Source organism: Bactrocera oleae, chromosome 2 (genome assembly GCF_042242935.1).
Source record: "Bactrocera oleae isolate idBacOlea1 chromosome 2, idBacOlea1, whole genome shotgun sequence".
Taxonomy (NCBI): domain Eukaryota; kingdom Metazoa; phylum Arthropoda; class Insecta; order Diptera; family Tephritidae; genus Bactrocera; species Bactrocera oleae.
The window spans coordinates 14,423,194-14,494,447 of record NC_091536.1 but is presented as its reverse complement, the minus strand read 5'-3'; the positions used below and the strand labels follow the sequence as shown (position 1 = coordinate 14,494,447).

Genomic DNA, 71,254 nt, shown 5'->3' with positions numbered 1-71,254 from the left:
AGGTTCGATTATTCCACAAACAATATATTTTTAACCAAGCGTAGTTTATGTAATACGATGCAAATGGGCAATATATCATTGAGACTTTGAGAGAGCACGGGAGCGCCATACATCATTTAGACTTTTCGTGGCAATAAAACTAGATACTCTGCCAATTTTCATATTTATTATATATTTTTTACAATTGTCTTCAGATACAATTTAGTTTTCACTTTGTTACCTTCAAGAACCGCTTTTATTTGATTTCTCAAGTTCAAGCTTAGTCCAGCATTGCGCAAATCCAAATGCTGTAGCACCTTATTGAAACCAATGATTTTGTAGAGCTGCTTGCCGAATTCCTGGGAGCACATAAAACATATTATAATACTTTTGTCATTCTGTTGTTTGTTATGCATATATACCTCGCCCAGATCGTTATTTGATATATCAATGCTGACTAAAGACTTATTTTTTATGATTAACTGCATAAATAGCTTTATGATGGACTGACACATTGAACAACCACTGATGTCTAGTGTCTCCACGGATAAATCACGCAAAAGGGAAAATATTGCAGCGACGCCGTCACTTTCTATGGGATTCATGCGTAAAATTAGTTTGCGTAGAGAGAGTCCTTTCATGGTGCGACTGAGTACGTAGGCGCCTTCGGAGGCTGTTAGGGAAAAAACGATTTTTGTGTTGATTAAAAAAGAAGAAAGTTAGATTTAAATTTATGGAGACACCCACTTATTCGATTGTCCGTTAAATCAAGCACTTCCAAGGTGTTAAATGATTCCTTATTGCATACGCTGACGAATTCTTTAATCCCTGTATCGCGTATCGCGCAATGTATTATGGATAAGGAGGTAAGCTTGTGACAACCCTTGTCCAAAGCACGCGCCAGAAATGGTAGTTGATAAGATTCAAGCTTAGTGCTGTGAAGGCTGACACGAGGAAAAACACATAACATAAGGAAAGTGATTTAAAATCCTTTAATAAACTAACGTATAATATATGCATAATCGGAATGTACAGGGTGCATCAATATTATTGTTGTCGCATACATTTTCAGTTGGTGATTTAATACTCAAAATATTTAAGAATACAAAAACAAGACAAAGTTACTCTGAAAATTCGGCTAAAAATCTCATTTCGGTCCACGGTGACCGCAACAGAGACAAAATAATCTTTTTTGAAGTCTCATATCTAAAATCTACACTAGTATGATCGGTTTTTATGTTCTTTAGTGTCCATCTTATCACAGAGCTGCAATTTAAGTTCCGTAGAATATTTTCAGGTGTCACTTTGGACCGATCCTTAAGGCGAATATCAAGCAATCGCAAGACGGAGTCAAGAAGAGATGAAGTATTTAACGTTTCCGTAATATTGAGCGTCCCCTTACCTATAAAATAATATTACTAACAGATTGCTGAGGTGACTGTTAATGAAATAGTGTATTAAACACATGTCTTAGTTTTTTGGAAAATATTTTGATTTAAAGAATATTATAGAAAAAAATTATCCGTGAATCTTAAAACGCTTATATTTGGTCGTTATATGATAATTTATGGATATGCTTCATGAATCATAATTATTATGACCAAAATGTAACGATATGGATATCTTTATGTACATTAGACTGCTTTTTTTTTGAACTATTTTTTTTTTCGATCCCATGGTGAAATTTTTTTGGAAATACAACACTAGATACAGAAAAATTGTTAATAACAAAATTCCTACAAAAAAGTCTTTGGCACCAAATCGATAATATTAATACTCTTTGAGATACAGAGATTTTAAGTTGAAGTGGTATGACCTCACCTAAGTTTCAGAAATCCATAAAAATTCCATACGATTGGATATTAACTGTATAATCTGTATCTAGTGTTGTTTACGAGATAATTCCAAAAAAACGCGAATTTCATGGAAAAATTAGGCCCGTACTACCCCCCAGGTGCAAGTTATAACTTTACCGCAATGGAGACTTTTATAGAGCGTTCAATTCTGAGGAATACCTAATGACCGGTGAGATAATCCTATCAACTGCCGCTGAGTTATAAAATTAAAAAGAAAAAAAATCAAGTTTTACATGTATTTTATATGGAAAATATTTACAGGCCTAGGTCTAATACTTAATATTAAAATTAAAGTCCCAAATTTTTGGGGAATTTTTTTTTTGGTATTTCCAACAAAATTTCACCATGGGATCGAAAAAAAAATAGTTCAAAAAAAAAAAAAGCAGTCTAATGTACATAGTACCCGATATATAATAATTATACAAAGTTCGCATTCCACACTAAGAGTTGGCACACCCTTTATGATGTCAAACCTTAGTCTCCAAAACTAAAGTAATACTTACCAGAATTCCACTAGCTCATGACACTGACTCAAACCATGTGACAGCGTTATTATGTCTTTCTGTGAAAACGTATTGCTGCCCAAACAAAAGTGACTGCCCACCGTCTTGGTGGCGTAAGTCAAGCGTAGCGTTTGCAATTCGGGCAAGTTGCTCAATATGAAATCGAGTGGAATGTGATCTGTGTTCTTAAGACAAAAGCAAGACATTGCACAATAAATAGTATTAATATACTTGCCATTTGTTGGCTTTCAGCAGCGACAACCTTACCCGACCCGGCCTGACGCTTGCCTACCGCTCCACTCACCATTACGTCCATCTGCGGCCGGTTTCAAATATTTTATCTCCAGTTGATTTACATATGGTGCACAAATGTTCAATAGCGCCTGCACTTGCTCCCGTTCGTAATCGCACGTCTCCACATCCTCGATGAACTCCTGCAGATGTCGCTGCATGTAGATGCTAATCCAGGGCTGCGCCTGTGACAGGCTATTCGAGTGGTGGTGTGGCTTCCAGCGTTGCTGACAACAACGGCGCCAAAAGAAATCGTCACGTATACGTGCGCTGAGCAACTTAAGCGGCAACTGTGTATCCAGGTGGGCAAGTATGTAGTTGCGATCCTCTTGTCGCGTCAACGCCTCAAAGATGGGATTGTCTGGCAGGAAGTGTAGTTATGCATGTATGCACGCATATAAACGATATATTATTTGAATTTAAATATGCTACTTGTATTCATAATGAAATTATTACCATTCCAATTGGCAATGATGGCATCAAGCGCCAAATGACGTAGTGATTCCGGTTGATTTGGTCGCTGCTGTTGCCTGCCACCGTCGTTATCTCTTGTATGCTGGCTATTGCTGATATCCAGGGATTTGTCATGCAGTCGCGGTAGTATCACGTCGTTCGCACTAAAGTTAGCTTTAAAGGTGTTCAAAGAGAGTGTGCAGGGAAATTCGACGTATGAAAAATTCATTATTCGGTTTAATGTTAATTGAAGAATTGTTTTTACTCAACGTGTCGGATTAAAATAGCTTGAAAGTATTTGTTTATGCGTGGCAAATAAACAATTCGAATTGGCGACTGAAAGCGAGTGTATTACTAAGGCAACACAAAGACCATTGGGGTTGCTCGACGAATGTGAGAACAGAGTTGAAAAACAAAAAAAAAACGTTAACTTCGGTTGCACCGAAACTACACAAATACAAAAGATTCTTTACAAGAACTTGATTTCGATCTTTTCGTTTGTATGACAGCTATATGCTACAGTGACTTGATCTGAACAATTTCATCGAAGATTGCACCATTGTCTTGTGCAATAATCTATACCAAACGTCTTGAAGATATCTCGTCAAAGGAAAAAGTTTTTCATACAAGCACTTGATTACGATCGTTCAGCGTGTATGGCAGCTATATGATATAGTCTTCCGGTATCGGCGGTTCCGACAAATGAGCAACTTCTTAGTGAGGAAAGAAGAGGTGCAAAATTTCAGATCGATATTTAAAAACTTGAGCGACTAGTTCGCGTATATACAAACAGGCAGACGGACAAATATGGCTCGATATGCTGATCATTTATATATTTTTCATACGTTTTTCTCTGACGTTTCCTCCTGGGTGTTACAATCTTCGTCGCAAACTTAAAATACCCTGTTGAGGGAATTTCAGTTGAAAATTGAAGGATTTCATAAATTTAAGATCAAGTAAAAAGCAATACCGGTTAATCGATTTCACCTATGTATCTTAACTGTTTAGAAAACGCCTTAATTTTTGAGTAGCTTCAGTTTTCGTTTTATTATTACGATTATTATCGGTAGATAAATCGAGAATCTTTCCCAAGGATGCATATCATGCAGCTTTGATTCGAAGATTAATCGTTCTTTTGTAGTGAATGGTTGCATCCGATTTGACAAGCCTTAACAGAATATCGCATCGAACATACAATCAATCACATAGGCTAGTATAATCAATTTGAGAGGATTGGAAAGTGGTGACACCACTCCTATGAGGCTATGGTGAATCGAAAACGGCAAGTGTAGATAGGTTACTATATGTTATCATGTAGCTTATTTCTACATATATATATATATTTATATACTAGTATTAATTTTTTAAACTGATATTATTTTATTTAAAATGTTTATAAATTTTAAAATAAATTCTACGAATAGTAGCTTTCTACTTACTCTGCGAAAATAACTTTCACCAATGCAACAATTGTTTAAATTTATTTCTTGGTAAGCGTTTTGGAATTCTTACTCTTTTTTATGTCAATGCTGCTATGCGGTGAGTGCGAATTCTTTACATTCAAATATACAATAGGGTGGGCAAAAAAAACGATTTGTACTATGAAAAATAGATTCATAGACACCTCTATGAAAATCGCTCCAAGTTTAAGCTCGTAATTGTAACGGGAACTTCCTCTACAGTTTTCTATTTTTTATTATCAGATAGAATTATATCTCGCTTCCAACTACTTCAAAAATTATTTCATTGATTTTGTAGTGATTTTAATGCTCTACAAAATGTTCTCTTACAATTTTTCCGTAAACTTAACATTAAAGTTTGGTTATTTTAAGTCAAATTTTTTTATAAATTTTATAACTCAATGACAAAAAAATCATTTTAAATTGGAAAACTCACAGTGTTATAGAAGTTTAACTGTTCTGAGCAGAATTTTTAAATTTCTCTGTCTGATAGTAATAAAAAAATATAAAGAAAGGCGGAGGACATTCCCGTTACAATTAAGAGTTCATACTTCGAGAGATTTTCGTAGAAGTGTCTTGGAACCTATTTTTTAGAGCACCAAGTGAAAAAAAATATTGTTTTTTTTTTGTTTTACCTACCACCCTAATACACATACATATGTACCTATATTTTACAAGTAGTTAGAAAAATTTATGCGTATAGGTTTTTTCTTAGCAGAGCAGCGTGCTCAAATTGGCCTCTGTATCATAATATGCTTACGCATCGGATACGTTAAGTGCCATAAAAATAATTCAAAATAAATTGCTTTGCATAAAAATTGTAAGCACATGCAAAAAAAGACAAAAACAACAACTACAAAAACATTGAAAATGTAAGTTATAATAAAAAGTCATAGGCAAAAAACTGGAATTCACTGTGGTCCCTGCAGCAAGCTAAAGCAAGTTAGTTGTGCACTGGTATATACCGTTATGAAATATGGGTCTTACAGAGCACCTCAGCTATTTTTGGTTATGTTTTTTCCGAGTACTATGTGCCACGTAAGGTGTATAATTTGGCAATAATAATGCACATCATGAAAATTCATCGGCGTTATTAATTTTATACGCAACATTTCAACGCCAATGCTGCTGCTTGACTTGGCTGCCCGACATAACGACGTTATAATACAATAATATTATTCTGCTGCTGAATATAACAAAAATAGCACATAATTTATTACTCGGCGGTTGGCAGATGAGTTTGATTATATTGTCGCTGTCAAGTCATGAAAAATTGCTCATCACTTTAAGGTGTGCAAAATAAACACACTAAGCCATAAAAGTAGTGGTTGCTATTGACTTTTATGCTCATTGAATGGCTTGTACAATAGCAACTTAATCGCAACACATTTCGTGTTTGTCATGTCAGTTGGCGTAATCTCAGAATAAGCCAATACACCTTTTCGGATTTCGCTGTGCTTTCATTTTTGCAATTTCACTCGCAATATCGATTAAAGCCACCGGTGGTATTTAAAGGTATTCAAAAGCTCTATATACTCGTCTTTACAGTCTGCAAATCATTTAATCGCTGCGACTCTAAAAAGAAAGTGGTAGACACTCTTAGCTAGTCTACGCACTTAAAGGTAGAATGTGTAGCTTCTGAATACAATCCAAAAGCTATGTAGCTTTTTTTATTGAAATTTAGGCTTAAAAGCGCTGCCACAAAAACGCTTTGTTTGCATGACAAACGTTGCGTAAATTCATTCCTCTCTTGGCGACTTTAAGCATTGCTTTCCTAACTTGTTGTGAACTGCTTATTGTCGCTCGTTGTACTTATGCAAATTTCTTGCCTTTATACTTTTCTTTGGTGGTAGATAATCGCAGCTTTATGTCATGTAATTATGGTCATAATCAACTTGTCGTGTCGGACAATTTTCTTTGACGGTTATCTTTGGCGGAAGCACTGAACTTTAGTCGCTTATTTTTATGCGCTTTGCTCTTTCTTATCCATGACAAGTCTAAACGTTTATTAGTGTGTAAATTGCTTTGCTATGGTAATTTTTTCTCAATTGATAGTTCTCAAGGAGATTTTTGCTTATAGTATAGATAATTTACATACCCAAGCACAGTAGCTTTATGCCGGAAAGTATATTACAAATTATACATTTTCTTTTATATCCCTGGAGAGAACTTAGTCTGCATAGACATTTTATTTAAAGTTTGTTTTTTTATTTTAAGTTCTAGCTAGAATTGTTCATTTCTATATGCCTTACCTAAACTCGCCCTTAGTTTTTTCATCAAATTGCTACTTGTGGCGGGAAATTATCTGTTAGATTAGATTACATTTGAAAATGAGGTAGGCACCGCGACCTAATGTCTAATGTGCCCTCCCCTAAGTCACAACGAATCACTTAGCGCCAGCATATTGATGATATCCAAAATACTGCTAGGTGCTAGTGAGTGGATGTGATTCCTATTTGGAAATATGGATGTAAGGGCCTTAATTCTACGTCTGCAGATTACTGTGCAGTCTATTAGCTGGTTTCTATGGTTTTCGGCTTCATGTCGCAGAACCGGCATACTGTACATGAGGCCAGGCCATGTTATGTTAGTGCTTCTTGAGGTTGCAATGACCGGTGTAGAATGAGACAAGTAGTCGGAACTTATTTCTTGGCAGATTGATTACGATTTTAAACCTGCTGAGATTGTAACCAAGCGTGTAACTAGGTACCCAAATAAAGTGTAATTGGTTACCATCTGATAGACTGTTCAGCCTTACTATACACTCCTGCACCAGTAGCAATTTAACTTCATAAGCAGAGATCGATTTTAGTGCCACTTGACTATCGCTGAGTATAACAATACTTTCATTGCAATAATTTGTTGGAGGTTTATCTCTACACACTGACTTATAGCATAGACATCCGCTTGGAATATGTTTGGAAAACTTCCCGTGGGAATGCAGAGTTTGGTACGTGGTCCTGCAACTTAATTTCACTAGTTTTTTATTAAAAATTTTCTCTATCCCTCTCTTTTTTGAACTGTTTCTATAAAGTACTCTCAACATTCCATGCGTTGGTGATTCACTTTTCTAGTAAATACTTTATAATGGCGCCGTGGCTTAGTTGGTTAAAGCGCCTGTCTAGTAAACAGGAGATCGTGAGTTCGAATCTCGCCGGGGCCTTCCTAGATCTGATAATAATATGGGTGAATTTTTTGTAATTTCACCACCGCAAATTTAAGAGTGTTTTTAGTTGGCATAGAGTTGTATCATTATCGCTGAAACTTATTAAATTATCATGGCACTTATCTTAATTTATTGATAAGGCAGTTTCGTAACAAAATTCATTAAATAATTAATTGTAGTTATTTATTTGTATTTTTCTCAACAGACCTGTGTTATTTATTCTAAGCTTTCATTATTATTCGCAAGAAAATAAATATACTTACAAACAAGAAGTGAAAAACTTGAATCTTCCAGAAAAAAGGAATTATTATTGCAGGTCGGTCTTTAGGTTTTATGTCCGCCTTCGTCTATGAGTGCGTTCGTCAAAACGGATATTTGAGCCTCGGGAATAAAAAAATTCAAGGGAAACCTCGCCTGAAGAAAGAGGTTAGTCCACAATAGAGAACTTGTGATAACTTTCGTCCTTTGGTAATGAGGAGGACGAATAATGATCTTCTTAAACAAAGTTTATAAAAATAATCCATAGCAATTAGAAGATTATTTTTAATTTTTGGGTTAAATCTACTATTTTGAGAATAATGGAATGTTCTCAATGTTTACTTAATATTCCGTATGGATCAATATTGCGTGAGTCACACTTAGTTGCGTCCTAAATATTTTCTTACAAGCCCTCTCAATTTCCATTACTTTCACTTGGAAGATACTTACCCAATGCGTTAGTAGGAGCAGCAGCGAGAGTATTGGAGAATACTACCACTACATCACGGTATAATTTGGATCCAACAGGGAAGCAAAAATGTATCTCTACTCTACCAATTCCCTTGTTTCATTTTACTCGAAACTGATTTCACTACTATATTATTAGAGAAGAAAACATAATTTTGAGAATTGACTTGTGAATCTTCATAAGAAATTTAATCTTATGTATACTACATACCATACATACAAGTAGATATACATATGTATGTATGTAAGAATAAAATGCTATTTCGTTATGTACCCGCAGAACGTCCGAACAGGACGGAAAGTCGTGGAAATTTGCACACTTATTCGTTTATTCCTGCAGAAGGTCCTAATGGAGTCCTTTTTTGCAAAATCACCGTCGATTTGGTTACACTATTTATAACTGAAGAACAGCTGAACCGATTTGGCTCAAAATAGGTGGGGAGGTAGCTTAGAACCAGAGCATGGACATAACATAAATACTTGTTACCTTTTTATGTTAAAAAAAGTATATTTCAAATCATAAGCATGTGTTTAGTAATCATGTAAGAATCATTTGAATATTGTATTACTTAAAAAAAATAAAAGAACAACACATACTCAGCTACGGCACTATTTTTGCAAATTTTTAACCCGATATCTTCAATGTCAACACTGTGGATTGACAGAATCAGAAGTTTAAAACTGTTTTATATGAGAAATAAGCGTGTTTGTAGCGAAATGCGCACACCTTAATATGGAAAAGTCAGAATAATGTTATAAACCTAATTTCGTTGAAATTGGTCAATTGTCATCCTGATCGTTTATATTATATATAGCTATGATATGTGTCGTTTCGGTCATTTTGGATATGTCAAGCCCTGCATAACCTCTTATACTTACTTCTTCACATAGAAAGATTAAGATAGTTTTATACCAGTTGCTCTTCACCATTCTTTCATGTTTCAGCAGATGGGAGGCTTTTATTATAACACTGAATTGGATTTAGTGTCCACAAAACTTTAAAAATCAAAAGAACTTTAAATTCTTCTTGGTTAGTACTAATACCTCTCATAACAATTCCTAACTTCACATAATGAATGGAGAAGGGCTGAGGTTGTCAAATTTATAGCTCTTTAAAATAGGTAGATAAAGTGGGGTAGACTTTTTTATAAAACCATATACCAGATGAAACCACCATATTTATTTGTACCAATACACATTATTTTTTATTCATAATAGATCTTTATTCGATTGCCGTTCGAGCCCCAATCACTGTCGTATCTATCATGACCGCCTGGACAACCGCTTAGATAACCGCCTGGATAACGGCATGGATAACGGCATCGATAACCGCCGTCACATTCGCTGCTTACAGTTGCAAACGGTTTTGGTTCAGGGGCGGCGTGCAAGGCGGCGATAAGTGCGCAGACGATTGCGAGTTTCAGCAGCTGTATATTGGAAAATAAATAGTAAAGTGAAAGAGTGATGGTTTTATAGTTAGATTTCCGATAATCCTTTAGTACAAACACTTTATCACTTACATAACCAGCCATTTTCTATTTGAATTCCTTAATTCTTCCGCAAAGCTCTAGTAATGAATGTCTCAGTACAGTTAGTTGAGTACTAAGTTGTAATTGATGTGGAAACATTGCTTTTTATACCTAGAGAACTTGGATGCGTGCACGTTTTCGACTTTAGATAAGGAATTCGTAGAACCGCTAAACATTTTTATGATGAATAATATAAACATACATACATATACATATGCGCATTTTTTTTGGCTATGTGGCTATATATTTTGTTATGAATGGAAGCGTTCAGCGTCCAGATTAAGATCAGTCGTCATCAAAGCATTAACAAAACTAATACTATTCCGTACTTATCATGGTGATAGTGGTTGAATACCGAAATTTCGGATTCTGGACGCGACTTTGTGAGAATCAGCCGCAGCGCACGCAACGCTTTGCTATGCAGTCAAGGAGCGAAAAAATTTATTTCCTAGAATATCATAAAAATACATTATTTAGCAATAGCATTGCTGCTGTGATCATAATACATCAGCTTCCCTCACCCGCACCACTGCAGTCATATTTACGTTCAATTTCCACGAATTTCTTATTTATTTATCAACATAAAGTTTTTGTTGCCGCAAATTGTATTAATTTATATTGTATTCTATTGGTTTTCACTTTTAGCATTACTCGCCAAGGGGCAAATCGTTAACACATACTTTTTAACCCAAACCCAAAGATTCCATAACTGTCGCACTTCGATAGTACAAGATAACTAGCGGATATGTACAGTTACGTTCAATTACCATAATCACAAATGTCATTTACCAAATTCAATACCAAAAGTCAATTAAACGTGGGAATACTATAGTAACCAACTCTTACATACAACCACATATATTCAGTTCCGCGAAACTCATCCATCCTCAATAGTAACGTAATATTTCCTACCTAAAATACATACACTCATATGCATACATATAGGGAAGCATATAATAAAGTGTTTTCTCATGTGATAATAAATGTTTGACGGATGAAATTAAAAATAAGTTCACTGTCAATATTTACCACAAGGTCGTTATGTATTTAAATTCAGGGAAATTCCAAAAAATGAAAAATTTCGAATAATTCTAAATACCATTTAAAATTTTCGATCATAATTTTTTAAATATTCATATGTTTAGTTAAGAAAAGAGCATAAAGTAGAGTAGATCAATATAGTCACCGAGGATCTAGAGATATCAAAGAATTGGAGTGAACATAAGCTCATGAAAGCTGTGTGCAAATTTTGTGCCTAGCGAGTTCACTATCGACAGATGCACCATGAGATAGATCAAGGACACCAATGACAACCTTTAAAATTAGATTTGAATTGTTTACGCATCCGCCCTATTCACTGAATCCCAGCTACTTTTTGCTGACCTTAAGATCTCAAGGAACACATCAAAAAGAGTATCTAAAAGCTGTAAGATCAACTGTAACTATGTTGAATAATAAAATTGAAATTAGAACTAAAATATGTATAATTTTTCCTTAGAATTACTTAGTTATATAAAATTACGCTTCTCATTTAATTACGTAACAATCAATTCAAATACAAAATGTCTGATTAACTATAAAACCACCACAACGCAGAACAATTGACTATCGATAGTATCGAAAAGGTTTTTTTTTATTTGGTCTCACTATTGATAGTTTATTTTGACTATCAATGGGTTTTATGCGTTAACTGCTTCGGCTGTAATCCTAGTTCCCATTTAAAGAAATTTGCCACAACATCAGAGTTATAACTGACTCAACTCTATTTTATTATGATGCGGTTCATTAACGACCAAATTATTTTTTCCTCAACTTAGATGAGAGCACAGACGGCAGGTTTGTTATAGCCGACGTTTTCGATATTATCAGTCATTTTTACCAGAACAACTATACCAAATGAAATCGAACTGAGAAAAATAGAAAATTTTGGAGTTTTTTGACAGATATACAGTTCTATTGACGTCTACACATGTGTACATCAGATATGAAATCAAGCTTGTGTGGGAATATCAAAATACAATGTCAAAATGGCAACAAACTCGTTGATGAATACACCTGCTGCCATGCACTTAGTTAGTTACAGGTATTATTTCCAAAAAAATTAAATAACAATTTCAAAAAAGTTCACTAGCAACAATAAAAACATTGGCAACAAACAATAAAGCAAATTGTTTTTCTTTTTCATGTTCTTGCCACATTTTTTCAATGCTTTCCCCTGACACTGTAAACGTTATGCATTTCACTTCATTCTGGACATTTTACGGCATTGATAGGCTGTCCACGGAATCGTAACAGTATTGGGTATGAGTACAATTGTTGACAGTAGTCCTGTTGGCCACCTGTTGTCCTAACTGCAATTTGTGTGGCACGTCGGGCGATATGAAATATGGATGAAAGGATTGTATTTTTCGTGATGTCGATGATTCTATGGGCAGATAGCCAAAAAAGAGATTTTTTCTCTTGTGTCAGTGGTATTGTTAGACAATATGTTACATGCATTTTGCATTTACCCCATGCGAGCAGTTGGAGACAATTTAGGGTAAATTAAAAAGATACATATTTGACTAACGGATTTGTGATGCAAATTTACAAGTGAATCGCATGCATTATAATCAATTTTGCGATACTTCAATGTTTGGTTTTTAAATTTTGGAAAAGTTGTCATGGCCATTTGAATTCCATCATTAATGAAGATATTAAGACAAAACTTAAAAATATATTCCATATCTATCGATACTCTGCCTTAACCCCTATATGGTACACCGAATGCGATTCACTTCGTTTTTTTTAACGGTCAATGTAAGAAATTATGCTCGTCCTAAAATTGAGTGTGGATGCTTTATTGGTCATACTGTAGTTTACTGTTAAAAATAGAAGAAATGGGTTCAGATCTTTTTAGCCCCTATATAACCATAACACGGATATTCATTTTGTAACACATATTTTTCTGGTTAATATGGCCCAGCGTACTATCACCGGGTTAACATAACCTCTAAAAATAATAAATATATGCATATATTCCACGAATTTCTTAAGCATCACAATACATAAACAAGAAAAAATTATAACTTCTTGCACCGAAGCTACCCTTTACAAATCCAAAATATTCCTTACAAGAACTTAATTTAGAACTGTCAGTTTGTATAGCAGCTACATATGTGCTATAGTGATCTGATCTGAACGATTTCTTCAGAAATTGCACGACTGCTCTAGACTATAAACCATGTCAAATTTCTTTAAGTTGTCACATCAAATGAACATCTTTTCCATACAAGTACTAGATTGCGACCGGTTAGTTTGTATGGCAGCTATATGCAAGATTAATCCGATCTATATGCTACAGCGGTCTGATATCGGGGTCTTTTGTGATTTGTGGCAACTTAATATACCCTGTTCAGGGTATAACAAACCAAATGTGTAAAAGTTTGTGTTCACATGTGTATCTCTGACAAAAAAAAAAATATCGCAAGGAGTGTTCAACTGTAACAGGATAAGCATAATCAGCACAATAGCTTCATTAAATTATACAACATACAAACAACAACATTACAGATTACTCCAGTAATAATAATAACAACAACAATGGTTGTCAACAGAATGGCAAAACGACATTTGTGTGGACAGACAACAATCAGCCGGACATTAAAAGAGTCGCTGACGACGACAACAGCAGCGTATGCTGACCAATGGACACCCATATAAATAACGGTATATGGCTGTAATGAATCGTTGTCCCCCCAACGCAATATGTAGCCGGCAGTTAACAACTTTATAGGCAAAACAATTTTATGGATTTAATTTCCAATGTCCTGTCGCGTTGTCAGCTCAAAAATATTGCAAGAACAAGCGTAAGTGAGCCTTGCTATTGTGCTTATTCGAAAGCACTATTATGTAATAGTGGCTATAGACGATGATAGTTAGCTTATCTGGAATGGAGTTGGAAATTTGGAGTAATAAGTTTAGTGCAGGCTAGTTGGGTGGCAAGCATGCGGAGTAGGTGAATTGTATTGTGTTTGATATAATAAATTTTACTTCTCATAATCTTGAGCTCCCGCATGCTATTTCATTGTTATTGAAATGGCTTAAAATTAAAAATAATTTATGATATGCGGTTGCCTGCTTTGAATGATGATATGACATAGAACAACTCCTGAGGTTCACATGTTGAGTTTCATCATCACAAAAAAACCTTGAGCATTGCAGTGTCTTTCATACAGAACAGAGACAACTGTTCATATATATGTTAAATATGAATAGGGGTTTGGACTAATCGGCAAATCACTCTTTTACAAATATAATCAAATTTTTTATAGTGATAAAAAATCTCGGATTAAAACCTCATCTATCGTTGAAGCCGAGCTTCTCATTGCCTTCATTCAAGCTAAGTCACTTGGTTGATTGAAGTGTGAGAGCTGACATTTTTAAGCATAGATCTCGTGAAAGCTAGATAAATACAATTCCTGTTCTACGAGGGAAATTAACACTTTTTAAGTGTAATCTACAGTACATTTTGATTAAACCTTAGGAAACCAACCTTACAAAGTTAATATACGCACTTGAACGATTTTGCGAATAGATCAAGACGAGAGATTATTTGAGTCGCGATCTATTTTAATTGTGGTGACCTCGAAAAGAAAAAAGACTTCAGTAGCATGAATTTCAAGTGATCGTCATTTTTATCGAATCACACTATATTCTTTTGGAGCAGGGGTGCATTACAGTGATTCTACAGTTTCTATTTATATAAATGAGCCTGAGAGATTTAAATATGTTTTATTTGTTCAAAATCTTGTGGCTTAATTCTAAAACTACCAAATACATATTTTCCGCTGGATTTCCTCCAAATAATTTTTTGCTTACTATGAATCCCTTTTTCGACTAATAATATGTATGTACGGATACTAAATATTATTATATGAAGTGGGAAGTGCTAGACGCTTGTACACTATCACATATGTCCTTTTGTCCAGTTATCAAATCGCCACTTACAGTTTGTGGGCGTGTTGAATACCAAGAGTATTAATATAATTTATGTGGTTGCAGGACCAAAAACTGGACAAAAACCTAACTACCTGCATATCTTAAGCATCTATCCTAGTAGGAAAATATAATCATGACATGGCTTCTTTGGAACAGAGCAGGCCTAACCAATTACACAATGTCTCTAAAAATTATTATCTGTAATTTCAGGTTGCAGTGTATCATCTTTTATATCTCAGAATCGGGAAACAAAAAATACTATTTATATATTATTATTATATATTATATGGTAGTTTCTTTTGAATATTTTTAAAATAAAGCGAAGAGAACTATTGTCGAAAACTTTGTTAGAATTAAGTCTTCCCTAATTGGACATATTGTATATATGTACGAGTACATATAAAAAAGGCGGCAAATAAGTAGTACCAGAACACCTTTGAGGGGAAAATACTATCACGGCTCTTATGGTTTCCTAAACATAACTAACTAACAATCAGGCATTATTTTCAAAGCAATATTTGTTTTCTTATTTTCTAAAAAATCCACTCTCCAGACACAAAGACTGCACTGCCTTAATTCAATGACAAATTCTACTCCTTAGTTTTCTATACTTACCCTTTGATAGTATTTGAGGTTGTAGAGCTACATAGATAAACTTAATAAATTTACTACTATTGACGTTTAAAACCCAATAATGTGCCCTACAGGGTCACTTGTACAAATAGACAGCATAGCTATCTCACAGGCGACCAATGTAGACCGAGATAGTTGTAAGACCACGACAAAACAACAAACCGTTACCACCCACTTTCTCCATTTATTTCCGCTACATAAATATGCAATTGTGTGTGTGTCCATTTATTGTGCGCGCAGTTTGCCCAATTTTCCAATTGTTTATGTGTTAGTAAATAAGTATATTTGAATTTTTGCTTATTTCGATAAAAGTTTTCGGTCAAGTTGGTGCTTTTTAATGCTTTGTGGTTTTTATTGTTTTTATGGTAACGACGCAGAGGATTAGTAGCGGCGGCTGCCTTTGCTGCAATGCTCAAACTTAGAGCGCTGGCGACTGGTATGGAACTACAGCTTGTGGTAAATGTGTTTTGGCTACGGCTTTTGTTTGATATTTGATTTGATTTCAGTTTTATTTTCTGTTGATTTTGCATATTTTTTTAATTAAGTACGAAAAGTAAACGCGTTGCGGATACAATAAATTAATGCCAGCTTCTGGCAACACCATTTCGCTTTCGATTCGTTTGCTGTGGAAAAAGTTTATTTCAACTGTAACATTTTTGTAACCCAATAAATATATATGCATTCAAATACATGAGAGTTTAGAAATACTTGCAGCCGGCAAATGTATGCAAAACACGTGCACAAAGAAAACAATCTCGAAATTTATGTTGAATATACCTAATCTTGAAACAATTTTTCAAGCTTTCACATTCCTCACCAACCGTTGATTATTGTATTGACTGAGCTGCTTTGCCGAAATCCACAGCTATTGTTGGTGTTTTTGTTGTTGCCAAAAATCCTGATGAAGCATGTGGCCCTACTACAACCTAAGACGCACCTACCTCATTATTATCATCATGACATTTTTCGTACGTTTCTGAAATTACAATATATAAAAACGTGCGAAAATTTATTGGCACGTAGACGTCGGGCCACTTAGCCTCCGCACGCAAGTGAGCATCCCCCACTTATGCCACACAACATGCCACATGGTAAACGAGGGTTTAAAAACGCAACTCCCTCACCCACTTGCCCTTAGTAGTAGTTGTGAGAGTAGTGGTACGCAGCAGACACGTTGTCTTGCTTGTTTTGGTTTTTGTTTTTTATTTTATTTTTTTCACGACGACTCACGTGATTTTTGTCACCTTTGTTTTTGCCATGGCAGGGTACCCATAATTCATGCAAAAAGTGCGCGCTACTAAGAGGTGTGAAAATCCTCACCAATAACATATCCCAAAGTGAAGTTTTCTGGCTACCGCTCGCCGCTGCCAACGTTTGGTTGGCGTAAAATGCTGCTTATTCATTCCCCTTGACTTCTTGACATCACACTCGGGTTTCAAGCGCGATAATTCGTGTCAGTTGCGGAGTGTAATGTGCCAAATAAAATTAAGAGGCTACGCAGGCGGCGAAAAAGTCAACGTGTTCTCGTGTTCAAAGGAAGGAAGAGAGCGGAAGTGGGCGTAAAAAATCGTGTGAAGTTACTAAGTACGCCAGTGTGTGTGTACGGTATGCACTCTGTACATAAATTAACCGAAAATTTTGGTGGAAAAAAGTTGAAAAGCTGGAATTTTAATAATGAAATATTGCCGCTACGTGCGAATTGTTGTTGGTGCTCTAAGTGTTAAGTTTAAATAAATTACAGCCGTTGGAGTGTAAGTAGTGCTCTTAAGTGGTTTAGCTTCAACATTTAAAAAACGGAATATAACAAACTGTACAAATTACTGAGAGATGTTCCTTTCCAACGCATTTCTAACCGTTGACTTGCTCTCTACTTTAAAATTTACACCAATAATTTTTCTCTATAGAGCCAACTATGTAATGACTAATGGAAATGGAAAGTAAAACCAATTTCAGCTCAGCTCTTCCAATTTTCAGCTTAACTACTCTATTGCAGACGCAACCTCTTATTTTTCTCTCCACCTTTTCTCTAATATGATGGTGAGCGCAATGCTGACCTGTAATATATTATATCGTTAGCATGTAAAAATGCCTACTTTTGACCGATTGATATTCCATGATCTATTAGGAAAGCAAATTAAGATGATGACAGAGAGAAGCATTTTGAGTTGCTTGATACTCTCTATAACTATAGTTTAAAGCTTATAAGTCTAATCATGTAAACAAAAAACGCGAATATAATTTTTATTTTATAAATACATTTTATTTTATTTTAAAAATTAACAAAAATATCTGCTTTCACAGAATTTAATGTCCTTCAATGATCGGCGATTAAAGACTTCCGAAAAAAGGTGTCTGGTGGTGAGCAGGATTTTTCTGTTTAATATACTAGTCACATTTTTTTGAGAAACTATGCTCACCAACTCTGAAAAGAACGTTTCAAGAAAAACTCATTTAAAGTTGAAACCGATTACACTAACTAACACTAAACTATTGGTCAGATTAACTTCTAATTCTATAAAGAGAATATTCTCATATGTACATACATATATGCACATTCTATATATGTATGTATGTATGCATAATATATGCAAAAAAAATCGATTGTTTGAAATTTACAAGTGAACTTAACATAAAACATAAATTATATAAATTTTAATTATCTTAATTTCATAATATTAAAAATTCAGGAAACAAAAAATATTATATTTAAAATAAGCAAAAAAAATAAAAAACAAAAATTCAAATTGGAGATGCGGGGCATCGATCCCCGTACCTCTCACATGCTAAGCGAGCGCTCTACCATCTGAGCTACATCCCCATATAACGGTATTGTGTCTTAATGCCTTCTTATTAGTCTTACACTAGTACTGGTGGTGAATACTAATTAAATATTTAAAAGCATGTATTGATGTACACAGGAAAGACCAAAAATAAATAAACTTAATGATATTATAAATAAAATAAAACTAGACACCCTCCTTCTTGCTAAGCAACTTCCACAAATTATACGTATCGCACACAAATCAGCTGCTTGGCAATCCGACAATCATTCACGCATTCAGCACACGTCCACCATCAACAACAACACAATAAATGTTAAATCGACAAAAGCAATCAATAAATGTTGTTGTAAATAAAAAAATTTCAGCGAATAGCGGTAATTTTATTGGAAACAAGGTGTAAGCTTTGATATTTGCAAGATCATCGTTTCGTTATCTTTAACTGCCACTTAAAAATAAATAAAACGATTGAGGTGTGCAAATATATGCGAATAAATACTTACATACATACATATATACTCGTATGTGAAGTATGTATGGTAAATACGTGAATTGGAAATGACGGGGAGTTGTGTCATTTAAGTAGGGTTTGATGATGAATGAAATGTTCAAGGTAGCTATGTACTTGTATGTATATGAAAGAAATCACTTAAAGGTAAAGTACTTGCAATACTACACATATGGACATACATGTATGTATGTACGTCCTCGACTCATAAAGTATTGCAAATTTGTGGTCACGCTTTAAGACATCTATTTTATTGGTACAAATCTATCTTATATTTGCATGTGTGTATGTACATAGGTGTATAAATATACATATGTATTTGTACATTCGTATATATATACATATCAGTATGCATGTACGTATACTCGACGGCTAGAAAAGGTTGCAATTTTTAAATAGGCACTCATTTGGAACCACTTTACGTCCTCGCACGTTAAACATAATATCTAAACCAAAAATATTTATTTTGGATTCATCAGCAAATTTATTCAATAGTTTAAGCTCTCATATTGGGGTATTTTCGTCCGTTACAGCCTTTTCTGACACATTTCAAAGTTCAGAACTTGCCGGTGCACATTAAGTTCAGCATCCTGAAGGCTGCTTTGTACAGACCGAGTGAAAAAAACGTTCATTGCATTCTCTGCAGTTTTCAACCGATTTGAATTGCTTAAATGTTTCAGAACACAATTATCTTTAATCCTTTTCTTGTTCTTAGTTCTGGGATTTCGTTTAAGAGACCCGATTTTTTCGAAATTCTTTTAAAAATTTTCGATAGAGAATTTACTTAGCAATTTTAGCCAAATCGCCTGCCTAAGCTTAATTATTTCACTGTCTACTTTTTGAATGTTCGACGGTTTCTAATCTTGACAGTTTTTGCTTGGCGAAATAGAAAAGTATAAACTTTTGACAACATACCCCACCATTATTGACCATTTTTACCAAGATTGTCAAGAAGTTTGTAACACCCAGAAGGAAACGTCGAAGACACCATAAAATATAAGTATAGCACCTCACTTTTTGAGATATTGATCTGAACTTTTGTACACGTCCTTTTCTCCCCAAGAAGCTGCTTATTTGTCGGAATCGGAGCACTATAGCATATAGCTGCCATACTGAACTTCGGAACGATTGGAATCAAGTGCTTGTCTGGAAAACTTTTTTATTAGACAAGATATCTTCACGAAATTTGGCATGGATTATTGTTGAAGGCAACGAAACAATATCCGAATAAATTGTTTAGATCAAACCACTATATCGAATAGCTGCCATACAAACTGACCAAGATCAAATTATTTTAATACCCTTTTATGCCATAAGAAATGCACCTGTGAAGGGTATTGCAGCTTCGTTGTAGCGAAAAGTTACGTTGTTTGGTTTTTTTTTTGGAAATCCAGCGTAATAGTCGATGAAAGTCGATATCGATTGATGTTGGCTTACTATATCTGCCGCAAATGCTTGCGATTTCCTTGAAACGATGCACCTTGTATGCCAGCTGTTAGGCAGTTCTCTAAATCGGCTTAGTTGTCGATCTAAAATACGAACTCTATGATTGAAAAAAGGCACAAGTTTCATAATTTTTGTAGTCCGTCTATACTTACATTCATATACTTTACATATTGTAAAATTTATTGGACTCTCCACTTTTTCTATTAATCGAAAAATAACCAATTCAATTTTCTATATTTTCATATTGTTTATTTAACTGTCCATACTTATTTATCATATTCCTGCAAACACACAATTTTTCTTGCCAACAGATCTATTATTGTTATCATTATATTTGCAAGAACGCCGAAAAAATTATAGCTCCCTGGGCACAATATTAGTCAATGGACACCACACACACACCCTCAAACGAAGGCTATTATTCAACGCTTATATATACATATATATGGTTGTATGTGTTTGTGTGTGCAGTCATGGTCAGTCATATGTCCTGCCATTATCCTTCGGGGCTTTTTGGTCATCTTTGCTTTATTTGCTAATGTTGCTGTTAGATTTCAAGTATATTTGTTAGTTATATTGCTACAGCTGTTATTTTTGTATATGTTGTTGTTTTTGTTATTTATTGCATGCGTGGTTGTTGTAGTCTTCATCATATATTACATTTTGTGTCTCATTTTGCATCATCCCACTTTGCGAGTTAACACTTATGTACATATGAAGTTCATTTTCGGTTATGATGAAATCAAAACATGCAACCTCATGCAACAAATTTTCCACACTTGCCACATTTCTACATAAATACGTAAGTGTGTTTCAGCACACCCATACATGTTTGCTGTAAGAGTTCTTTATTCCACTTCATGTTGCAAGTTTTCTACTGCAGATTGCAGGCGTAGATAAAGGCGAAGACAAGCCGAGATATGCCATTACCGTTATGATAGTTTAGAGTGATTCGTTAAAAAAAAAAGCTGACCAGATGATTGAGCTATTCATGCAGCAGTGGTTGGATATTGAACACATCCTCTCGCTGATAACGTTGATGTATCATCACTATATGAAAACTCTCCAACTATCCAACCGACCATGTTAGCTGAAAAGTTTTGCACTTTACTGGTGCTTTTTTCCAATTAAAAATGAATTGTTTTCTTACGTCTTGTCTGTTCGGAAATGTTTATTTAGGACTATGCTAGCTGACGCTCTGGGAACTCTCGAAGTGTGAGTTTGGTGGCAGTAAAAGGTTATTTTGGACAGCTGTGAATTTACTCATCTGTAAGTGTGGTCATCCAACTCCTGCTGCTGCTATCAGCCAACATTAGGCTCTGTGCTGACCGTGGTGGAGCGGTGGACGTTCACCAAAGGTGTGTAGCGCTTTGTTTCGATTCGAAATTGAGTGGCAAGTATTTCTACTTTAAGATAAAACTCGTAAAGAAGTTTGAAGTATTCTTACTGCTATTGTTGACAGATGGTAATGGATGATATGTATGATGTATGTATATGTTAAGAAAATATTTGACTTTATGACCAAATTATGTTTACAGGTGTGATATAATCAACAATTAAGAGGTATGTGGAGGAATTGCAAAAATAATTTGGTGTTGGATGCAATAATTTAGAAAAACTATTTTCTGGAAGAACTGAAAAATCAAGGACTGTCATATCAACGGTTCTTTAGTAATATTTTATGCTAAAACGGGAAAAAACGTGAATTTCTGTTGCACCGCAGCTATAATAAGCTTCATAATTCCTTACAAGAACTTCATTCCGATCATCAGTTTGTATGACAGCTATATGCTATAGTAATTCGCGCGGAACAATTTTTCCGGAGATTACACCATTTCCTTAGACAATAACCCATGAAAAATTTGAAGATATCTAGTCAAATGAAAAAGCTTTCCATACAGGCACTTGATTCTGATCGTTCAGTTTGTATGTAAGCTATATTCTTTAGTGGAGATTCTGACAAATGAGTAGCTTCTTAAAACGAGAAAGCCTTGCTCAAAATTTCGCCTATATATAGACGGACGGCCATGGCTAAATCGACTCAGCTCGTCATGCTGCTCATTTATGGTATGTGTATACGTATGCATATATTTTATACGGTCTCCGACGTTTTCTTCTGGTGTTACCAACATTGTAGCAAATTTAATATACCCTGTTTAGGGTATAAAAACCATAGCAGTGACATAATCCATTAATTTAAAAGTATTCTGAATTTCGAAAAAAGTCATTCATCATGCGAATTTTAAAGAATTTTTAAATTTTTTCAACATTTTGATCAACTTTTAACTTCAGGAGATAAGATTTGTGACCCCTCTTAAACACACAATCTACATTATATTTTCAAGTATTGGTCAACGCATGCATAACAACGATTGATCCATAAAAAAAGTCCTGTCCATTGGTAGTAAAAAAGCTGTTTTATTATTTGAGGGTTCAAAAATTGTCCCTTTAGTTCTCTCGTATAAACGTATTTATAAAATCAATACACAAAAATACTCTGACATTTAAGAACAAATCTATTAGATAAAACTTATCAATTAAATCCCTGCTGTTCAACCGACGCGAGAAGCACAATAGTCATACGAGCAGAGTTTCGCGAGACATGAGTTAAGTCGTCACCAACGTTGAAAGATTTTAGCAGAAACCTTTACTCGATAGATTTCTAAACCTACTTTGAGTAGGCAACGGTAACTGTATAAAATAATGCGACACGCAAAAGTATATAGCATTTTCCTCTCTCAGCTTTAGAGCCCTCGGATTCACAAAAATATCAAGGTATTAACACCATAGAAATCCCAAAATTATAGCTTTCAGGTATAAGTAAAGATGATACACTGCTTTAACCTCAAGCTCTTCGCATACTACTTATACTACTATAATTATAAATATATAATTCGATTAATACTGAAATATATAGTTCAAAATGAACACCAGGAATAATTAAACCCCACTAGCCAATATAACAGGCATATAGGCGTGGCTTACATGGCGCCGAACCACTCGAAGTTGCTACAGATATTGCTGTATCAGGTCTCTCATATACAACACCGCCATAAATATTGACATACATAATATCACGATATGCAGGATATGGATTCGGTTGTGGATAGAAGCTAATTTGAGAACCTGCACCAGTATAAAGGATGACTATATAACTTTGCTGGTTTTGTTGCTGTTGCTGCTGCGGTTGAACCGTAGTCGATGGATAAGTTGATACTAATGGTGGAACTGGGGCATTTGTGTATTAGATATTATACACTTCATATGGAACCGGACGATAGCTCCACGCGGTATTGCAGCCACCATAGGCGGGACAGTTTTGATAAGCAATGGATAAACAGGACCTGCATATATCGGCGCACTTGGATCTGGTTGGCTGGTCCAACGCTGTCGGATTTTTTGGAAAAGTCGCCGATTAGAGAAAATGATTTACTCTTAAGTGGCGCCTCAGTTGGCTCGTCAGAACCCCTTGTTGTTTCAGCCGCTGCTTTGATAATAGATGATATCCAAATATATTTATAACAAAATTAACTGTGAAGATGAACATATAAATTCGATTTTATAAAAAATTATGGTTTTTATATTTAACCAGTAATGTTAGGTCCTCATTTTGAATACCTAACATCTTTATGACTATGAATTATTTAATGTCATTTTTAATGCCACACAGCAACCAGTGTATTAACAAGTGGAAAAGCAATAAGCCCAATAATCTTTAAATAGCTTTATTTAACAATTAATTACAAAAATAAATATAATATAATATTTTAAGCAAAAAAACTAAAACGAGATATTAGTTAATAAAACTTAACGACGTTTCAATGCGCCAAACCCTCCGAAACTATGTTTGCCAAAGCCACCAAAACCGTGTCCACCGAAACCACCTAGGCTTCCCAAACCACTGCCATAGCCGCCACCAAAGCTTGAGGCCGATGCAGATGCGCTGGCAAAGCTGCCGCCACCGCCATAACCGCCGTAACTACCTTCCCAACCACCACCGCTGGGCCAGATGGGCTGCGGTACTGGCACTGGTACATGCACTACTTTCGTAATAGGCACAGGAACAGGTTGTGGTATCGAAACTGGCACAGCTACTGGAACGGGTGCCACTTGATAATTATTTACAATGCTACTGGTGGCATAAGCACCACTATAACCACCACCGAAACCGCCGCCAAAGCCACCGAACTTCTTGAAATGTCCCCTTGTGGGTGTAGCAAACAAGCCCAAAAAGAACAATGCGGCAAAACCGGAGATTTTCTGTGGAAGATGAAGAGATTAATCATATCAAAAACATGTAAAAACGTTGCTTTTGATCGGTTGGTTTTTTGGCAGCTATAGGTTATAATCCGTTATAATTCCGTTTTGAACAATTTCTTAAGAGATTGAACCGAATACCCCATGCCAAATTTCTTAAAATATCTCATCAAATGAAAAAATTTCCATACAAGCACCTGAATGCTAACGTTCAGTTTGTATAACAGCTATACACTATAATGGTCCGATCTGAACAACAAACCGACAAATGAGCAGCTTCTTAGGGAGAAAAGGACATGGCGAAATTTCAGATCGATATCTCAAAAACTAAGAGACTAGTTGGCATATATACAGACAGACGGACAAAGCTAAATTAACTCAGCTCATCATGCAGATCACTTACATATACATATATACATAAATATATTTAGTAGAGTATCCGACTTTTCCTTCTGGGTGTTACAAACTTCGTTATAAATGTAATATACCCTTCAGGGTATAATTAGTTTTTCTGCAATTAGGGAGTGGGTCTCGAAGTTTTCGTATGAGTTTTCATTCACTTTTGAAAATAATTGGCAAAACTGAGACGCAAAAACATACTGTTAATCAATGGATATCTGAAGTTTGCCGCTTTGCAAGGAGAAGCCAACTTTCCAATGGTCGAAATCATAAACCAAATCTGATCATATGAAGCTAAACTGAACGGAACATATTAAGCGCATAGACAAAGCTCATTGAAATTTGAAAATCTGTTGAAGTAACTCATCTTAGTTGTGTCACTGATTATATATAAATACTCAATAAAATACTTAGCTCAAAAGTTAAAATGCCATATCGAGACCCAGGAACAGGCTTTGGGTACTCCACGAAATTCGGCAAACTCATAAGACTGCATTAACAGTATGTTTTCTCAGAGTAAAATCTCACTTAATTAAAGAACTGTATGTATGACATATGACCGAGACTTGCAGAAAGGGAAACGTTAAGAAACAATTTTTTTTTGCGAACAGTGAATATTAGTTTAGTGTTCTGTTGGAGGGACTAGAAATCAAAACATTTAGCCTGCGGAGATTTGAGGTTCAGAATGGATGTTCTATGTATTTATGTTATAGTCACTATGTACGGTTTACATTAAGATTTTTTGAGTTTTTTCTACACTAGAACATTTCTTCCGTCATTTCTTTGCCCAACACTAACCGACTGTGCAATTTTTTTATAGAAATTGAATTATGCTTTCAAATCAAAATTCTAGAAACCGAAGAACTTGCACTTTTTATAATGTATAATTATTTTTTCATAGAATAAATATCGCGTATATATAAATTCCTTGAAAATTCTTGTGATAGCACTGCTCGAAGACTTGACAACTAAAATCGAGCTCAATGTTTTCATTGAGATTATCAACCAGTCTTAAAATCGAACAGTTCAATGCACAACAAAGCATATCATTTACCACATTAAAGGTCAACTTACGAAATTGCTCATGATTAATTAAGTAACACACAAAACTACTTCACGATCTACCAAAATGATAACTAAACAGCATACAAAATGCGGAGGGACTTTTATAAGCGTTGAAGCTGATGCTGCTAGCATAAGCGTAGGGAAATTCCAAAATCAGTTAAAGCCAAAAAAAAATTTCTTGTTTTTTTAACCAAAAACCAACCATCATGATGTCTGTAATATTGAACGGAGCTTGTATAGGTCTCGTACAAAAGTGCAGAGCTTCGAGTAAACATTTTCAAGGCATTTACAAGTATTTAATTAAAAAGAAGATCGATAAATGTGCATGAAAAGAAATATGAAAACACATTATACATAACTATTTTATAAATATACTAAATTATGCATGTATGTAAGTGCGCTTATTATACAAAATTTTACAAGCAAAATTCGTTCGCTAGCAGATCACGTGTAGATCAATGAAATATATTGGAAATGATGGGCCCGCTTCGATCTGCGGCAGCAGCGCTCATTTGCATACAATTTCGTATTAATTGATTTGCTTTTCGGCATTGTTTATATTTTTATTTATACTTTAAAGAACGCACAAGTTGATTGCTCTGAGAGTTGACTGGTGGCATTAAATGTTGTACCAAAGCGAAATGCCCGAAAACGTCAAATAAAAAGTTCAAGTCGCGAGTTTAAGGTCAGTATTGCAGTTAGAATTAGAATGCTATATTTATATTTATGCAAATTTAGCGGCTTGCCAAAATTTGCAAAACAAACTACAAATATTAATAACAATTGTACTTCCCGTCTTGTCAAGATTAGTTTGAAGTAGTTTTCTGCGTAGGCGTTACATAATAGTAAAAGCAACTAAGATTTTAGTATATAAACTTAGCTGTTGGCATACGAGATATGCATAAACAGTTATCTAACGGTGAAGTATTCATATAAAGTTTGATTACGGAGCAAAAATTAGTCAAAAGCAAAAACTTACAACGTTAAGATGAGATCCTTTGTAAGTAACTAGGATATTATTCTCATTATTTATATATGTATGTAATTCTGACTTAGCCAGAAGAATTGCACAAAAAAAAACACTATAATGTCAACTTTTTAATTTACCACATTTCAAGACCCTCACAACGCTACTTTTGGCGCTCACCTGCATGTCTACGCGTGCACAATTTAGTTTTCCTGGAACGCAACAGGCGATTGATGGCAGCAGCCGTTACCCCAGAAATCCAGCACAACAATCAGCAAACGGCATATCTAACCCTAATAGTATTGACAACCTTGGCAGCCGTTATCCAACGCAAACTGCACTGGGTAATGCAGGTTTCGGCGCTGGCAGTAGCAGCTTACCTGGGCAATCGGGTATTAGTGCACCGGCACCAAGCGCCGCTAATGGCAACCCTAACAACCGTATATTGGGTCTACTTGGCGGCGGTGGTGGTGGTGGTCTGTTTGGCAATCTTATTGGCGCTTTAACGGGTAGAAATCGTCCAGCTGAAGCTGGTGGTAGTGCTGGTGGTTTTGGCGGTGGCGCTTATCCATATCCAGTACCTGTTTCATATCCCGGATATTCACCTTACGGTCCACCATCGCCTTATGGTGGTGCTTTTGGTTATCCTGGTTTCGGTGGTGGTTATTATGGTTAAATAATAGTCGGAAGCAACAACTTCGTTGTGATTTGTGCATTCGTTATATTAACTAAAAGTATTAATATTTGTTATTTATTACATTTTAATCTTTTATAACTGTTATCTTAAGGAAATAAATTGTTTTTGTAACTTAACTGAATCATTTGCCATTTTACTGTTTTACTCGTTGCTAAAAAGTTGTCTAATTACCCATTAAAGTGGCATAAACGCTTACTATTCCCTCTCTATGCCATTATGCTCCTCTAACTGGTTTATAACCGCTATTTTTTGGTTCAAAGCTTTCTGAAATTTGTCGAATCGAAAAAAGCTTCAAAGCGATTTTTTTCCCAATGATGTAAATGAGTTTGAAATCATTTAAATTATATTTTGTTTACCAAACGAGTCAAAAGATTTAAGTAAATTTCATAATTACTTTAATGTATGGACAACTGCAATTATATTTGAACAATCTGCCTATGTCTAGTACCATGCTGAAATTAAATTTTCGATTCCAATAGTTATTAATAAACAGTTCAAAGCTTAAGGCGTCAACCTGTATCAACCATTTATACGCAAATTATCAACTCTTACTGGTAGTTGATTACCGATTGATTATAAAAAAATGCTTTTATTTATATTGTAAGTGTTTTTATATATACGTGTAGTAATAAATATCGTATTTACATTACAGCAAAGTTTAATATTACCTTTATACCTTAAAATTTTTCTTGCTTCATATATTACTATGCAATGATAAATTTTGATAATTATGGATCTATATATTTCCGGTTTATTTTTTAAATGTTTGACATTACTATCACTACCGCCTTGATATTACTGAAATTTGTAAAAACAACATCAATTAGTTAAAAAAAAACATATGTAACGGGGGGTATTTAAAATTTTACCACTTTTTTCTAAATACTCAGAGCGTTCTGATCCAAAACTGCTTGATTTTCACCATCAAATATATGGATGGTGCTTCAAGTTATCTCTCGAAAATTATTAAAAGTGAATTAGATTGTGATTACTTTGTAAATATTGAAAAATTAAATTCTTAAATAGCATTTATAATTTTTTATTAATCAACAGCTTTAATAAAACGATTACGTTCTTATCTACGTTTAGGATTACTATTTTTTAACATATACTCCACTTTTTACTAACTTTACGATTTTCATTTAATAATACAATTTATTTTTAATTTAAAATTATTATTTTCTCCAAATATAGTGGAAAAAATAAAAAACAATTTATACTGGAGATGCGGGGCATCGATCCCCGTACCTCTCACATGCTAAGCGAGCGCTCTACCATCTGAGCTACATCCCCACATAATATAAATTTGACTAATGTTGTACTTTAATTAAAGCAATATTAAGGCCAAGCAACATGAACAGTTTGAAAACTTAAGTAGCACTGAAATAAAGATCTTGAGTACCTCTGAAATATACAACATGTACTCATTCAATCAACTAAATACCAACTAAATTTAATATGGCTGAAATAGAGGAAATTGAAAAATATTTTGCAAGAAATTAATTGTCTCAATCAGTAATTTTTCATTTATGCTTTTCATAAATTTTGAAACGAGTTTTTCTTAAAACTACATTTTGGCGTCCACGATTTCTGAAAAACCGTTCCATCGATTGCATTAAAAATTTAATGGTAGATTCACCACGCATGTGGCTATCGTCCGAAATAGAATTTTGGGATTGAACTGTTTTTTTTTTCATAAAATTCATGAAATTTTGAATTTTAATGTTTAAAAGCATTTAAATTACAGATTAAAATGCAATTTTTTTTTTTGATTTTAGGTTAGCTAGTCTGTTGAAATCATGGACGCCGTTTGTCTACCTTTTTTCAACATGGGTGCCATTGGACCGATAAATGTCGCAATTAGCAAAATATTTTTAATTAAAAAATGTTTCTTTTAAATTAAAGCTAAAGGCTTTATAAATATATAGTAAACATTTGGAAGCTCTGTGTTTTTTCATTTCCACCGAATGACCCCCTTAAGCAATAAATAATGCATATTTATATAAGTACTGTGTACATAATTAGCTTTGTAAACAGGTTTTTGTACACAAACCACTCGACAGATTTTTGTAACCTGCGACCAATTTTTTCTTGGAGATTATATGAGCTTTCTTTTAAAAAAAATTATATGTAAAACAACAACAAAGTTATCGGGTTGACTTCGCACAAAAGAGTTTGCGGATACCTCAATAAAATGGTATAGCCGTTCAAGTTTTGTTTTGCATATTTTAGATCGGTTTTATTATTGTGAATCGTTCAAATGACAAATGAAAATGTCAATTTAATTTTTTTTTTGTATTTTAAAACTTATAACTTACAATCAATTATAGTTATTTATAGAAAACAAAAACAAAGGGTTTCATCAACGTTTTTTAGCGCGAAAGAAAGAATTTCTTCATCAAGAAAGAATCATAACACTATTGTGGATGCGTCAGAAAACATGTTAGTGCAGGGTTGCAATAATCGAAGATTCCCACACAAAAGGCTTTGGAAAACAAATGTTTTCTAAATTAAATGTAACTATTTTTGTGTCAACTTGTGTACGCCAATGTCGACGAAATTTGAGCAGCTCGTACATTTCGTCATCAACCACTTAAACCAGTTTTTTACACCTTCTTTCACATGATGATTCACACGCAACTCTACAGATTACTGACCTTGCACATGATTTTGTGTTTATTGGATTTTTGTATAAAATTACGTATTTTTATTTTATTTTTTTTCCTCCATGTTATTTACTTCAAAAATTTTCGTGTTATTGCTAAGTATTTAATATAATATTTTATGAATAAATAAATACAGCTTAAAATTCACAAAATGTATATACATATGTTTTTGTATATCATTTATATGGCGGTAAAATACCCAGCGAATTGTACGGATAATAACCGCTGTAGTGACCGTTAGCCAGATAGGCAGGCATGACATTCATGCCGCCACCAAAAGCCGCGCCTATACTTGTATGCAGTGCACCAATGATCGGACGATGAGTGCTGTAAGTAATGGGAGCAAGGTTGGCATTGTTAGACATGCCGCCTCCATATGTTCTTGTCATGCCAAAATTATTGTAACTTTGCAGTGCATTAAAGGGTGAAAAGTTAGCATAACCGGAGTACCCATTATCGCCACCGTATCTACCAAGAGATTGCGTTTGATAGTTGAGCATTGTTGTAGGCGCACTATACTGATTAAATGACTGATAGCCATTGTTGTTGGTGGGCTGAACACTAACATAGTTGTTGTGGTAAGGATATGCGATATTATTGTCGGCGCTGCCCATATTACTATAGGGTGGCTGCGTGAAATCACCTATATAAATACGATTTTCTGCTTCCATGCGTTCTGCATTTTGTCCGTAGATGGAGGCTAGTGTTGTGAACAAAAACTAAGATATTGGATTATTTTTTTATTATTGTATATGTGAATTTTTATTTATTTCGTTTTGAGGAAAACTTACCATAAATATATGTAGCATTTTTGTAGTTAATTTTCAGTTTTTTATCTCGAAATTGTTATTTATATTTATATTTTTATTATTTAAAAAAATATTTGTATTAAAAAGTTATGCCGTTATAGATTTTTGTTTTAAGCTTTTTTATTAAAGTAAAAAAGAAAAATATAATAGTTTTTTTTAGCTTTTATTAATTTTATATGTTAGATAAACTTTATTTTTACTATTTATATACGTACATAATATATTTAATAAATTTCTAGTTATTTTATTTTCAATGTCATATAAATCAAGTACTAAAATTTTTAATTTTTTTTGTGTTAACCCCCAATTTGTTAACTAAAATAATTGGAGACAAACAATACCGATAATTTATGATAATAATATCTTGTATAATACATAATTGCCACATATTTTTTCTGTGAAAGTATAGAATCTAAACACTTTCAGCAATTCTATTAGTCGATATTTATTGACAAAAGCTTTCAATATAATTTAATATTATATATGTATATATTTACTATATAAGCTTTTATTAATTATAATTATTATAATGTTTTTTTGTTTATTATTTGGTTTATAATTTGTTTTATTATTTAATTTATTTTGTCTGCAAACACTTTTTTTTACGGTTGGTTTTATTAAAAACACTTTTGAGACCAATTAATAATTATTAAATCTTCACATGTCGACAGTGAAATGCATATTACTTTTGCTCAAAGACAAATCCTTACTTTTATAGCAATGATTAAAAATTTGTACACCTAATTTCCATTTGAGCGACTTTTGGGCCGTGTTTAGCATAAAACAAAATATTTTCATTTGGCTAAAACCTCCCAGTTAGTAAATTGTCTTAACAACAATAACAGATATATAATATATATGCATATTAATTATGTATAATTACTATTGCTATAATACTATAATCCCCAAAACTATTTGGCATTTTTACATAATTTTTTAATTTCATATAATATTGGAGACATAACCTGTCTTTCTTTCTCATGCAATATTTGCTTTATTATCGTAGCTCAGCTTATTTTGTTACACATCGTTGGTTGTTAATTGAACATACTCAGCCATACAAGTGACTTTTTTGAACTACAAAAACTATTAAATTTAGAAAATATATGAATAAAATGTATATAAATATATACATTTATATTTTTGCATATACTACCTATTACCACAAATAAATCAAAATATATTAATTTGTGTATTTTTATTCTAAATGAATCCATTTATATAAGCGTTTGTTTTCTCATTCTAATATATCCATCATTTTATGTACGTTTATTGTTTTTAATCTCTGCATTCTAATTTGCATGTTCGCCTTTTATTTTGAGTGCTTAGCAAATTTACACTGAAAAGGCCTTGAAAGTTTATTTACCTCTATATAAAATTTTTGTTGTATTTACTGTTATAGTATATACACAAAAATTTACTAAAACTATTTTACATAGTTAAAAGACAGTTTACCTTAAGAGTAAGAGTAATATTATGTATAATTACTATTGCTATAATATCGGGTTTTCCAATAGGGTTGATATGATTCTTAAGTGTCGTTTCGGCCATTTTTAATTTGTTATGATCTGTAATTTTTTCATTGTATTCAGTAATATTTACAATTTAATCATGGCAAGATATACGCAAGAACAACGTTTACAAATTATTCAATTTTATTATCAAAATAATTGTTCTCCAAATGCAACTTTTCGTAAGCTTTTGCCATTTTTTGTATGGCTCACTTTCATCTGAGTGGTGCGGTAAATAAAGAAAACTGTCGATTCTGGTGGAATCATCGGTCCTAACTTCCATTTAATTGCAAGAAGTTGATCTTGACTCCATCTGGTTCCAACAAGAACGGAGTTACATGCTACAGCACGTGCAACAGTCGAATTATTGCGTGAAAAGTTTGGAGATTCGATAATTTCAAGAAATTGTGACATTGAATGGACGCCAAGAAGTTGTGATTTAACACCATTAGACTACTTCTTCTGGGATTTTTTGAATTCATTGGTCTTTAGCAATAAACCAGACTCTCTTCAAGTTGTAGAAGTCAATATTGAACGTGCTTTTTATGACATATGACTTGATAAAGTGGGAAAAGTACTCGAAAATTGGGTTCATCGAATTCGTTCTTGCAAAAGAAGTCGTGGAGGCCATTTGAATGATGGTTATATTCAGAACTTTGTTTGTATTTTATGTATCTGTTGTACTTCACATTAAATAAAAAGCATTTAAATTTCCTTAACAGATAGTGTGTTTTTTATTTTTACAAACAAAAAACGATATCACTCTTATTGCAAAACCCTTTATAACATCTTATACTTACTTCTATTTCTATGTGATTAAGATAGTTTTATACCAGTTGCTCTTCACCATTCTTTCATGTTTCAGCAGATGGGAGGCTTTTATTATAACACTGAATTGGATTTAGTGTCCACAAAACTTTAAAAATCAAAAGAACTTTAAATTCTTCTTGGTTAGTACTAATACCTCTCATAACAATTCCTAACTTCACATAATGAATGGAGAAGGGCTGAGGTTGTCAAATTTATAGCTCTTTAAAATAGGTAGATAAAGTGGAGTAGACTTTTTATAAAACCATATGAAATCACCATATTTATTTGTATTGCATTTGTACCAATACACATTATTTTTTATTCACAATAGAAGACACAGATGGTATGTTTGGTTTATCCTTTGAAAAATCTTTATTCGAGTGACCTTCTGATGTGCCGTTGAAGCGCCAATTCCTGTCGTATCTACCAATGCGTAATGAACAAACGGGGCATATTACATTAATTGAAAACGGTTTTGGTGCAGGTGCGGCGTGCAAGGCGGCGATGAGTGCGCAGACGATTGCGAGTTTCAGCAGCTGTATATTGGAAAATAAATAGTAAAGTGAAAGAGTGATGGTTTTATAGTTAGATTTCAAATAATCCTTTATTTTTTCTAATTTAGATTTCAAATCCACTTTATCACTTACATAACCAGCCATTTTCTATTTGAATTCCTTAATTCTTCTGCTAAGCTCTAGTAATGAATGTCTCAGTACAGTTAGTTGAGTACTAAGTTGTAATTGATGTGGAAACATTGCTTTTTATTTGCATTTAACTTGGATGCGTGCACGTTTTCGACTTTAGATAAGAAATTCGTAGAACCGCTAAACATTTTTATGACGAATAATACAAACATACATACATATACATATGCGCATTTTTTTGGCTATGTAGCTATATATTTTGTTTTGAATGGAAGCGTTCAGCGTCCAGATTAAGATCAGTCGTCATCAAAGCATTAACAAAACTAATACTATTCCGTACTTATCATGGTGATAGTGGTTGAATACCGAAATTTCGGATTCTGGACGCGACTTTGTGAGAATCAGCCGCAGCGCACGCAACGCTTTGCTATGCAGTCAAGGAGCGAAAAAATTTATTTCCTAGAATATCATAAAAATACATTATTTAGCAATAGCATTGTTGCTGTGATCATAATACATCAGCTTCCCTCACCCGCACCACTGCAGTCATATTTACGTTCAATTTCCACGAATTTCTTATTTATTTATCAACATAAAGTTTTTGTTGCCGCAAATTGTATTAATTTATATTGTATTCTATTGGTTTTCACTTTTAGCATTACTCGCCAAGGGGCAAATCGTTAACACATACTTTTTAACCCAAACCCAAAGATTCCATAACTGTCGCACTCCGATAGTACAAGATAACTAGCGGATATGTACAGTTACGTTCAATTACCATAATCACAAATGTCATTTACCAAATTCAATACCAAAAGTCAATTAAACGTGGGAATACTGTAGTAACCAACTCTTACATACAACCACATATATTCAGTTCCGCGAAACTCATCTATCCTCAATAGTAACGTAATATTTCCTACCTAAAATACATGAACACATACATATACATACATATGAGGAAGCATACAGTAAAGTGTTTTCTCATGTGATAATAAATGTTTGACGGATGAAATTAAAAATAAGTTCACTGTCAATATTTACCACAAGGTCGTTATGTATTTAAATTCAGGGAAATTCCAAAAAATGAAAAATTTCGAATAATTCTAAATACCATTTAAAATTTTCGATCATAATTTTTTAAATATTCATATGTTTAGTTAAGAAAAGTAATGTTTGGGTTTTCCCAAAATTCAAATTCAAATGCCTGTATGCATACGTTGTGTGACTTAAAAATAGCGTGCGTAGCTCTAAAATTGGTGCGAATTTTCTAATGCCAATTTTATACACAATTCGACGAGTTCTGAGTTTGATGAGTGTTACCTGGCGTTAGTCAGGTAAAAGTCATAAGACCTCCCCAATGCGCAAAAGAATTTTGAATGATCGTAAAATAGAGTTGATCGATATAGTCACCGAGGATTTAAAGATATCAAAGGATTGGAGTGAATATAAGCTCATGTGCAAATTTTATGCCTAGCGAGTTTCTAACGACAGATGCACCATAAGACAGGTCAAGGACACCAATGACAATCTTAAAAATTGGGCTTCGAATTCACCGAATCACAGCGACTTTTTGCTGACCTTAAGATTTCAAGAGAACGCTCACAGAAAAGCGACAATGAATGATACTCGCTAAAGCTGAGGCCTGTTTTTAAGCAAAAGCCAAATCGCACACCAAGAAGAGTATCTAAAAGCTTTTAAGATCAACTGTAACTATGTTGAATAACAAAATTTAAATTAGTAAAAAACAAGAAAAAACGTTAACTTCGGTTGCGCCGAAGCTATAATACCCTTCACAAATACAAAGGCCCCTTACAAGAACTTAATTCCGAACGTTCAATTTGTATGGCAGCTATATGATATAGTGATCTGATCTGACCAATTTCTGTGGAGAATAATTTGTTGCCTTAAGCAATAACTCGTGCCTAATTTCGTGAAGATACCAAATAAAAAAAATTTCCATGCAAGCACTTTACTCCGATCGTTCAGTTAATATGGCAGCTATATACTATAGTCGTCCGATCTATACAATTTCTTCGGAGATTAGATTAATGCCTCAAATAATAATACATGCCAAATTTCATGAAGATACCTCGTCAAATGAAAGAGTTTTCCATAGAAAAACTTGATTCCGATTGTTCAGTTTGTATGGCAGCTATATGCTATAGTCATCCGATCTGAATAATTTCTTCGGAGATTAGATTAATGCCTCAAATAATAATACACGCCAAATTTCAAAAAGATATCTCGTCAAATGAAAGAGTTTTACATACAAACACTTGATTCCGATTGTTCAGTTTGTATGGCAGCTATATGCTATAGTGGTCCGATATCGGCCGTTCCGACAAATGAGCAGCTTCTTTGTTAGAAAAGGACATGTGCAAAATTTCAGATCGATATCTCAAAAACTGAGAGACTAGTTCGCGTATATACAGACGGACAGACGGACGGACAGACAGACGGACATGACTAAATCAACTCAGCTCGTCACGGTGATCATTTATATATATACTTTATATGGTCTCCGACGTTTCCTTCTGGGTGTTACAAACTTCGTGGCAAAATTAATATACCCTGTTCAGGGTATAAAAATGTATATTTTTTCATTAGAATTACTTAGTTATATAAAATGACGCTTCTTATTTAATTACGAAACAATCAATTCAAATACAAAATGTCTGATAATGTAAGTTATAAAGTGTTTGTGCTAAAAGATTCTTTGAAATCTAACTATAAAACCACCACAACGCAAAACAATCGACACCTTTCAGTAGGTAACCTTAGTTGCGCGCACGTGGCTTCCAATTATATTGTACACATTAATTAGGTGTAAAATCATCCTTTCATCCTTGCTAACTTCATCTAACAGCACTGCCACTATTTCTTTAATAAGTTTACTACTTTTGATGAAAACATATGACGGGTTCGGATTGTCAAATTTTTGCTAGAGCGCCGAAAAATGCGTCAGTGTACAGTACAGCCTTCAACGTCGTCCAACATGCAAACGCAACCACTCATTCACCCTGTTTTAAGTTTCCTCAATGAAAAAATTGAAGTGAAGATTAATTCAAACAGAGTGGATGCAATAATTTCAGTTCGCCACTATCTCAAGCAGCCAAATGCTTTTAAAAACGAAGACATCTTTAGATATAGAAACATATGTTTATGTAACGTATAGTTTTAGAACCGAATGTATCTTATACATTTATTTTTATCTCCATTACAGAGGAACGAAAATGATTCGATGTCTCTCTGCATCTGTTCCAACCGATACTATTGTGTACCAGTTACTTCTACAGGGTCGGAGAGAATGTTTAGCCTTGCTGGATTGCTAATATCAGATAGAAGAGCAGCACTTAAGGCTAAAAACGTCAATAAATTACTATTTTTATACAAAAATAAATGGATTATTGACGCATAAAGTACTCTTTGGAAGTCTTTTTAAGTATAAATTTATTGATCTCATTTTGCATATGTTTATTAAAAATTTTATCTTTTTCGACCTCAGCTCTGAGGGCGATTTATACAATAACATGAATAACTTTATTAACTATTTTGTGTTTTTTGTTATTCTTTTCTAGATATGGTAAACCTATTGATTATTTCATAAAAATAAAGAGTACAAAGCTATAGTATCTTAATTTAAGCGAAAAAACAAATTTCAAGGGAGAAAATTATCGATAGTATTTTTTTAAACTCTCGAAACTAGCGAGCAGCACTTTTAACGATAGTTTTGCAGCTCAAGAGCTCAAGTGCTATTTTACGACAACGGTGGCCATGATGATAATGGTGAGTGTGGTGGCTACGGTAACTACCGCGCATACAACAGCGGCTATGCAGGCGGTTATGGTGGATGTAGAATTATGGTGGCTCCTATAGAATATCAGAGAGTTAGATAGATAGATAGATAGCATAGTCACAGTGGTCACTACAATGATCGATTTAGTTTCGGAAATGTTCCATAGCCCCAAGTTAATAATAAATTAATATAGATGTACATATATAGTGTGTATGCATAAGTATGATGTTTTCATTTGGAGAAGCAAAAAAACTATCCAAACTATGTTAACCTTGCGGTGTCACAAATCATCACACCAAAAGCAATTTGCCGCTTAGCGCGTAATGCTGAAAGTGAAAACCGCACGACGAGAATAAGTCAAAAAGCAGCAGACGTCATCGAATGAAGGCAGCCGCTTCACAGCTTAGTTATCGGAAAGCTAGGCAAAAGGTTAATAAACTTAGCACTTTTGTGTTGATAAATAAATTTGAATTTAGTTGAAATTAAACGTAAATATGACTGCGGTGGTGCAGATGAGGGCGAAATATTTTGACCACGGCAGCAATGCTATTGCTAAAGTGAGTGATGATAATTTTGGTTGGGTTTTTATGACATGCTACAAAGCACATAATTTGTAATTTTTTTTCTTTCGCTTGACTGCGCAGCAAAGCGTTGCGTGCGCTGCGCTTCATTTTCACAAAGTCGCGTTGAGAATTCAAAATTCCAAATTTGGGTTTTTCTGGTTACCTCCATCACCACGAAGATCAGCACGGAATGATATTCGTATATGTACTATGTATTTAGTTATTTGTTTTTGTTAATGCTTTGCTGGCGACCGATGGTTTTGTGCTCTTGATCTTGACGCTGGACGCTTCCGTCAATGACAACACACAGAGCCACATACTGATATGTATGTATGTAATTTGTAGGTTTGTATTTTTCGTCATCAACATGTTTTGCGATTCTGTATTTTCGCTGTCTAAAGTCGATAGCAATACGCATGCGTGCGCGCATCCATGTTGTTTAAGTATAAAAAGCAATGTTCGCACTTCAATTGCAACTTAGTACTCAACTAACTGAACTGTGCAGCTCATTACTAGAACTTAGCAAGTAAAATCAAGGAATTCAAATAGAAAATGGCTAGTTATGTAAGTGATAAAGTGTTTTTTATTAAAGGACTCTTTGAAACCTAATCATAGAATCATCAAATCTGTCTTTACTTTTTTCCAATGAACAGCTGCTGAAACTCGCACTCGTCTGCACACTTATCGCCGCGTTGCATGCCGCACCTGCACCAAAACCTGCTGGCGCTCAAGCGCGCACTTTCGGCGGCTTGGGCTTGGGTGCGGCATTTGGTGTGGGTCTCGGTGGTTATGGTGGATACGGTGGCTACCCCGGCTACTACGGCGGCTATCCAGGCGGTTATGGCGGCTATTATGGTCGGCCAGGTTTCGGTGGCGGCTATTATCCCGGCTATGGTGGCGGTTATGGTGGTAATGGCAATTATGGTGGCTCCTACAGCCAATCACAAAGTCAATCGCATAGTCAAAGCGGTTACTACAATGGTGGCTATGGTGGTTTCGGAAATGGTTTCTTTGGTTAGGATTCCGATGAAGTTAATAGTGTGAATTTATAAGTTTAAATATTGTTAGTTTTAAATGCGATTTTTATAAAAAAAAAAAATTAAAACAAATAAAAAAATAACAATAAATCATCTTTTCATCTGCTTGATTATTGACTGGGTGACTGTTGTCCAGAGACTTCGTCCGCGGAACCATATAGGTCTACAATCCGTTTGACCAAATTACTTTCTACGATCGCGATCTCAGTGTTCAAAACACTAAACATTCTTGATGAATCTGCTGCAGTTAAATATGAATTTTCGAATAGCCATTCATGGTATGGTATTTTATCCTAAGGCAGATACCCGAGGGGATCTGACCAGGCTGGAAAAAATATACATATTATGTTTGCTTCCTTATTTTTTGGCTTACATGCTCCTCAAAAAGGTATTGATCCATTGTTGGGACTGTAAGTCACACTGTTTTATAGGTTTATAGGGTTCTAAGTCCACACCTCGGTACGTCTAGAACTTTCCGTAATTCACGAATAATAGACCGCTTTCTCTATGTATTTCAATAATTCTTTTTATATAATTAATATTGCGTTCTCAAAGCCGATGCATCATAGGTCGGGAGTGGGCGGACAATGGCAGTAAGGTATTGGGTGACTCTTGGCCAATTGATTTACGAGGTGTGCTCAACAAAAAACGAGAATTTTTGGTTTTTGTAAAAAAAAATTTATTTATTCGTCTATACTAATGTTTTTGCCTTGCTCCTTCTCTGAATTATTGCACACGTTCTTTTTTCGCCAAGAAATTGCTCATTTGTCGGAACCACCGATATCGGAACACTATAGCATAAAGCTGCCATAGAAACTGAATGATCGGAATCAAGTACTTTCATGGAAACCTTTTTCATTTGACGAGATAGAAGTTGGTTGAAAAGTTTCGGCGCTCGAAATGAAAAAACACTGTTTTTGGTACAAAATGTATTTTTTTTTTATTCAATATAATCTCCCCTAACTTTAATACACTTATTCCAATGATCCTCCAATAGTTTTATGCCATCCCTATAATGACTTTCCGGAAGCTCTGCAAAATACCCGTCTACGGCTGTAATAGCTTCTTCATTCGACAAAAAACGCTTTCCACGAAGAAACTGTTTTAGGCTTAAGAGGTAGTAGCTGGTCGCTGGGAGCCAAATCTGGTGAATACGGTGGATGCTCAACCAATTCGTACTTTAATTCGATGAATTTTGTCATTGTTAAAACACTTTTGTGAGCTAGTGCATTGTCTTGATGAAAATGATTTTTTTGTGTTGTAAACCAGGTCTTTTCTCACGAATTTGTCATCCAGCTGATTCAAAAGACTGCAATAATATTCAGAGTTGATTATTTTACATTTTTGGAGATAATAAATCAACAAAACTCCTTTTGCATTCCAAAAAACTGAAGCCATAACCTTTTTTGCTGATCGTTGTAACTTCACCTGTTTTGGAGCTGAACAACCAGCTCCAGTCCACTATAAACGTTCTTATTTTAATTTAGGATTGTGGAGCTAGATCCAAGTCTCATCCATGGTTAAAAAACGACGCAAGAAATCGGGTTTATTCTGCCTAAAACGCTCCAAATTATGCACAAAATTTTGTTTTAGATCCAGTTTTTGTTGAATTGTTAACGTGTGCGGCACTAAGATTCCAAACAGCTTTTTCATATGTAACTCTCCATGTAAAATATGAATTACTCGATAGAGAACGTTTTTCATGATCATATTTTCAACATAGTGGTGAATATTGTTATATAAAAGCTAAATATTATATATTTCAGTAAATAAAAAAGCTTGCAAAAGCTTTTCAAATTATGCATATTTTACTAGGTTTCCTGTTATTTTTCCACATGTAACAATTTAGTAATGGTTGAAAGAGTGCTATCATTGATTGTCTTCTTTTATGTCCATTAAATAGAAGAGTCTAGAAAATCTTCAGGTTTCTACGCTATGTTCTATCGGACGCTAGTTAGGACTTCAACCAGTCGTTAGAAAGTCAGATCGCTTTTTTTATAGTCATTTTTACAACTATATCTTCTGCTTTAATTTTGGGCGCTTCTTTTACAATATCTGAGTGGTAAAGATATTCGAGCTAAGCCTTTACATGTTTTGTATTAAAAACACGTAAGCCGCCTTACAACGAACTTTTCGCATATGAGTATTCGATATTGTATCGAGCCCATAAAATTTTTTTTATAAATATGCATTTTCCGCATATCCTTCTCAAATTTATGTTTATTTTAATACAGGTACTGCGTTAAAGCTATCGTATTCTGACGAAGCCAAAAAGAGCAATATGTAAATAGTTTTTTCAAAATTTTTATCCAACTCTGTCAATAAAAAGTACACAGTGCTCAGTAGTAACCACAAACGTTAGTTTTTTTTTACCATATACAAAAACATTTTATTGGAGGAACATAGAATTATCGTACAACTAAGCCTAAAATAAATATAAAACTAAAAATTATGTATATATATTCGAGTACAACATCTTTAGCGCTTTCTGTGGCTTTTCCAACTTTTTTACTTTCCATAACTTAGCGACCTATAACCAGGATAAACCGGTTGAACATTGCCAGTTAGTTGTTGTATGATACCATTTACAGTGGTGGCTACACCGCCGACCAATTGGGCAGGTGTTACGGGAGCCTGAAATGATAAACTATACGTCACATTTCTGTGCAAAGAAATTGCATATTAACGAACTTACCGCCCCCGCTGAGTCATAGTAAACCCTGTTAGGTCGTCTTACCGGCGGTGGCCTGGCTGCGACTGGATTGTAAGCAGGATCAACTTCAGGATCATTAGCCAAATCGTTAGCCTCACCTGCGCCAGTATCGGCTTGAGGTCTTAGTAGGGATGGACGCGCTGTCGCCGCTAAAGCATTCTGCAATATGCCAGGAGCAAATAGCTGTAGGAAATTATTCAATCTATTGGGTGGCGCATAAGCGGCAGCAATCGGATCCGAAAGTAGACCACCGCCGCCAAAACCACCAGCACCAGCAAAAGCGCTAGCCAAACCACCAACACCGCCCAAACCGCCACCAAGTCCACCGCAACCACCACCACCATATATGGGCGGAGGATAACCACCGCCACCATAAATATTATACACATTCACATCCCAAAGTATACGTCCTTGCTCCGCTGGTGGAGGTGTCACTTCAACGCCCTGCGCGTCGCGTCCAAATGGCAGGCAGCGACGTTGCTTCTTACGTTTTAAATGCGATACGGTTTTTGTGTTCTCCTCATCAGCTTCTTGATTTCGAATACCAGCAAATTTCGCATTCTGCTCATCTGCTTTAGTTACGCGCGGTTTACTATTTGCGTTGGCGCTTGCATTCCGTTGCTTATTTGTTGTTGTGATGGAAGCGCTATCCGTAACACGCTTACTATCAGATGCGTACGCATCATATCTGTTGTAATTACTATTATACGGTTTATTGCTGTTGCTCGCATAAATGCTGCTGGTTGTGCTGCCAATGTCATTGTTGTTGCTAGCGCTTATAGCCGCTGCGGAGGCGGGCAGACGTGAGGAGGAATAGTAGCGTTGTGTTTTGCTAGCCCCACCGCTGTCGCCACTGCTGCTGCTGGTACCAGCGCTGACACTGACGCTATTGTAGATGCCTTTGTAGCTATCGGACAGCGCGCGTAGGCGTCGTTGTCGTAGCGCGTCATAATACTCGCGGTTATAATCCCGATAAGGCGAATAGCCGGCGCGCCGATAAGGATTCGCGCGATATGGTGATGTTGAGCCAGTTGAATACGAGCTTGCGGAATAATAGCTTTGTGGCGCGCAATCGCAGAGCATCAAGAACGTGAATAGCACGAGCGCACGCATAAATATTAACCGGTGTAACGTGAACATTTTGTTTTCTATTTTTTTAAAAGTACACACTTTACATTGACATTTTTCAAGAGTCCTTTTTGACTTCAGAGTTCTATCGGTTAGTTATTTTTAAATTTCACTTTTAATTCGTTCGTCCTTTTGCACATTTATTATTCTTTTCACGCTGTTTAAAATAGTTTTATATCACTACGTTCGTTTGTTGTCGTTCTTTTATTTTACGTGTTTGTTTCAACGCATGAAGTGTTCACGTCTCGTTTGCAATTTGCACTAAGCGCCCACCCGCAGCAACACGCTAACTTATCTAAAAAAATTTACTGCGCAAACGCGTAGGATTTCCCAAACAAACCGACACAGTCACCGTGTTATTTTTCTAAAAAAGCCGCAAACCCTGAATTAAATCAACTAGTCGTTCTGGCCATAGTTGGTGGCATACAGTTATTGCAAAATGCCCTTTTTTGCAGACACCATCATGAACAACAACCATACCAGCTTAGTTTGCAAATTTTTAATCGCCAAATTTCGTGTTTTCTTGTGTTTTTGTAATATGCTAATTTCAGCCCATTTGCTTGCTGATGTGCGTAGCAACGCGCACCCACGCACCGGCCATAGACACACAGCGGTTTGGCGGCTGCTCATCTGCGCATGCGCAACAGCCACAACCTGCCTCACTTTGTTAGCGCGTACTTCGTTGCTGCAGGAAACATTTGTGCAAGTAGCTTTAATGCGCTATTGTTTGTTGTAAAAACTTTTTGGCAACAATTTTGTCTTTTTTTTTTTTGCCTATTTCCCGCCTGTGCATTGACCGGCATCTGTTTAGTTTCTTTTTTTTTTTTTACTAATTTTCCATTTCGTCTAATTTATTGTAGTTTTATATTTGGTTTTTGTGTGTTTCTGCAACTCTGTCACTGATTTTTTGGACAGCCATTCACGTCTGCAATCGTAAAATAAAAGCTGTGTAAATTTGGCGATATTTTCGCTGTACTAAAACTAAAATCAGGTCAAGATCGCGCGCATAAAATTTGAAAATAATAAAGCAGAACTATGATAATGAGATCTAATGGCACTGTGTGCTCTACAAGCATTCATAGTTTATTTTTAGTTATTTATTATATATTTTTAGTTTATTTTAGTTCATTTTATTATGTGAATCAGAGTCAACCATTCATATGTAGTTTTATAATACTTTTGAAATGCCGCCTGTAGCTCGTCCGAAAAACGTCGTCACTTCCGAAACCCACTTTAAAAGCCATGTAAAAATATTGTGGAAACAGCAAATATATATATGAATCATGGATTTGTGTTAAACCAGCTGGCCGCTAGAAACAACAAAGAAGAGATTTGGAAGGGGAGGGAAAACCCTTTCCGAACGTTAGAAACCAAATGAATTTTCAGGTAAGTCTAAGTTTTATATGATTTCTACTTACTCTAAATTAGTTACATAAATAAGCAAACTTTTCTCTCCGTGCATCAACATTGAAGGAGATACGTTATAGGTACTTTCAAATACCTTGGAACCAGTAACAATACGGAAAACAACGGAGAACTCTAAACGTATATCTCCAGTTTTGAAAGCATTCAATGTGCTATCAAACGGTTATAGGCAGAGGGAGGCTCAACTCTATTCTGCTTTCGAAATACCTTATAAAGTTTCATTCAAGAATAATAAACATGTTTGGGGCACCTTTGCCAACTAACTGACGAAATGTATTACGAATTACGTATTATACTAAAATTTAGATTATTTTCAATATTTGACACTTCTAGAGAAAATAAAATAAGACAAATTGACCGATCAAACTCAAGTTCTTGTATGAAAAACTTTTTTAATTGACAGGGTGTCTTCAAGAGATTTGGCACAGATTATTATCTAACTACACTACACGGACCACCTTAGTATATAGCTGCCATTTAAACTGACCTATCAAAATCTTTTATGCTTTAAAACATTTTTTGTAAAGGGTACTTTTTTTTTGTGATTTTTTAATCATTCATACAAATGCACTTATGTGTGTTGGAATTTAAAAAACTGTAAATATGAGTAAAACTACGCACACTCATTTTATTTTTCAGTTACTAATTTGTTTTTTTTTTTTGCAGCATTTATTTCGTGCATTTTTATATTCGTACTATCCCACTTGCACATGAAGTGTGAAATTTCGTTAAAAGTTTTAAGTTTAAAGTACGGACATCGCAACAAGGAACATTAATAACGTTGTTGTTTACATTTAGATACTAGAAACAGAAGACATACTGATATATGTATATGTTGAAATCAACACATTTCCAAATTTCTTAACAATTTCGATTTTAATAATAAAATATTTCAAATACATAGCTACAGCAGTTAACAAGCGTATTTTCGCGCATAACTTCTTATTTCATTTTATATTTAAATAGATTTTAGGCTTATTCTCAATGTGCATATATAAATTCGAAAGATTTCAATAGAATATAAAAGCTTAAAAGTAATGGTTGCAGAAAATAGCGAATAAAACGCATACAAAGCAAAGTTAAAATATATATGTATGTGTGTGTATGCTTACAATTTCTAAAAAAAAAAATTTCTTCGCTAACTACACACATAGTAGCGTGAAACTTTAAACATTAGCTAAATACATAAGTAAATAATTTGTAAAATTGCTTTACATTTACCACTTTATGTGTGTATTTGTACATTATATGTATGCTGCATAAATTATTTTTAAAATAAATATAATTGTAAGCTACTAGCTATTAGACATTTATACATTTGAGAAAGTGACAATTGTTTATAAAGATATAATTTTTTTTTTTTGCTTGAAAATTGCAAGCACAGTGAGGAGTAACAATTTTTTCTCCCCTTTCGGTGCCATTGGAGTTAACTAATTCAATTGGCTTATTTAAAGCTTCATTATATGCTGATTTGCGCCTCTCATTTTGTTAAGTAATGCTACCGGCATACGTACTAGCATCACTGCGACCATTACAAACGATCGTTTCATTGGTTACAACATCCAATTCTACCAACTACGCTGCCATTTTCGGCTTATGCGCCTCCGCACGCTTACGTATGGCTTTCATGCGCTGTTTGCCATAGGAACGCATGAAGACCGCAAAGAATACAACCAATATACCGAAAATGCCCAGCACCGATATCTTGTGTTTGTAGATTAAACACGAAAGCAATATAGCAAATGCCTGAAATATACAAAAGAGAATAAATTAAATAATTTGTGTGTTGATACAGTTGTTTATATGTATGAACACTTAACCTATAGTCATGTGGATATAAGTTTTAGGTAGATCAAATAATAAACAATAGGATTGTAGCATAAATAGGTCATATATTAACATATTAGATAACTGAATACTCGTATTAATTAGTTTATCCATACGTATATTATTAAAGTTTTATATTTGTTTATTTTCGACAATACGACACATAAGTTTATGCCTTAATATAAGTATTTGTTGCCATTTTATACGAAAATGTTAAATAAAAAAAAAAAAAAATGTCAACGTTCTTATTGCAGCAATAAAAAAAAGTATTGAAAAAATAAAAGTATGCTGAAAAATTAATCGGAGATTATAGCGTTGTCTTGGACAATAACCCATGCTAAATTTCGTGCACATATCTCGTCAAATAAAAGTTTTCGATATAAGGACCAGATTTTGATCGGTCAGTTTGTATGACAGCTATATGCTATAGTGGTCTGACTTAAGCAAATGAGCAGCACTTAGGAAAGAAAAGGAGGTGTGCAAAATTTCAGAATGAATTTTCAAAAACTGAAGAACTTGTGCGCATATATACAGACAAACAAACGGTGGGACAGATGTACATGGCTAAATCGACTCAACACGTCATACTGAACCTTTATATACAATATAAATACATATATATATTTTATATAGGGTCTTCGACGTTTCCTTCTGGGTGTTACAAATTTCATTGCAAACTTAATATACCCTCTTCAGAGTATAAATATAAATAAGTATACGTGTTGCTGTATTGTTTTTCTTCGATAAAATTTAATTTTAATTTTAATGTACATATGTATGTATTCATATATGTATATGTACATGTATATATATATTTATGCATGTACGATATATTGTTGACTTGGTAAGCGTGTCAGAAAAATATATATTTTATAACTTGCTTAAAAAGCCAACAAATTATAATTTTCAACTTTGCGTTTAAGCCCCAACTGTACAAATTAGCTCAATGTATATAACTTTGCTTGTTTGCATATTTGTCTTAACATATTTTTTGTCATTTTTTAATGGTACAAATGTACACTAACTCACCTGTCGTAATGTCATGATGATGGTAAATACGACTGCACCAAACACTGATATTGTATAAAAAATAAATAATTGACCCACAGCTGAGCACATGGATATTGTGAGAGCGTCAAGTATGAATTTTGGATGCTGTAATTGTTGTAAAATATTGCTTTTAAAAATTTATTATTATTTCTGACCAATTTTGAGCACTTACCTCGCTGGCAAACGCCAGTGAATCCATAAAACCGCCTTGTACCCATAGCGAAGTCGCTGTAAATATGGTGGAGAATAGATTCACACCAGCCATCATTTGCAGTGATGACATTTCATAGTGTTTGAATAGATCATCCTGCCAATTCGCTGTGAAGCTGTCACAAGTTAAGTACATAGTGAGTAGGAAAATGCCCGTAAATGTTGTCACATTGCTTGCCTTCGAGCCACTTGCCGAACCGGTCATAAAAAATATCATGCCTAATGATATCAATATAGCTGATACGTATTCATACCAATCGTATTTGTTTTTTGATATGATTTTACCCATTAACATGACAGGTATGATTTTACATGCTTTCGCCAGCACCTGCGTGGGAAAACTGACAAATTTGAGTGCTTCATATTGGAACCAAGCACTCATTATATTCGAGAAAGAGGCAAAGGAGTACTTATAGAGTGGTGTACAATGACGACCGGCTGGACGTTTAATTCGTAATGTGACCATAGCGCACGTAAAAGCCGATAAACGATTGCAAAAGACAAGAAATTGTGAGTCTTTAAAATGTGATGGCTGACCATCGGAATTGAAGTATTGTTGTGTCATGATTTTCTCCTGTAGCACACCCCATGTTAAGTAAGAGATCATAAGGCCACCAAAACACCAGCATAGCAGTAATGTCTCTTCAGATTTCGTGCGTTTTTGTGCGCCAGTAGATGCTGGCAATGGTTCCATTGGTTTGCGCTCCATGGGTTCGGAGTAGTCGAGTTCGGTGCCAGGATTACCGGTAATGCACATGCTGACCGCAGTGTAAATGCAAGTTTTCTCTGCTCGAATTTTAATAGAAAAACTTATTAAATATGTCTGTTAATATTTTTGAGTGTCTTAACTTACCACTCTTCTCCAAGTATTTTGTGCGTCCAACATATTTATAAATAAGAAAACCAGGTACAAAAACACAACTATAGCCAAAACAGTTGGCCATCAGTTTCAACAACCAAGAATAGTCCTTATTTGAGTGGGATTCCACGAGCTGCGCGAGTGTTGCATGTGTATAGTAGCCGCCTAAAGAAAGGCGTAAAATATCTGAAAAGAAGTGTATCACCAGCAGCGCCGTAATAACGAAACCGCTACATGGTTACATGCAGAGAAAATAAATCCAAAGTTATTCAACGTTTTTACCAATATAAGTTATCAATCGTTACTCACCAAATTACTACATCTGGCACCATTTTCGCCATATTTTATGCTGCGCTCAGTAGTAATTTGTTAAAATCCCTTGTAAAATTTTGACACGTCAATGGTGTGCGCACAGTCTTTGCTTCAAAAGTTAATGCTGTATCTATAATTTTCGTTGGCATTCACACTTACAACTGATTTGTATGTCCTAACTATACAGTTGCTATTTCGTAACATAATCGCTGACTTTGAGATTTGCGGTTCAAAACGATCAGAGTGATTCTTGTTTGGCTGTAATGATTAAGCGGCCATTTGTCGTATTGGTGTATTATAATAAAAAGATGCCGCCGACGTTAATACCAATAGTTCTAAGATCACCTATACTCAACCATTCGCAAAAATCAACAGCTATCTTTGATATCCCAATGGGCAAGAGTTCATTGCCCTTATCACACAACTGGTTCCGCGAAAATGATAAATACGCAACGACTAACAATAATTAAAATATGTCAATACTATACTAGTATTTATTTGCCACAATAGTGTATCACCACATTAGAATTATAAATATTTATTACTGAAAATCTCAAGTAGCTACATTTAAGACCTCTCACGAACTCTGTATAGTAGTATTGTTGTTGCAAAAATAATCCAAATGTGTCTACCTGATGATATTACTGTTGTTGCTGCAAACGCAAACTTTGAAGTATACGCAATATTGCTGTGTAGAACGTTTTTAAGATGTGAGCGAGAGGGGAGCTGTAAAAATGTTTTGTTTTTTTATTTGATTTATTGGGGAAAACAGCTGTTTGTAAACATAACACCATGCAATATGCTTACAAGGTTGCATTTGATATATTAATTTTGATGGTAAATAGGTTTTTTAAATACCTTACAAGTATAAAGGAGATAAATATTGTAACGGTTTTCTCGATAAATCGTCTACCTTGTAACTTGTATTCGCTCACAGGATTGTTAAATAAAAGTCCAAATCTAATAACTATAGAAAGAATTATCTTAATTTCTAATTCCACCAACTTAACGCTTTACTACTTATTACCCGAATTTACAACATCCTACTTATATTTTAATAACTCTCTACACGGAAGCGCTCTAACTAGAACTGTGTCTGCTGCACTATCCGGCAGCCCTTATATAATAGATTTTTAAATAACATCGCCACTAGAACATTCTGGCAACTACGAATTCGTTGTTAGGTTGATTCTGGCAATTTATCATCGATTTGATATGGTTCTATCATCCGTGGTCATCACAATATTATATTAAAATCTTTTTTCTTTTACTTATTTATAATACATTATTTCTTTATATATGCTCTAAAATATTCGCAATTATTTTTATATGGTTAATTTAACCTTAGAGTGACGAGCAATAAGTGCCGTTTCACATGGGGACGCAAAAGAGTCTCATACCAGTTTATTGTTGGTGAGGGGACGACGAGGAAAGACGAAAGGACCGTGCCACTCGTGTTCGGGTGGCACGCTTTGTGTTCTTGTTCGTAACAGCTCGCTGCTACCCTTTTCAGCATTCCTTTTCACTTTCAAATCCTTTGAATGGTTGCAAGAGCGCTCGGTTTCAAATGAATTCGATCGCAAATTTGAGTTCTGTTATCTATTTTTGTATGTAATATGCAAATACGTATGCATAGAATAATAGAAATATTATGACAAATTGTAAATAAGGAGAAAATTAAGATTTAGATTATGGAGTAAAGAAATTATGAGTTTTTAATACTTAAAGATATTATAAATTTGGCTTTGAAAATATTAGTAGCGGATATTCAATACATTCTTGTGGATTAGGGAATTCCCGTCTTTAGTATTTTTTTGAAACTATTTAGCGGGTAGGTACTTGTATTATGCATATTGTTCTACCATATTCATGGTAATTCATTGCAAGCAAAATGTGTGACCATCATCTCAACATACAAATGAAATACGCAGCACGCAGTGTTGCGCAGGCGAACCGCACAAATATTTACGAACATTTTGTGAAAAGGAATGCAGAAAAACTAGACTCGAGTTGCTGGACTCTTTTTGACCGTGTGAATGCCCAGAGCGACACCAAAAGAAAATTTGAAAAACATCAGACTCTTTTGCATCCCAATGTGAAACGGCACTAACTTATATTTATATTTATGATTTATATCAGCTTAAGCAATGTACTTAACGGCTACATTCCATAAGTTTTGATTAAAAACACTTAAGGCCCAGAAAACAAAGAGTAAACCTCAATGGACGCTTTGCTTTTAGTGTTTCTCTCTAGCAAAAATTGCGAAGGTTGCTTGCTCGACCCTGACTTTCTTCACAAATTTGCAATACACTCACATTCTCATTTTTGGAACTTGAACGCCGACTTGATATCAATTTTTCCTCTCAAGTCGTGAGGCAAATTACATGCTGGGAATATTTCGTTATATTTATGTATTGATATAAAAATATAAGTACATATTATATTATTAATTTCGTGCAAAATTAAAAAAAAAAATGTAAGGTATTTAAATAAATTTAATAAGTGGTTTGTGTTATCAACTTGAAAGCAAATTATTGATCGTGTAACTACTGCGATAATATAAATAATATGCGCATAAAAGTTAGTGATCATTATTGAAGCTCTTATCTGAGCGAAATTTTTTCCAAGGAAATCAATTTTTATATCGTTTTTTTGATAGAATTTTCTACTGAATACCACCTAATATTTTGTCATATAAAAGGCTTTTAAATTATAGCTTGGCAACTCTCTGTGCTGAATCTATTTTTCGGTACTTGCTGGATATCTGTATAAAGTCGCCATTTTTTCTTGCGCACATTGTTAATCAGCCATTCTTGTGAAATCTATGCATAGAATAGAAATTTAATAGAAATAAAATAATTTTATGACTTAAAAATCATGCAAAACTAAGTATACATACACAATAAAAAATTCATATTTGTAAATTTACAACTGCATATAAAGAATCTCTTCGTAAGAGTTTGGCTTTCAGAGCCAGTGGAAATTTTTTTGCGGTGTCCACCGCAGTACATCAATCAAAGTGGAAGTAAAGAGAGATAATCAATAATAATTAAATTAGCCTACGTTTCGAAGGTAAGATTTATTAAATAGACGTTTGTAAAAATTTGTTTTAAATATTGATTGTATATGTATGTAGATATTGTGTGTACACGCCATTTTGTACATGATGGCCTTGAAGATAGTAGGAACAATACATACTAAAATGTATACACACTAAGCCAGGGCAGTTTACGTCATCTAATATCTGTTAATTCCATTTTCATTTCAATTAAAATTTCCATTTTCATTGAAATATCTTAATATTTACCAGACAAAGATCTAGACTTTTTATTAATTTTTATATCAATGTAATGATATCTTTTATTATTTTATCCCAACCTAATGTATATATCTAGATAGAATAGTCATCTGCAATTACGGAAATATCTATTTTTAACTAAATGCATACATACAATTAAATTATATTTTTTTCGCTAACATTAGTACTGTTTTAAATTTATTAATGTAGGATAATGTAGGTAAAAAAATTTAAAAAAGCATTATAAAAATGGCAACAAAGTCGGGGTTTAACCCTTTAAAAGTATTTCACTAGTTAAAATTTAAAATTTTGTTACCTGATTTTCATCAATCACTGAGATCCTGTCTATAAATACTGAACATTTCTTTGATTTATTTCAGTTCCAAACAAATATTGCTACAGTTTACACTCAACGCGATACACATACGTTCCAGTGAATTAAAATAACTAAAATTACGTCAAAGTTATAAAGTAAACAATTTAAAAATTTACCTACAATAATGTCGGCATCAATAAGCAAAATTCATGTCACCAGTTCGACCGGTTTGTCTTTGAATGAACGTTTTACGGCAGTGCAGGATCGCCGTCGCGAAGTACCCGAACGCATTTTGCGTCCAACTCGCGACACATCTGTCGCCAATCGTCGTTTATTGCAGCAGCTAGCTAGACGACATAAAATGCAAGCAGCACTTAAATTGAAACGCGTACGTAAATGGTCAAAATTAATAGTCATTTGATGGGAACATTCAGCAAAGTGGTTGGCTAAAAAACACAATTTTACATTAAAAATATGAGAATAGAAAATGAATGGTTAATACACAGATGTGTTGTGATACACTATCGAAACTTCAAGAAATGTATAAAAAAGGAAACGTTGCAAATCAAATGCATTCCTAAAAGTGTATTTTTGACACCCAATTCTATACTAAGTTTGTGAGTAGCGCGCCGTTCGTTTCTGCATGTGGTTTTCAATATTTCTCGTAGGAAAAGGTGAATTACCTAGGCGAGCGGGTGCTAATATAGAATGCATCATGTGAACGTGTTTTGAGGGGAATGCATTTACGCAGTTATTGAAAACGACAGATTTGATTCCTGTTCATTTATCGCAAAAGGAAAACCGACATTTGATGAAGAAAAGGGAGTTCTATGATGTACCTATGTGTTACTGTAAGGACACTGGAAGGGAAGAATTTGTGCATTTATGGAGATATTATTAAAATGTATTTAATCAGTTTAAATGACTGATGGCAAATCATCCTCAAATGAATTGGATATTTGGAAGTACCCATATCAACTTCATCCTTTCTTTATACTGGCTTTGTGCAAATCTTTGTCAGTTGAGTCACTAGTGATTGTATATAAATAAGGAGACAAAAGACAAAGAAATCAGGACGTCATTTTAAAAACCTTTCGGGAATGTTTCATGCTGGTACTAAAACAACTACAAATAAATTCTGTTCCTGCAAGACTCTTCAACAACTATAAATAAATTCTGTTCCTGCAAGACCCTTCAAGGACTTGAGGTCACTTTAAATTACATGCTGGTGGATAACGAATAAATGAAATTAATTATTCAGCAAAATATTTTCGTCCTTTACTTCGGCAGCAATTTCGTTTTCTGACCAGAAATACTATTGTATTTTTTACTAACATAAACCAATCGTTTGGAATTTTTTCCTTTTTTGAACACAAACATTTCAATTAAGCTACTCTGACACATAATCAACCTCACACATCAACTTATTCTAATCAATTGTAGAATTGGGTGATAGAAGTTAAGTAAGCTACTCCACAATAATATATAGTGCTCGCTAAAACAAAACGTTAGCCAATAAACAGACAGCCAACCAATATTGCTCAATTAAAGTCATGTAGACGTAAATGGAAAAACACTAAACGAATCAACGTTTAATTTTGAAAATTTCTTCTAATTCACACCCTGTGTGGATCTTACAGAGAAGCATGCGTCCAATTGGAGGAAGTGTAGCTATGAGACGCGGCACGATCAAGGCCTTGCGTGTAGCAGCTAATGGAAAACCGATCCGTACCAACAGCCTGACCACAGTAGCAACGTAAGAATAAAATTTATATACATCATATATTATCTCCAACAAGACGTGCCACAGCAAGACTGTTGCATGTTAACTTGCCATACAACAAAAGGCATGAATCTAAATATTTTACAAAAAATAAAAGTATGGCAACTGCGCACCATACAAGAATTTTGTACAAAAGCTCCTATATGAATGTCATTGACTATATTCTACTTTCTTCAAACCCTCATCCAAAATACAGAATGGAAGCCGATTTGATTACGAACAATCAACGCAACTTAAACAGATCCCTACGTCGAGCGAATTCTGTTTCGAATCGTTTGGGCCGCCCACTAGTAGGCGGTGCTGCTCAGCGTATTGCCCAACGACGTTTACAACGTGCATTGCCCGGTGCAATCATACCGAATGAAATGCAAAGGCGTGGTCGCTCACGCAGTCGTTCAAGAGCGCCGATGGAGGTTATAAATTTGACCCGTAGTCGTTCACGCAGTCTCGGACGTTCTCTCCCAGCAGGCGTTCAATTGCGTGGTCGCTCCCGTTCACGTGTACGTTCACGCAGTCGTGTCAATGCTGTCGCCAGAACTAATATACCAGTAAAAGCCCGCTTGGGTGTTCGTCCTGGAGCTATTGCACGCCGTCGACGTAGCCAAAGTGCTGTACGCGGCGTTGCACAAGGACGCATACAACGTCGACGCAATTCAAATGTTGCTGCTGGAGTTGCTGGACGTACAACTAACGCTGGGCGCCAACGGGGAAGGTAAGACACAAGCAAATATTAAGAATCATAAGAATATCAGTATATAGTATTGAGATTATAACTTTACACATATATTAACAATAATTTTTTTTTCTTCTTCAAGAACCATGACTAGAAACGCAAACGCTATAGCAAACGCAGCTGGTCGTTCACGCTCACGCACTCGTATTGGCGTACAGGCACGCGCTCAATCGCGTGCACGCTCACGTACTCGTGGGGGATCTGTTGTGGGTCAGCGCAATGTAGGATCGGTACAGGGTAGTCGCATACGTGGCCGCAGTCAACAACGGCGTGGGGGACGTGGTGCAATAGCACAAAGAAATGGTAAAACTAATGGTAATAAGAATGGACATCAACAACAGCAACAGCAGCGACGTGGTCGTAGTCGCAGCCGTGGTGGACGCGGTGGCCGTAATCAAGGTAAAAACTAACCAAGGCGTGTTGTAAATGCACACGCTACGTCTGGAATTGCGGTATTCAAGTGTGGAAAATACGTTAGCATATTGCTTAAATTTGCATATGATCTTAAAATTATTTTACATTACTAACTTTTAAATTTCTTTAGGTAAAACTGCTAAACCAGAGGTTGATAAGGATAAGCTCGACAAGGAGTTGGACCAATATATGGCCACAACAAGAACTGAGAGTAGTGACTTTCTGCTAAGGAATTAGGTCACTTAGCGTATTAGCATAACCACCGTGAAATATATACATAGAATAGTTTAAACATAATATTTATTATTTTACATAAAACAATTTGAAGAGTGTGTACGTTTCTTTTAATACGTAAAATATTTCAACTCTTAGTTAAGTAAAAGCAGTGAAAACTGCATAATCAAACCTATGTATATAAATAAAGTAATTTACATTAAGATCTTACCTATTAGTACTGCGTAACAATTTTGTAAAATCCTTTATTATCTCAAAGGAAATTTGAATTTAATATACTTTATTGTTGCCATTAACAAATAAATGATATGCAGCATAAAAAATTCATAAGTTTTATTTAACAATTTTTTTTAAATAAACAAAAAATAGGTTAATTTTGGCTACATATATGTATATATCCTTCACAGTTGCATGTATCTATAACATTTGTGTACAGCTTAACCTGGCAACGTAAACTGCCAAGGGATGCTAATTTTTTCAAGCCACAAAGTTTGTTATGAATAGCCTTCAAAAGAAATTTTGTGTGGAGATCAGTTTGTCTCTACGACAGTAAATGCTATTTGTAGATTGTAGCGTTGCATTCAATAACCTAATTTTGATCGCCCGATTTTTATGACAGCTATTGTAGTACGATTTGAATAATTTTTTCGGAGATTGTACCATTGCCTTGGACAATAATCCATGGCAAATTTAGTGATTAATGATTTTGATCGGCTGCAATTTGCGATCGTGATCCGTCCTGATGAATATGTTTGGAGATTGTAGCGTTCTCTACTTAAACATTTGTCAAAATTTTTGAATTTATTTAACATTGGTCAGAAACTAATTTAACAATTCTGTTTTTTATCGCTGCAGCAGTTCGAATGTCGTAAAATGTGTATAAACCACTGTAATTGGCTACAAAAAGGTACACGCTCACACTAATATATGTAAGAACATGCATATGTGCACGTATGCATGATTATGCTTGACCTTCTGCTATAAGCTGCCTTAACAGGTATATACCGTCATAAATGTGTAACATTGTAGTTTTTGAAGGAAAATACGTTGTATACACCATAAAATTAACTTCTGCCTGGCGTATAAAAACTTATAAGGGAACATATACATATGTTCATCACGGAATATGTGGGAAGTAACCGTCTATACAGTTTTTCCTTCCTTCGCCTTTTTATTATTATTTTTTTGCCGTGAAAGGATTAAAGAAATAGTAAAATACAGGTAAACGGTGTAAAATGGTGTTGCAAAATGTCAAACAGCACAATATAATTTGTTTTCTTTTTAAACTCTGAACATGGTAAGTTTCCAACAAAGCATTTAACACCCAGAAGAAAACATTTGAGACCTTTTAAATAACATATATACATACATGTATATCTACAAATTATCGGCATGACGAACTGAGTAGATTTAGCCATGCCCGTCTGTCTGTCTTGAGCTAGTACCTCAGTTTTAGAGATATCGAAATTTTACACACGTCCTTTTCACACCAAGAAGCTGCTCTTTTGCTGGAACCGCCGATATCGGATCATTTTATTTACAGTTTTACTAAAAAAATAAAGAATTAATTAAATTTAATTTTTTTCTCGAACTCTTTGTGTGTCAGCCCAACAAAAAAATAAACTTCATGAAAACGATCCAACCTAGTGTACTACTTTTTTTCTTTCTGGCTTTGTTGTACAATTTCAATTGCCGAAATAAATCTAAGAATAATATTGCATAACTTTTTTGCTTCTATAGCACACTAGACTTAATCAAGAAAACTTAACTATGACAGGATGTGGAACAAACGCAAATATTTGCATCAAAAAGTGTAAAAATATAACGACACTTATAAATACATATACATATATATATAAATGTCAAACTTGGTCAATGAAAATATGATGCTATAATAAAATCAAAGCTCTGCGTTATTTTTATAGATATTTACACAAGTTTACTTCACACAAAGAAAGATGTGATGCAAAAGTTGTTTGCTAGTTGTAATACAAATTGTAGCAATCAAGTATTTTTTATTACTGAGCTCAACTGTTTTTCTGCGAAAATTTAATCAACTCCTGTGTGGAATCTTGTGTGCATCCATATGTACGTATCTACATGCATACAATATTACTTAAATAAATCCCTTTGCCTTAAAAAAGATATATGAAAGAGTGGCATTTAATAATACAATACATATGTATGTCCATATATATGCATGTGTAACCTTTTACAACAAAAAAAAAACAGCATTACAGTAAATTTTCACAAAAAAATGTGGAACGCTTCACGATTTTGCGTGTCATCCTTGCGCAGGGGCCATGCTAATCTTCTCTGTATCGTTCCAATTTTAGTATATGTTCTGCCGAAGCAAGAACAAATGTAATTGGGAAGTTACGGTACTTATATCATTCGCTTAACGAAAATGCAACTGCGAATTATAATTCTCACTCAGGCAACGAACGAAAAATGTGTAAGCAAAAAATGCAAAATGTATAACTGTAAGAGGAAGAAAAGTGTGAAAGAGAGAGTGAGCGGGACGAAACATTTTGTGATCACGTTTTCGTACCTACGTAAATGGACATTTAAAAGCTTTTGCATTTACATCCAAGTATTTGTAATATATTTGTAATATATACAAACATTTATTAAAAATGTATGTGCATTTTAAATTAACTAATGCGATACATTCTTGGTAAACTCAAAATAGTAATTTAAATACATTATCATGCAATTACATATTCACAAAGAGAAATATTTTTTTAGCTATATATAATACTAGCTTTTACCCGCGGCTTCGCTCGCATCGAATCCATCAAATAAATAACTGATATCATTATAGTAAATATGGATCCAAATCATTGTGACTGTGTAACATTCGTTGAATTTTTAATAATGTTTCTCTTTCTACTCCATCTATATACTGGCAACGACGATTTACTTCATTTTGCTCATCACCCATAAAATACACCTGCAAAAATTTATGCTGATCATTATTTCCTGGAAATAGTATAATTACATTGAGCCAATAACAATTAAGGGATGATTAGAATACTCAACTAAAGGATCATATTGAAAACCAGTACCATTAAATACAGACCAATTCTTAGTTATGAAATTACGACGACGCGTGGTTCTTACTTCTACTTTATTTCGTAGAATTTCTTGACAGCGCCGATTTCCGCTTTCGAGGCATTTTTATATTTAATAAGAGTAACTAATAATATTTGTGTTATTTCTCTGATTTAAGTTTTTTATACATTTATGTTTTCTTTTATTTTTAATTTTTCCGACAAACAATCATTTCTGCCAAACTTTTTTTTTCAATTTCAAAATTTTCAAATTTATTTTCCAAACATATATAATCTTCCAAAATAATTTTTTTAATAATCCGTAAAAAATTTATAAATTTGGTAATAAAAAGTATCCTATGTTCATTTTGACACCTCTAAGAGTATATGTACAAAATTTCATGATGATCTGTTAAGTAGTTTTTGCGTGAAAGCTTAACAAACAAACGGACTTTCGCATTTATAATATTAGTATAGATGATTGTGTGCACTAACAACCGACTTTGAAGAGTGACGAAACGAACGTTGTAGTCTTGATACCAAAACAACTAGTGCTCTCTAAGCCGAGCTAACTAATTCAAATAATTTTAATTATAATACCCTACACAAATACAAAAGATTCCTTACAAGAACTTCGATCGGTCAATTTGTATGCCAGTTATAGGCTATAGTGACGCGATCTGAATAATTTCTTCGGAGATTGCACCGTTGTCTTGGAAAATAACCCATGCCAAAGTTGGCGAAGATATCTCGTTAAATGAAAAAGTTTTCTAAACCAGCACTTGATTCAGACAGCTCAGTTTGTAGGTATGACAACTATATGCTATATTGAATCGATATCGACAGTTCTAACCTACAAATGAGCAGCTACTTAGAGAAAAAAAAAACGTGTACGAAATTTCATATCGACGGACAGTCGAACATGGATAAATCGACGCAGCTCGTCATACTGATCATTTATACTCGTATATGTATATATTTTATAGGGTCTCCGACCTGTTCTGTTCAGGATAAAAAGACGCTTTCGTTTTCTTCCAAAAAAAAAAAAAAAAAAAAAAAAAAAACAAAAGAGACAAAGAGAAAATATAACCACAAGGTTTGGTATAGTGAGTTGGAGGAAAGGTATAAACCGGTTATATTTATGGTAACACATTCGACTATACCATATTAGTTGAAGCTTAGTAAGTTTATTAAGTTGTTTCAGATATTGTAAAATATATACTGTAAAAGGTGAAACGGAGGGACAGAAATTCGAGAAATTTTTGAGAAGCTAGAGAAAATGTAAAAAATGTATATTAAAATATTTTTAAATCAATCACAATTATCAATTTATAAAATATTAAGGAAATTATTGTCTTTCCAGTAAGCCTTGCAATCAAGCGAATCGACATCTGCAGTGCCATCTCTTTGACATTTATCCGTTATTACACAAAAAACAAATAAAAGCACAAACAATATTTAACTGCAGTACAAAAATCTAAAGACGCATAAATTCTAAATAAACAATTTTGAATATTTTACACAAATACGCAATACACAATGCCTAATCTCTGTCATCAATCTTCAATTGTGGCATGTTGGCAGGAAACAAGGCTTAAGACCTCCGCACGCAATCAAATATAAACAAATAAATACATATGTACCAATGAATTACATAAATGGCAAGTGAAACACTTGCAAATACAAGTGGTTAATCCTTGTGTCACTCAAAGCCGCCCTTGATTCTTGGTGTACAAAAGCTAAAATCTGGTATTTAGTTGAACAAACATATTTACATATATAATACTTGCATATGAAAATGCTTCCTTACAATTGCATAACTGTATTGTCTGATGAAATATTGGCATATTCGATTTACACTTCTATTATGGATTTGCATTTGGTATATACAATAGCTTCTCAGTCGACACTTTCGCTTTGTGGTTGATTGGTGTGGCTTTAACTGAGCGTCCTAAGCTAACAGTTGCCAATAGGGGCTTACATATATACACTCATATATTTGAGATTTGCGAATAATGGGTGTTTCGAAAAGTTTAGCAACAAATTACTGTTAGTTGAATGGGAGATGTTTTACTGAGAGACACCAGTGGCAGTAGTTATCAATTCATAGATTTAATAACGATTAAAATAGCATAATGATGATCTTCATTTTGAAGACTGTGCGCTACAGGCGACATATTGTCACAAGAGTCGGTACTATGAAATTTGAGGGAACACAGCTTGACTTTTGCTGTTGTCAAGTGGAGTTCATCAAGGATTCGAGCAGGTTTATTACTGCTACCTCTGCTTCAGCTGCTGATAATTGCGCTACTGCGGAATAGAAGGAAGAAGATAAAAAGCAGAACTCGGAGTCAGAAGATGACGACGATGTGGGTTTTGGTCGCTTTGGCTAAACATCTCAGCATTAAAGTTGTTGTAAATCTCATTATTCAAAATAATTTGGGTATGTATATGTATATTATGAGTCTTAACTCTTGAAGATTGGTCATCAGGAGCCGGACTGCTTAAACTGAATATTATGCTTTGTTCAATACTGGATTTCCACGAAGATCTGATTTCTTAATATCGACAGGAAAGCTTTGAGTTGCATTTAAAAGTGGCGCTATCAGTCAAAAGCACTATTGGACCCGGTATTAGTGAACTCGTTTTCTTTTTCCAGTAGTAAGAACATGGATTCGCAAAATGTTCAACTTGATCATCATTTTCTAGCTGTTGTTGATTGACTGTTTGAAATCTTAGACCGTTGAGTCTATTACACATTTTGACTAATAGACATAGACGTTATTATAACATATTAGCGATGTTTTGGTCCATTTTTTCTTTTTCGAGAGGCAAAATAACGATTAAGTCCTTCAATCTTCATCTCTTCCAAGTTCTTTGATTATATTAACATAGTTTCGAGTTCATTCTGATAGACTTTAATTTCATATTGTTAATAGTGCCTCGAGTGAAAAAATATCAAAACAGATTTTTCAAGTAATTCTAGACTTTGCGTAACGTCGTCCGCTAAGATTAGTGTGAAATGATCATCGAGGCGAAAAAAATTTCGTGAAACGAAATTTCAAAACTACTGCGGAATTTTAAGAGATTTGCCTGGAAATTTTTCTTTTCCATCATATTTTAAATCAAATATACTTTTATGCGCACTAACGGTTTTACGCATAGTTCAGTATATTCCTATTCATTTATATTCGCATGTAAATGTGAGCGGTAAGGTATTAGGAAAACAGGTTAGCAGCTGTTAGACTATTTCATTTTAATTTCATTTGATTTATTATCTACACAAGGGTTTCTTTGTCTGAATTTGTAATTTATTCAGCATCCTTCACAGCTACTCTTAAATTCGTATGCGGTTTCTATGCTTGGTTCCACGGAGCCAGTGTATGAGTTGGGTTGTCGGTGGTTACATTGAAATAAATTTTGCGGTGAGGAATATTTACATATTTACATAAGCAAATATGTATGTTTGCTAAAAGTTTTTGCCTTTTCACTAACCTCTGTTTGACACCTTCAAAATGGTGTTAATTGATTTGTTTTTGAAATTGACTTAAATCGAGCATACACAACACAACTACTACAGAATATATAAAAATTTTATGCTGAAAAGTAGATAACGTTTTCGAAAGTCAAGTTTGGGCAATTTCATTACCAAAAAAACGAGTAATTTTGTTTAGGGAAGGGGAAAATGTTGGCATATGTATATTTTATTATTGGGGACGTCTTTAGAATTATGGAATTTTCTAGTAGCTGTCAAAATAGTTGTTACTGTTTTAGGGTACAAGCTGTCAATTGATGACAATGACAGTTATCGCTTGACAGCTGGTTTGACTGTTATTGCTCTAGGAAATTCTATATCTCTGGTAAATATTCTTTATGTATGTGTTCGCATTTGACGAGCAAAGATTAACATTGGAAGCGCGTGGAAATTTATTCGTAAACTCGGGATACTGTCAGACTTCCCAGCAGTCAGAAAAAAATTACTTTCTTTCATATAAAGCAGTCATACCATACGCCAAGAATTCCATCTCAAAAGCCAAACAACAGACAATTTTCGAACGAATAAAGGTAAAATATTGGCCAATACATTAATTAATCGGACTTTCATTAGAAATGAAAAAAAAGCTCGAAGTTTTTAAAAAATATTATTTATTTAAGCGATGAGAAAATACATACTTCGTCAGGTCCGTTGCATGACTAATATGTGGTGGTTGGCAGGATGCTGTTACTTTTTCTCACATTTAATTTGAGTAGCAGATTCTCCAGTTTTTGCTTCTCTCTACTCTGTTTCTAATCGTCAAGAGCGCAATTGAAGAGAATAATTATGAAAAGTGTAAGAAGTAGAGTTATGACATACTGAAAATAAAATATATACTAGAGTTTGAGAAGAAAATAAAAACCAGGTTCTTAATTAAACATAAAATTTTTTTTATAGTTTTTTATTTTATAATAATAAAGGTAGGTACTTCTGCATTCTTTTGATCAGCTAACTGAAGCTTACAAAATCGTATTTAGTCAAAAGATTGCCGTTCCGAAAACACGTGCGTGAAGCAGGAAATATTGCTTTAAATTTAATTGAACAATATTGAGTCAATGTCATTGAAAAATTATAAAAAAATTTACGGCACTTAACATAATTCGTTTTCTTTTCGCCGCCAAACTGTCTGATGCGAAGCTCATCGATTAAATGATAATACAGAAAAAACTGCCACAGTCTCTTCTCTTTCAAGGGGTTGCGGACAAATGATTTCCGTAGACTTTGTGTATTGTTTAGAGAGAAATTCAATATTAAAATGGACAGTAAATACTTTTATTTGATATGTACTCCTATCCACTTGCATTCTACTTGTACAGTATCCGTTAAAAGTTTATATACAAATTAATTTAGACTTTATACTTTAATTGAATTCTAATACTTAATATTAGGTCTAGCAAAAATAAATCCATTATTTTTGCATTAAATTCAAGGTTATATTTAGCACAGTTAGAATGTCTCGATTTAGGAGAAAAATGTATCGTTTTGTTCCTAAACTTATTGATACCTTGAAGGTAATTTCATAATGCCCCGCCCTAGAAATCGTCGTCCCTATTGGCAAAAACTGGGACAGTCGATTTTCACAAGCTTCTCTTAAGACAAATTTTTTAGGAGCAAAGTCATTCGCCATAGACAGGAAAATGTAGTAATCACTTGGTGCCAGGTACGAACTACAATGTGAAGGCATAAGATAAGTACCTTGCAACCAAACTTCCGGATCTTTTGATGATTCACTATCAATGTATGTCTACTAACCAAGCTACATGGTGTTGACATTCTTCTCTCTCTTCTCATTTTGGCATAAAGCTAAACGATTCTAGAGAATAACTTTTTTCAGACGGTCCAATTGTTGATAGTACAGGTCCGAATTATGAGTATGGTTGTCGAGGAGTAGCTCTTAGTAGAGGAAATTCTGTCAATCACACCAAACACATAGTAAAAGCTTTTTGATTATGAATCAAGATGTGGCTACCGTTTGCGCCGGTTCAGTACGATTCGATTATAATCGTTTTTGCTTAACGTTGTCGTAAGTGTCCACCAATAACCTTTCGCTTCAGAATTTTATTGAATTTGCTCCAATTCAGCAGTAATTTCATATTATTTGGAGGCGATTGTCCATTTAGGTGCTGAATCTACGACAAAAAAGCGGTCGGACGATCGGTAGGTCCCACAGAAAAATGGCACAAAGAGTCTGCTAAACATAAACCAAAGATCGAAGACTACGACCATGCAAGACCACTTTTCACGGAAGTGACCAAATCATAAGGCTGTGGAATTGGCGCTTTTAGTTGGAAATACTATAAAAAAAAATTAGGAAATCTAGTGCACCGCTATCTTTGCTTACACAGCTATTGCCGAAGCATACTTTTAGGCTTTTAATGCATTATTTTGGTATTTTTCAGGATAATTATTATGAAGTATTTCCTATGCTACCCAAAGTATTAAATTTAAGGTATATATGATTTTAGAGCTGACAATGGTATTGCTAATGAATCTAATTAATCTTAATGCTAGCTAAATTGCCTAAACAATAGAAATCTTGACTGTTAATAGGAACGTGGGAGTCCAGTTGATTTGAATATCGATAGTCCACTTCTTCTGTCAGATAGATTCGTATACCTTTTTTATTCAAACTGGAGAATGCGAAGCAATCGTCACGTTAGCTTGGGCTAATAATAAACTTCTGATGCAGTTTATGATGTTCTTAGTGTCTCTATGCACAGCCATATAAAATGTTTATACTTTAACGGAAACTCAAAGTGTATGTATAATATACAGAGCGTTCCATCTTTTGGCTCAAACTGTCTACATATCGATACATACACACAAATAACTCAGTGTTTGAGTATTGTAAAATTGATATGGCCTGTTGTGACATTTACTTGTTTGTGGGTCGTGCTGAACTACACCATGGCACGCACTCGGCTGCAAATGGAGCTATCGTTAAGCACACTCTTGTGCTGCACTCTCATTCGCCGAAGCATACTTTAATCGTGGATGTAAGCACTTTACAGCGCCACTTCAATTGTTGTAGTGAAGCTTAAACTTTAATTTTCGCTGTTCGTATATCTTTTATGAATGCAATTACACTTTTCAGCGTTGTTTATATAGCATTCGGGTGCATAAAACTAGCGGCGCTAAAATAGTTGTAAGATCACTCGCTCTGCATTCTGTACATTTTTTTGAGCGTTTGTCTTTCTTTCGTATATACTATTGTTGTTGTATGTGGTATTCCTGCTACGAACGTGTTTAACTTTTTTGTCTCAAGAGTTGTTGTTGTTTTCGGTGCTTTTCTTTGTCTTGCTCGCCATGTAAAATGCTTTTATGGACACTTGCTCTACTGTATGAAAATTTATATTTTACTGGATTTGTAATTAACTGCAACAGAAATAAGGTTATGGCTAGAAGAGTCCATACAAATGAACGTTGCCATTCATCTGCTGACAGATATTAACCCCTGTGTGCTTACAAAAAGCACACACGGTAACTACTTAGTTGTGTGGAGGAAAGGATTGAACAGGTTTATGTTCTACCTATAGCTCACACCCTAACTATCTCTTATTGTAGGTACGGACACAATATTTTCTAGAGATTAAAAAAAAAACAAAAATGATTGCAAAGTTATTTCGTTCCACAAATTCCAACATACAATCTAAGCCAATGAGAAATGTCCACCAAAAGTTCTAGAAAATAAGCAAAGACTTAAAAAGTTGGCGCTTTCCTTTAACAACAATTGATTTTAAGCTTATTGCTTCGAGTGATCTTTCCTTTGAAAGCATCTCCTGAGGAAAGTATAGAATTGTTTGCGTTACTTAATAAAACAAATAAGTTCGGTTGAGTTCCTAGTTTGCATATAAATTAATTATTTATTCTATTACATAAAGCCTATATCCAAATATTAGAGTTAAATGAGAATTTTATTAGCTTTTGGAATTGAGTTCCAAAGCATTGTATTCATTCGCACTAGGGGTGTAGGGATCCCTCGATGAATTCAGTATTTTATTTCCTTTCATAGAGAACATAGATCAGGTTTTTCCGATCAAAACAATCTGTTAACGATGGGTTAATTTGCACCCGAGTGGTTATGCAAGAAACATAACAATTAATAAGCTTCATTAAATACATAAATTTATCACTGCCTATTAATGAGCACAACGAAGAGAAAATGATGGTTGAATACTGTAAATATGATTTTATTTAACACAATAAAAGGCAATAAAGGAACGAATTCGAAAGTGTGAATGCATCGAGCAACTGAAAAAGACAAGATTTCTTTGAAAAGAATATATAATTTTAAGCAAATGTGGGAGAAAATCTCAGCCTTCTTTGCTTCGTAGAAATATAAAGAACAAAACATTAAAAAATATGAAAATTAAATTATTATATCCAGCCAGCTGGATGACTGCGCTTAGGTAATCAAACGTTTGACTGTTGTTCTTTGCTACATAGTTCGCTCATCGTGCTTGCCTCTGTTTCCCGACACTGTTTTAGCGAGGGCTGTCCAACGCTTGCGATTATTTGCTGAGTTGGCCATTTTGCCGTTACTTCATTCACTTTTTTCTTAGTCAGTTGACTATGACAGCTGTGTCAGGTGCTGTGCGAGTTAAAATTGATTGAAATCACTGCTAAGATTGGCCAAGTCCCCCGCACATAAACACAGATATCAACGCATTTCTTACAGCGACTGGGAAATACGCGTATTGCTTTTTCTTGCTTTACCGTATTGTTTTTGTCGTTGTCAGAATGAGTAATGGTCATTATGAATGGTAGTGTAGTGTATAGAGCGAAGAAATGTGAGTTAACTTGAGTAAAAAATATTGATTTAATATTAAAGGATAACAGTTACGACAAAGTTCCATTAAGACTTAAAGTCAAATCGAATAAGTTAGACATCAAGTTGACTTGATTTCTAAGTAGTTAATAGAATGAAACTATTTTGTTACTTTTAAAAAATACTGTAGGATATACGAGTATATGTCGTATTTAATATTGAGAGAATTTTGAATAATGCCATCTTCCACCCACTAAAAATAGTCTGTGAAAAAATCACATGATAAGTGAAGACATCGGGAGATTACAAACAAACATCGCGAAAAAGAGGTGAATTTAGTCCTTATGTTAAACCACTAGTTTTTTGCACTTATCGAAAGTTCATAAGAACAACGGAGATTCAAATTGCAATACTAACTGTGTTCGATTAACTATATCCTATAGAGTTGCAAATCGAACAAGCAACTAATAGTAGTAATATGTAAGAGTCTGATGTTAAACATAGCGAACAGATAAGTGCCGATTCGAACACAGCTGCTAACCGTTATGTATTTAGGTTAAGTACAATACTATGTATATCATGAAACATGTACCCATTTGTACTACCTTAAACTAAACTCTTTTAACGTCAAGTGTTTTCATTCTAGAGCCAACCATAATGATGTAAATAATAGCTGCACGTTTGTGCGAACCTTTTGAAAGTTTAGAAATTAAGCCATCCTGTTAAGCACTATTCTATGGATAAGATGTCAATCACTCTGACATGAAAGAAGCGCATAAAGACCAAGTGACACTTCGGCAAAGTTGATGAAATATTCGAAAATGAAAAAGGTTGCCAAAAACAGAAAAAGCTACACCATGAGGGTTACTATTCACATTGTGAATTATGGCAATTAGACGCTGAAACATCAGGAAGCAATCAGAAATTATTATTATGATGAATCGAACAAACAATTGGTTTAAATACAATTTACAATTTAATTTCATATCAGAATCGTAACATTTTTTTGACCATGTTCGAACATCTTTATGGGTACCGAATATCATAATATAAGTCCTTCGTACAATAATTATCTATATAGAAGCATATTTTCAAAACAACTTGCATATATGTACTACAAGAAGTTCACTATGACTTCCAACATTTCCTATCTAAAATAATTACTCACCTTGAATTAACAAAATTAATTGAAAACCATAAGGACTCATTTTAAGACAGTGACAGTTTAATTACAGCTATGTACATGCTTTGACAAGTTACTTGAAGACTTACTTTAAATCCTGTGCTCTGCCCTATAATTCAACTTTTGAACTTAAAACATCAGCTTTGTCGGCAGTTTTACATTTTTAAACATAAATTCATGAACTCATTATGAATTAAATGAAAGCGCTCTTTTGTAATCACTATTCATTAAACTGCCAAACAAAACTTAATATTACCATCCTGCTTGCTTGCCAGCTCTCTGTTCAGAAAATTGAAGGAAATGCGATGACGTTATTTGTTGTTATTGTTATTATTTAATAGTTGACGGTTTTGCTCTTTAGTTCCTAGGCGAGTTCACTCATTTATGTCTAGGCAGATAAAAGTTTAATGTGTGTGTAAAGACTACGGTGATAAAGTAAAAATGTGGTACAATGTGGCAATAATAGCTGTAAAGTTTTAGTTGTTTGGTGCGGTGGCATAATTGATAAAGTTTTCATGGAAAATGTTATTAGAAATAACGTTTTAAACAGCACCCGAATAATACGAAATTTAATGCTTGAACTTGCATGATATTTGATTTAATAAGCTTATCTAATAATATATATATTTTTCTTTGAGAATATTTCATTGAAAAATTGTATTCCTTCTTCCACATATATTTACCTATCGTTGAACAGTTTATTTATAATAGCTTTACCAAATTTTGGAGAATGGTGATTCGAATAATCAATTGTTATAACTGAGTTGACCGTTATCAAATAGAGTAGAATAGCTAGCTGTTACATTACCTTACTGAGTTATACACCTACTTCTCTGCACTGTCAACAGTATAACAAATTATTGCACTCACTTATAAAACTTAAAAAAAAATAAGTATATGAAACTTTTTATATGGAACAAATCATCTAATATTGTTATACAAAAATAATGTTATTGTATATTTTTCTAACTAGTCTAGTCTTCTCTTTTACATGGAGGTTTTGTATTTTTTATTGTATCAGGTAATACAATTTCGTCTGAATACAATCCTAATGTTATAACATAATTAAAAATATATAGTAATGCTTGACAACTCTACTTTTTAAGCGATTTGAAGCATTAGGCCCCGGCGAGATTCGAACTCACGATCTCCTGTTTACTAGACAGGCGCTTTAACCAACTAAGCCACGGCGCCATATCATCCAACACTACCCGCTAAGCAAACGTAGAAACAGTATCACGCACTCTTAATGTTTATCATACATATTTAATTTTACAACAATAAATAAACTTTTGTCCGTATAATACTATTAAAGACATAAAACAAAGAAAATATAATATTATATAGTCCAATTATTTATTTATAGCCATACATATGAGTATATGTACATATTTATAAATGAGTGTGTACATTTTTGAAACAATTTGGATGATATGAACGCTGACTAAACTTCCGTTAGATATTTTTGGAACATATGTACATATTTGTTTTTGTATAAAAAACAAATTTTTAAAAATATAAGAAGTATGCTTTGGCAATTAAATTTTTAAATAAAGTGCTTAACTTTTATAACAGTTTTTTCTTGAGCCAAGAAGCTGCTTAATCGTCGGAACTCCCGATATCATACTACTATAGCATATAGCTGCCATACAAGCTGATCGATGAAAATCCAGATAAAGATCTTCTATATAGAATCGGAGCTGTGTCCATCCAATTTATGGAAGAAATTATTTTTAAAACATATGTCTAAAAAAACCTTTATTTTACAATAAAATTATATCGACAAATATGCTTCACCCCTACTAGTCACTACTAAGCAACCTTGAATAACATTCAGAAGTTTTTTTGCGTGCATCCCGTTAATTTGTTTACTGGCCGTCAATCATGGACGCCATTTGTCTCATTATTCTTGTTGCAACCACAAATTTTGTGAAAAATTTTCGATTTTTCAACTCAAACTAAAAAAACGAACAAACTTATCACAAAAGAATGGCACAGCTTTGCAGTTTACAGGGCTCGCTTTACAGTTTCAACGTAATCCCTTGTTCAAAGTAGTCTTTGTCAATCGGTATTTGTTGCATTGTTGGACTGCAGGCGAAAAAAATTGATACTTATGTATTTACAAGTATATACAGCTGAATATATTCTCATCGGCGCGGCGATTCGTCGGTAAATTAAGACTGAGTATGAAGATGTAATGGCATTGGCAGCCAACAATAAAATCAATGCAATTAAATGAATAAATATGATTAATTTTTTGTTATATTGAATATACATACTATATATTATTTTGAATAGCTTTAGAAATGTACAGGCACTCAAATTATGCACCTTAAGTTCTTTTCATTGGTCTTGCAGTTTCTTAAAATTCTATGCTCGCAACAAAATGCATTATTTAGGTTAGGTTAGGTTAAACTGGCTCGCTGCCACACCATACATAGACCTACAGGTCCTTTGTAGTGCCAGATGGAGATTTACTAAAAATTTATCAACGCTTTTTGCGAATTTTAATAGAGAATTGATATCTAACTCTGATACTTCGTCCAGTCCCTTGAACTGCGAAGCTCCCAGATATTTAAGCCGAGTTATAGATAAATACGGATATACATAGAGGAGGTATTCCAGCGCCTCTCTCATGCGTACTTCCCTGCCCTTCCTACATGTGTCATCGTTAATAATGCCCATGCGACTTGCATGTGATGATAGTTAGTTGTGACCTGTGACAACAACCGTCCTGCAGTCTTTTCGAGACTGTGTGAGTAGAAAGCTTGAGTGTTTTCTTTTTGTTCTTCTTTATATGATCCTGGCGATCGTGCCTGCCAACGCATAGACTTCTGCTTGAAAGGTACTGCAGTATTCCGAAAGCTTGAAGCGTCACT

The 71,254-nt window shown here is 34.2% G+C and overlaps 8 protein-coding genes, 1 long non-coding RNA gene and 5 other non-coding genes across 16 annotated transcripts; 4 read left to right on the top strand and 10 right to left on the bottom strand.

The window, feature by feature from the left end:
- Window positions 1–156: 156 nt before the first annotated feature.
- On the bottom strand, window positions 157–3,347 carry LOC106619753 (dynein regulatory complex subunit 5). The gene is made up of 6 exons (XM_014237995.3): window positions 3,086–3,347; window positions 2,643–2,990; window positions 2,339–2,516; window positions 727–923; window positions 402–652; window positions 157–338 (listed from the first exon to the last, which is right to left on the bottom strand). Exons 1-6 carry the CDS (start codon window positions 3,309–3,311, stop codon window positions 168–170), a joined length of 1,371 nt encoding a protein of 456 aa, XP_014093470.2. The 5' UTR covers window positions 3,312–3,347; the 3' UTR covers window positions 157–167.
- Window positions 3,348–7,631: 4,284 nt separating this feature from the next.
- On the top strand, window positions 7,632–7,705 carry TRNAT-AGU (transfer RNA threonine (anticodon AGU)). Its single transcript has one exon. It is a non-coding gene; the product is annotated as a tRNA-Thr (tRNA).
- Window positions 7,706–18,321: 10,616 nt separating this feature from the next.
- Window positions 18,322–18,394, bottom strand: TRNAA-AGC (transfer RNA alanine (anticodon AGC)). The gene has a single exon. It is a non-coding gene; the product is annotated as a tRNA-Ala (tRNA).
- Window positions 18,395–24,106: 5,712 nt separating this feature from the next.
- Window positions 24,107–26,097, bottom strand: LOC106619751 (shematrin-like protein 2). Its single transcript, XM_014237994.3, has 2 exons — window positions 26,041–26,097; window positions 24,107–24,570 (listed from the first exon to the last, which is right to left on the bottom strand). Exons 1-2 carry the CDS (start codon window positions 26,050–26,052, stop codon window positions 24,118–24,120), a joined length of 465 nt encoding a protein of 154 aa, XP_014093469.1. The 5' UTR covers window positions 26,053–26,097; the 3' UTR covers window positions 24,107–24,117.
- Window positions 26,098–26,944: 847 nt separating this feature from the next.
- LOC106619758 (keratin, type I cytoskeletal 9) lies at window positions 26,945–27,816 on the top strand. Its single transcript, XM_014238001.3, has 2 exons — window positions 26,945–27,031; window positions 27,150–27,816. The coding sequence occupies exons 1-2, from the start codon at window positions 27,020–27,022 to the stop codon at window positions 27,672–27,674; spliced, it is 537 nt and encodes a 178-aa protein (XP_014093476.1). The 5' UTR covers window positions 26,945–27,019; the 3' UTR covers window positions 27,675–27,816.
- Window positions 27,817–28,915: 1,099 nt separating this feature from the next.
- On the bottom strand, window positions 28,916–28,988 carry TRNAA-AGC (transfer RNA alanine (anticodon AGC)). Its single transcript has one exon. It is a non-coding gene; the product is annotated as a tRNA-Ala (tRNA).
- Window positions 28,989–30,537: 1,549 nt separating this feature from the next.
- LOC106619750 (uncharacterized) lies at window positions 30,538–31,170 on the bottom strand. Its single transcript, XM_014237993.2, has 2 exons — window positions 31,153–31,170; window positions 30,538–31,080 (listed from the first exon to the last, which is right to left on the bottom strand). Exons 1-2 carry the CDS (start codon window positions 31,168–31,170, stop codon window positions 30,538–30,540), a joined length of 561 nt encoding a protein of 186 aa, XP_014093468.2.
- Window positions 31,171–33,742: 2,572 nt separating this feature from the next.
- On the bottom strand, window positions 33,743–34,222 carry LOC138857280 (uncharacterized). Its single transcript, XR_011396370.1, has 2 exons — window positions 34,139–34,222; window positions 33,743–34,027 (listed from the first exon to the last, which is right to left on the bottom strand). It is a non-coding gene; the product is annotated as an uncharacterized lncRNA (long non-coding RNA).
- A 4,591-nt stretch (window positions 34,223–38,813) lies between these two features.
- Window positions 38,814–39,586, top strand: LOC106619757 (pupal cuticle protein Edg-91). Its single transcript, XM_014238000.3, has 2 exons — window positions 38,814–39,061; window positions 39,151–39,586. The coding sequence occupies exons 1-2, from the start codon at window positions 39,050–39,052 to the stop codon at window positions 39,514–39,516; spliced, it is 378 nt and encodes a 125-aa protein (XP_014093475.1). The 5' UTR covers window positions 38,814–39,049; the 3' UTR covers window positions 39,517–39,586.
- Window positions 39,587–41,918: 2,332 nt separating this feature from the next.
- LOC106619755 (uncharacterized) lies at window positions 41,919–45,289 on the bottom strand. Its single transcript, XM_070109539.1, has 2 exons — window positions 42,230–45,289; window positions 41,919–42,168 (listed from the first exon to the last, which is right to left on the bottom strand). Exons 1-2 carry the CDS (start codon window positions 43,385–43,387, stop codon window positions 42,043–42,045), a joined length of 1,284 nt encoding a protein of 427 aa, XP_069965640.1. The 5' UTR covers window positions 43,388–45,289; the 3' UTR covers window positions 41,919–42,042.
- A 113-nt stretch (window positions 45,290–45,402) lies between these two features.
- On the bottom strand, window positions 45,403–49,780 carry sll (adenosine 3'-phospho 5'-phosphosulfate transporter 1). Of its 2 annotated transcripts, none has more exons than XM_036378101.2 (5): window positions 49,056–49,780; window positions 48,741–48,976; window positions 47,850–48,676; window positions 47,657–47,782; window positions 45,403–46,546 (listed from the first exon to the last, which is right to left on the bottom strand). In XM_036378101.2, exons 1-5 carry the CDS (start codon window positions 49,085–49,087, stop codon window positions 46,376–46,378), a joined length of 1,392 nt encoding a protein of 463 aa, XP_036233994.1. In that variant the 5' UTR covers window positions 49,088–49,780; the 3' UTR covers window positions 45,403–46,375. The 2 variants fall into 2 exon arrangements, with proteins under 2 accessions (XP_036233994.1, XP_014093478.1); XM_014238003.3 differs by having other exon boundaries at window positions 47,850–48,673; window positions 49,056–49,775.
- A 2,059-nt stretch (window positions 49,781–51,839) lies between these two features.
- Window positions 51,840–56,159, top strand: LOC106619760 (uncharacterized protein DDB_G0287625). Of its 2 annotated transcripts, none has more exons than XR_004979653.2 (6): window positions 51,840–52,130; window positions 52,737–53,060; window positions 54,313–54,428; window positions 54,652–55,167; window positions 55,271–55,661; window positions 55,733–56,159. XR_004979653.2 is itself a non-coding variant. In XM_036378105.2 (6 exons), the coding sequence occupies exons 2-6, from the start codon at window positions 52,857–52,859 to the stop codon at window positions 55,837–55,839; spliced, it is 1,260 nt and encodes a 419-aa protein (XP_036233998.2). In that variant the 5' UTR covers window positions 51,842–52,130; window positions 52,737–52,856; the 3' UTR covers window positions 55,840–56,159. The 2 variants fall into 2 exon arrangements, 1 of the variants encoding a protein (XP_036233998.2); XM_036378105.2 differs by having other exon boundaries at window positions 51,842–52,130; window positions 55,271–55,587.
- A 1,930-nt stretch (window positions 56,160–58,089) lies between these two features.
- Window positions 58,090–58,196, bottom strand: LOC118683796 (U6 spliceosomal RNA). The gene has a single exon (XR_004979671.1). It is a non-coding gene; the product is annotated as a U6 spliceosomal RNA (small nuclear RNA).
- An 11,299-nt stretch (window positions 58,197–69,495) lies between these two features.
- TRNAT-AGU (transfer RNA threonine (anticodon AGU)) lies at window positions 69,496–69,569 on the bottom strand. Its single transcript has one exon. It is a non-coding gene; the product is annotated as a tRNA-Thr (tRNA).
- Between the last annotated feature and the right edge of the window lie 1,685 nt (window positions 69,570–71,254).

Coding starts and splice junctions, on each gene's coding strand:
- LOC106619753 (XM_014237995.3), bottom strand. CDS start 3,311: ATGAATTTTTCATACGTCGAATTTCCCTGCACACTCTCTTTGAACACC. Junction 2,991..3,085: donor CATCATTGCCAATTGGAATG/GTAATAATTTCA, acceptor ACTTCCTGCCAG/ACAATCCCATCTTTGAGGCG. Junction 653..726: donor TTTAACGGACAATCGAATAA/GTGGGTGTCTCC, acceptor TTTCCCTAACAG/CCTCCGAAGGCGCCTACGTA.
- LOC106619755 (XM_070109539.1), bottom strand. CDS start 43,387: ATGTTCACGTTACACCGGTTAATATTTATGCGTGCGCTCGTGCTATTC. Junction 42,169..42,229: donor ACTATGACTCAGCGGGGGCG/GTAAGTTCGTTA, acceptor TTATCATTTCAG/GCTCCCGTAACACCTGCCCA.
- sll (XM_036378101.2), bottom strand. CDS start 49,087: ATGGCGAAAATGGTGCCAGATGTAGTAATTTG. Junction 48,977..49,055: donor GTGCCAGATGTAGTAATTTG/GTGAGTAACGAT, acceptor GTAACCATGTAG/CGGTTTCGTTATTACGGCGC. Junction 48,677..48,740: donor AAAATACTTGGAGAAGAGTG/GTAAGTTAAGAC, acceptor TTAAAATTCGAG/CAGAGAAAACTTGCATTTAC.
- LOC106619760 (XM_036378105.2), top strand. CDS start 52,857: ATGTCGGCATCAATAAGCAAAATTCATGTCACCAGTTCGACCGGTTTG. Junction 53,061..54,312: donor CAGCACTTAAATTGAAACGC/GTACGTAAATGG, acceptor TGGATCTTACAG/AGAAGCATGCGTCCAATTGG. Junction 54,429..54,651: donor AGCCTGACCACAGTAGCAAC/GTAAGAATAAAA, acceptor TCCAAAATACAG/AATGGAAGCCGATTTGATTA.